This window comes from Oryza glaberrima, chromosome 12 (genome assembly GCF_000147395.1).
Source record: "Oryza glaberrima chromosome 12, OglaRS2, whole genome shotgun sequence".
In the NCBI taxonomy this organism is placed as follows: domain Eukaryota; kingdom Viridiplantae; phylum Streptophyta; class Magnoliopsida; order Poales; family Poaceae; genus Oryza; species Oryza glaberrima.
Genome location: NC_068337.1, coordinates 8,664,590 through 8,725,537, shown reverse-complemented (window position 1 = coordinate 8,725,537; position 60,948 = coordinate 8,664,590). Strand labels below are relative to the sequence as shown.

Here is a 60,948-nt window from a genome sequence, read left to right as displayed (position 1 = left end):
ATGTTTCAATGCATTTGAGAACCATTGTTGTGAATTCTTATTTTCTAATAAATACTTCACCATTTTAACAATACTTTGATATGGATTGTTTTTTAAAGCATGTTTGTGCGTAGACTATGGTTGGTGGCTTTATCAGTCATGTAATAATCTAGCTCTTAGTGTATTATTGAAATGATTCCCGTTGCAACGCACGGGCAGCTAACTAGTATTTTTAATATTTACGTAAAATTTTTGAGTAAAATTTTTGAATAAGACGAATGGTCAATATATGATGTCAACAGCGTCATATATTAAAAAACAGAGGGATAAATTATGTGATGATCACCGAAGCTTTTGCGTGCACGTTTATACTACCTATATTTCTATACTTGAAAGACATTTCCTCATGTCTTTATCTACTTCTTAACTAACTAAAAGATTAGTATTTTTCCTTTCGTCACAATCCGTTTCTTCCGTCCGTTCGTCCGTCCGCGCGAATTTTCTTCGCCCATGGGTCCGTCCGTCCGCGCGATTTGAGATTAAAATCGAAACCGATACAAAATCCAATTGCGATTGTCCTACTTAGAGAACCCAAATAGAAGGGGAAAAAGGAAAAATGAAAATTTTACGCTTCACAGAGAATGAAACAAAAAAAGGGGCGAAAATTCCTAACCTCCCCACAGCCGGTTGTCACAGACACCGCGCAGGAGTCCGCCGCCGCCGCCGGCCGTCGCCGACGCGCGCGGGAAGATCTACCGCCGCCGCAGGCCAACGCCGACGCGCGCGGGAGTCCACCGCCATCGCCGACGAGCGCGGGAGTCCGCCGTCGCCGCCGGCCGTCGCCGGCGCGCGCGGGAAGATCTACCGCCGCCGCCGGCCGTTGCCGACGCGAGCGGGTAGTACTCCGCCGCCGCCGGCCGTAGCCGATGCCGCCGCGGGGAGACGACGGGGGAGGGGCGCCGGGGCAAGGCCACTCGACGGCGGCGCACTCCCCCTTGGGCGAGTGCGTGCACCGGCGAGAGGGCATGCGCCGGCGCCGCCGATGAGCGCCACAGCTCCGCCGTGAGAGAGGGAAGGGAGGAGAAAACCTAGGGTTTTTGTCGGCGGCCGGGGTGGGGGCGAGGGGGGGGGGGTTGTCCCTCCGATCTCGAAGTCCGGCCGTCCGATCGAAGCCCTAGAGATCGGACGACCGGTGTTGGTCGGGCCGAATTCGGCCCAAGAGGGAGGCGCACGGCACCCACTTTCCCGGCCCAGGCCCAAGTTGAGGCGTGGGAAAGGGGGAGGTGGTGCTCTCGCGCGCGCTTAGAGGCTGTGGGCCGGCCGAAGGAAGTCCAGTTTAGGTCCCTCGGGGGGGCCGAAGAAAAGATGTTTATTTCTAGCAAAATGCTCATGCTTCGCTACGGTGTATCAAAACTAAAAATATTTGTTTTTAACCGAAGTTATTTTCACACAGTTTTGTTACTTTTGCTCGCTAGAAAAAGTCTCAAATATAGGTTACACCGCTTTTTTTCAATTTTTTGGCTAATTAAAATATTTGTATTTTTCCTTTTGTCACATCGTCCGCGCGGTGATTTTTCTTCCGTCGGAGACAAGAGCACAAGAACACATCTTTGAAAGTTCAAGTGCCATTGATTTGGTTTTGATGATTAATAACAAATCCAATTATGTGAGACTAATGTTTTTATAAGCATTTCTTTGCCTAGTCTCATGTGGATATGAAAGTGGAGTGTTGGTGGACCTAAATCACAAGGATGAAATGCATGGAGATCAAACTATATGTATCACTCTTTCTCTTCATGTACATATTGATATGTTCGTATATAATATTTCTAAGTGATTGGCATATGCATGTGAGACTAATGTTTTGTTTGAGTATTATCTCTTATTTAGTCTATTTACATTGAGAACGTGGAGATGATGAAGGTATGTTTTTATTTTAATATCTATATTTGAGAAATGCCTTCTATTCTTGTATAGGATAAGCTCTCAATGTTTAATATCTTGTTATGCATACTCTTGCTTTACACAATTATTTTGTATGCATACATTTAGGGGGAGCAAATCCTATACTTTAGTTATGCATGTAATCGATCCAAGCTATTCACCTTCATTTAATTGGGATCTTTACATTTGAACATATATTTGAGTACATGACACTTGTGGTGTTGATTAATACTCATCATTTATTCATATCCTTTTATACATGCGATCGGTTGGTCAACATGTAAAGGTTGACAACCGGATCATTGGGACTAATAATTTTATTGAGTTGAATGAAAGAAATAGGTCCCAAAGATTACAAAGGTGTTGATGCTCAAGTGATATCATTACACCTAACAATACCAAGAATGACAAAGTGAAGATATTGAAGATGTGTGATACGAAGTGGCTATTATGGCAAGACGGTGAAGGGCAAGCGATGCTCGGTCGCGATGGACCATGCGGCGGTAAAGGGCAAGCAAGGGGCTTGGCGCCGAAGAACCAAATCCGGTGGTGGAGGGCGAGTGACGGCTTTGTCATGATGGACCGTGCGAGACCATTTGAAGCTACAAGTAACCGCATCAATCATTTGAAGAATATATGGTGAAACGGTATCGGCATTGGCGTCCCTCAAGACAATGAAAGAAAGATGAAAAAAATGCATTCCTAATGGTATAATTATCTTCTTATTTATATTTGAGTTTAGGAATGCTGTACTATTAAGAGGGATGCAACGTCGAGGTGTTTGTGTATGTCTCGGTGCTCAAAGTGACCTATCATAGTGCTACCTTGAGAGAAACCCAAGCTTTAACCTATCCTTTGAGTGGTTTTAGACCTTGTTTTTTATTGAGTTGGGTAGTACTCTGAGTGAGCTTTCCATAGAGTCCAAGTTCATCAAAAACGGACTCCCGAGCGAAAAGTTATAGTCGTTTTACTCTGTGCTTTTCGGAAAGTCCGAAAAATTACCAGAAACTCCGAAAATCCGAAAAAACTTTGGACATTCCGAAAATGGCTGCAAATCTGAGATTTGCTTCTGTAAGTTTTCGAACTTGTCCGAAAATGCTTTTCGGAAACTCCGAAAATTACAGTCTTGGCCTCCAATGGCTAGTTTTTGAGGGGCTTGGTTATATAAACTCCTCCACCCCTCCTTTGAGTGGCTGCTGCTCTTGGGTAGTACTAGACACATCCAAAGCCAAATAGCTATCCCCATTTCCCTACCTTTGTGGTGCCTCCTTGTGAGGGGGATTTGAGAAGGGGAGAGATTTGGATTGAGAGAGTGAGGAGTTGAGAGCTAGTGAGCTTCACTCCATCCTTTGTGGTGCCTCTTTGTGAGAGGGATTTGAGAAGGGGAAAGAGTTGGATTGAGTGATTGAGAAGTTGAGAGCTAGTGAGCTTCACTCCATACTTTGAGCACTCGAGTTCATAGCAAGCAAATCTTCGATTGTGTTTGTTACTTTTGGGGACTAAGGTCTCCTAGACGGCTAGGCATCGCCGGTGAGCACCCAAGGTTGTGGTGTGCCACGGAAAGTTTGTAAAGGCTTCGATTTCGCCTCCGCAAGGGAAGAAATCAAGAGTAAAACCGAGGAGTGCATTTTCGGTTGAGACCGGAACTTTCAATCTCATATCGGAAGTTCCTATTTGAACTGAAAGTTCTCACCATTCTAATATGCTATGAAGTTCTGATAATTTTTAGGAACGCCTATTCACCCCTCCCTCTAGACGACATTAAGGTCCTTTCAATTGGTATCAGAGCAAGGTCTCTCATTCCGGGCTTCACCGCCTTGAGAGAAGATGTCGACAAGAGGTGAAATGTTCCTAGAACTACTTTTACTAGATGGTTCAAATTACATATCTTGGAGTACTCGTGTGCTTAATATGTTTAGGGCCATGGGTCCTAATATAGAGCGAGTTGTAGATGTGAGTATTTCTCCTCCTAATGATATGGAGCTATCATTTGAAGAGGAAGAGAAATGCACACATCTCAATGCTCAAGCTACTAATGTTTTGTTTAGTGCTTTGAGTGAAGATGTGTTCAAAACCATCATGCCACTTGAAGATGCTTATCTAATTTGGACAACATTAAAGGAAAGATATGACAAGTCCAAATGTGATGGAGAGGATGCTCTTAGGGAAACATCATTTGGTGATTGCTCTACTTTATCGTCTCATCATGACAAGTCCCAAGTGATTATCTCCTCCGACCAAGAAGGTATCACCTCATTATTCATCTCACCAACATGCAACTATGAGCAAGGTAATAAATTGGTGAGTAAGGTTGATGATCTTCCAACTCTCCCTTTGGACTCCAACAACACCGATAATGAAATTGCTATATTTGATTGTGTTGTTGACTCATGCATATCACCTAGCATTAAATGTGTGCGTGTGGATGATATGGATGGATGCACTACTTCCTATAGTACTTGTGAAACTAACCTTTTGAAGGAGGAAGTGAATGAACATCAATGGTTAAATGAAGAATCTACATCATCCATTTGTTCATCTTCCATTGCTGAAGATCATGTCTTTATGGGTGATGATGATGATGACGACTCCGTGGTTGATCACTTTGTCGAAACAAATTTTCGGCAATATGAAAAGGGGGTAGCGCACGAGACCTAAAAGTGGATGGATGCGGAGACAAAGGATTTAGACAGGTTCAGGCCCTCTCGATGAGAGGTAATACCCTACTCCTGTTTGGGGATTTGAATCCGACGGGTGTATATTGATCTGACGATCAGTTTGTGTCATGCCCCCTAGAGGGCCTCCTGCCCACCTTATATAGGATGGGGGGCAGGATTACAAGATAGAAATCTTAACCAATACGGTATCGGTTTCCTAAATTTATTTTACAATATTATCAAATCAGGACTTTAGACCGCTCCATAATATAAAAGGAAACGTAATACCAAAGTCATGATCGGTTACATATTCCATAGATATAAGCTATCCCCTATGACTAGTCAGATAACCATGCCGTATGGGTATGGGGTACCCATAATCTCCACAGTAGCCCCTGAGACCTTTACAGTCGGAAAGATAATCTTCTCTCGAACTAGATTACTCCAAAGCCGAGTGCCTCAATCATCTTCGCCATGATCTCCCGAGTACTTTTACCAATTATGAAGACTGTGGAGGGCTGAAAAATAAAGTCAGGTACATCGAATAGATGTACCTAATAGATGCACCAACTGAGTGGTTTTGATAATTGTAGTCAACCAAGTGACTTAATATTAATATATAGCATATGCGGTGTGAATCCCTAAATAACATGATCCGAGTGATATACCGACTGCTTTGTAAAATATGATGCGTGCAACCTAAAGCTGACTACATCATTGAATACACATAGCAAAACAGCTATAAAGAAGCTTGTATGTTATGAATAAAGAAATTTCTAAAGTATTGGGCATACGCCATGCGCACACTGCTTTAACAGATGTGCTTAAGTCCTTAGAAGACACATGGTTCCACCACACCTGGAAATATATGGCATATGTGGTATAAAATCCGAGTAAATAAACTCATAAAGGATTTACCAACCGCCTGAAAAATGACCAAAATATATAATCAGCCTAAGCCATAATATTGGTTAATAAAAGTGCACACTTACGTGGCAAAAAGCAATGATATTGTATCCAATCAATTGCTTTATGAACCCAAACAGCGCCTTGACTTATATAAAAAAGTCAGCAGGGAGCTATATAAAGCATTACTGTTTGGCACCTTTTAAAATGCATTGTACCAACTCCTAAAAAGTTAAGTAACTGCGGTATAAAAGGATTTTAAGGTATTGGGCACATAATCACGCGCACTTTTGCCTAAGTAAAAAGATGCCTAAGTCCCTAAAAGAACGTGACAGGCCACACCTGAAAATATGGGCTGCAGACATATTAGGCCTAGGCCAAAAAATATGCCTTCGACACCCTTTAAAGGATGACGCATGTAACATGCTCCCGAGTAATAAATCTTTCGGGTGATATAGACCAAGTGTAGCTCATATGAATAGCTTCTGATCTGAGTGATTATCCTTTATGGGATACTCCAAAATAGATATAACAATTGAATTCCGACTGGCGCAAGTATTCGGTTGATAACCCTTACGGGGAATAATAAATAGTCCAGTCTTTGAGCATAGAAAATAGACCCATGATCATCAAATTCATGTTGCATGTATCCGGAACAAGTCCAAATTGAATGTATGATACTTGTGTTTGAGGTAGTAAGCCCCTGAGTATATAGCTTGTCCTTCTGTCGTAGTCACAATTGTCCATTGATGGTAGCTGACGCGGTTGGCATAGAGACAAGACGACCAATATAGAGATAATATTGCCCACCAGAGGTGGCAAAAATATTGGTAGTAGTGTAGATAGTGATACCAATCAAAAGTGATGAAGTTGCATAGCCGTGGAGGCGAAGAAACCAGTCGGCAGCAGTCAGGTCAACCATCAATGAAGATGAAGGTGCCCAGCGATAAAGTTGTGTAGCCATGGCAGCGAAATAATCAGTCGGTGACAGACGAGGCAGATCAAAGGCGATGACGAAATCCACCAATCATGAAGATGAAGAAAATAGTCGGCGACGACAAACGCCACCGACAGTAATGATGATAAGCAGTAATCATAGATGATCAAATATAATGACGAAGTTTCCCATCAATAGCAGTAGAGTGGGCTATGTTGAAGAGGCTTGACAGGATGTTGATGAAGATAACGATGTCGGTGATCCAGTCGATAGCAACCGTGAAAGTGAAATAATAAGTCGGCGAAGACATAGTCATCCATTAGCAACAGAGTTGATGTCAGGGCCGATGAAGCAGAGGTGCTGGTGATGATGTCAGTGACAATAATCCATCAAATTGATGTTATAGCTGTTGCAGATGCTTCACTTGGAGGAAAGTAGATGATGTTGTCCAACTCGTCGAAACTGAGCTGATTGGTTGATAACTCTGCTCTAAAGCAAAGACGAAGATAATGACTCCTGGAATTGACTCGTTGGCTGATTAATTGATTGCTTCAGCTTGTCGAATTTTGAGAGTCTTGTATTTGTGTAGCCCCCGACTCTTTGGTTAGTTGGGAAACAACTGAACATAGAGTCGAGAACTGTAACTTCTTGTCGTCGAGTAGTCATTGCTTGAGTGAAGATAAATATTGAAGATTGGAACACCACTTGTTGTAATAAAATAACACGGCATCATATTTGGTGACGTATGCCAAGGTGTCGAAACTCTTGTAGTCGTCATGGTTGGTGAAGTAGCAAAGCTTGCGAAGTAGAGGCAATAGAGTTTGCTGATGCCGAAGATAATAAAAATGAAGTTGCTCCACCATGGTGACAAAGTTGCATAGCCGTGATGAAGTGAACACGAGTCGGCGGCAACAGAAGCAAACCGGTAGTGAAGACGTGCAATTGTGAAGATAAAAGCACCAGTCGGCGGCGGCATAACCAGTCGGCGACGGAAGACGATGATGTCCATCAGTAGTGGTAGCAGTATAAACTAGCTGTAGAGGCGGCGGCACTAGTCAGTAGCAGACGAGACGACCGGCGGTGAAGACGATAAGGCCAATCAACACTGGCAGAATCATGCAGCCATGGAAGTGAAGAAACCAGTTGGCAGTAGACGTAGACAGCTTGCGTTGAAGGTGATGATGCCTAATTGCGGTGGTGGCGACGTGGCCAGCCGTGAAGACGATAGCACCAGTTGTCGTCATACGAAGTGGCCGGTCGGAGAAGATGTAGACATCCAACAACGACGGCATAATAGGCCAGCCGTGCAAGCGGAGACACCAGTCGGCGACAGACGAGGCGGCCGGTCGGTGAAGACGTAGACGCCCAACAACGGCGGCATAATAGGCCAGCCGTGCAGGCGGAGACACCAGTCGGCGGCAGACGAGGCGACCGGTCGGTGAAGACGTAGACGCCCAACAACGGCGGCATAATAGGCTAGCCGTGCAGGCGGAGACACCAGTCGGCGGCAGACAAGGCGGCCGGTCGGTGAAGACGTAGACGCCCAACAACGGCGGCATAATAGGCCAGCCGTGCAGGCGGAGACACCAGTTGGCGGCAGACGAGGCGGCTGGTCGGTGAAGACGTAGACGCCCAACAACGGCGGCATAATAGGCCAGCTGTACAGGCGGAGACACCAGTCGGCGGCAGCGAAGGCAAGCCGGTCGGCGAAGACGTAAACGCCCAACAACGGCGGCATAATAGGCCAGCCGTGCAGGCGGTGACACCAGTCGGCGGCGGCGAAAGCAAGCCGGTGGTGATGTTCTGACTGATCTATTCCTGGAGCATAAGAGATAAGCTTAAAGCCATGAATCCCTTTTATGCATATCTGGATCTGGATCCTACAGAACAAACATATAGGATGAGTAGTATCTGATGTAAGTACAGTACTTGAGAAAGATTCAAGTATTTTAAAATATTTATAAATATATATTTCTTCTCTTGTCAATTTTGATCCCCGAGCAGATGACTCATTACGTTTAAACACTTTATCCAACTAGTCATAGCCACCAAGCACCGGGAGTTGGCCTAAGCACTTCCCAAACATGCATATGAGTGACACGAGTTCGTCATTAATGGAACAAAGTTTCACGGGTCGGAGTTTACTACTCGGGTACTTTTGCAATTATTAAGAGCAGAAAATAAATTATCTTATCTCTATGCTTTTGATTTATTCCGAATAATACTTAGCACCTTGCGTTAGTCGGTCCATCCAACAAGCCCCTGGGTGCTAGGGATCGGCCCAAAGGCAACTATCCATTGGCAAACCAAACGGAAAGCATAGGAAGATGGAACTCCATAACTCGATAGGCACTTTTGTACTCAGAATATGTCGCAAGCAATCAAGATAAATATTATGAAAATTGTTTTAAAAAATATGATATAACATCTGTAGCCCCCGACTCACTAGTCAACGGCGAACCAGTTGATGTAGTGAGGCAAAGGAAAAGGCAAAATATCATATAAAGAATAAAATAAATGATGACTTAGCTTTGTCGTATTCCCTCGGTGACAGCAAAAGTAGCCGATGTGGGAACGAAGCAGTCCATCAATGGTGACAAAAACACCAGTCGGCGCCAATGAAACCAAACCAGTGGTGTAGATGATGAAGCCCATTAACGGCGGCGAAGTCCGCCAACCGTATAGGCGAAAACACCAGTCAGTGACGGCAGAGGCAGGCCGGCGATGAAGTCATGGACGCCCAACAGCGGCAGCATAATAGACCAGCCGTGCAGGCGAAAACACCAGTCGGCGGCAACGAAGGCAAGCTGGCCGGTGAAGACGTGGATGCCCAACAACGGTGGCATAATAGTCCAGCCATGTAGGCGGAGACACCAGTCGGCAGCGGCGAAGGCAGGCCAGTGGTGAAGTCGTAGATGCCCAACAGCGGCGGGATAATAGGCCAGCCGTGCAGGCGGAGACACCAGTCGGCGGCGGCGAAGGCAGGCCAGCGGTGGAGTCGTAGATACCCAACAGCGGCGGCATAATAGGCCAGCCGTGCAGGCGGAGACACCAGTCGACGGACGCCCAACAACGGCAGCATATAATAGGCCAGCCATGCAGGTGGAAACACCAGTCGGCAGCGGACGAGGCGGCCGGTCGGTGAAGATGTGGACGCCCATGAACGGCGGCGACGGAGGCAGGCCGGCGGTGATGATGGCGGAGGCAAGCCAGCAACGATGAAGTCAGGGAACGGAGAAATAGCTTCGCACTCCCGCCGGTCTATCCATGTGGTAGCATGCGACGTCTGCCCAGCTCGTTGGTTTGACTCTGCCGACTCGTCCTCCTGGCGACGTGCCTCTGTGCATTTAGATCAGGCACTCGTGTACAGCTCGGACAGAGGTGGATTGATTGATGCCATCCGGTGATTAAATCAAGTAGTAGTTGCATGAATCTTATTTACTCCATATTAGACAACGTTGCCTATGCATGGCGGCAAAGTCCAAGCTCCCGAAACAAGCAAATCTGCCTGAGAATTTAAAAAATTGTATTCCTTGCATATGAGAAAGACCTCATTTATGCATTCTTGAGCAAGATAGGTTGTGGTGTGAGTGTTTAGTGCTCATTCATATTCATGCATATCACATCCCTCATATGTGCTCAAGTTGGCTAAGTGCTAGTTGGAAATTTCAAAATATCCTTTTTAGCCAAAAGTGAAAATTTTGAAAAGTATAGCTTTTCTATGAGAATCTAATTGGAAATGATTTTAAAGTATGTTTGAAATGTCTCTCAATACTTTTGTATTTCAAAGAAGAACTAAGTTTCAAAGAAAATGAATTTCAACCCAAAATGTAGTTCTAAGTATCTTGTTTTGGCTTTTAACTTCAAAATTTTGTACAATTAATTCTAAAAGGAATTTGAAAGTGATTTTAAAAGTAAAATGATAGTGTTGGTCATTTCAAACATTTTTGGTATTCAAAGTTTCTCTAAAAGGCCAACCAATCAAAAGAAATTTAGATTCCAATCTTGACCAAAATACTATCTAGACCATAAATGTCCACCTATTAGCACTTAGATGACTTCTCATTGTAGGGGTTGCATAAATGCATCATACTAGCTCAAATGAGTACATAACTTTCATACATATTCATTTCACTCCAAAACCATCTCATTTATTTGTGTTTGCATTTTGGAAGAAAAATGTTTAAAATAGAAGCTTGTGTAGTTTTTTGCTCAAACTTGGTCTTTTCTTCCAAACCTTGACCTCATGGAGTTAATGTGTTAAATACATCAATTGGGAGTGGTCTTAATCATATTTTTATATCCCATGCTTTCAAAATATGAAAGATTTCAAAAAGTTGGATTTATAGCAATTTCAAATAGCCTCTTTGGTCAAAATTCAAAAAACTCATTTAAGAGACCAAATTTTGTGAAAATCCTCTCAAAAGTGCTTCAATATGCATTTCAAATGTTTTGCAAGGCTTTTGAAGTAAAAATTTCCATTTGTGAAACAAAATAGCAAAAATGGTCTCAATATTATCTTTTATGATCTTGCTTTTACTCAAAATGATCTATCTCCCTAAATCAAAATCTATTGCATTTTTGAAAAAGATTCTAATATAAAAGTTTGAGGGTTCGTCATTCCAAACTTTTCTCTAGTTCAAAGTTCGGAATAGGGTTGAAATAGGCCTGGCCCTTGTGGCTCCTCAACGGAGACATAGGATCCGTGGATCTGAACTTCGGGAAACAAATCACGCGTCTCCTCTCTTGGTTTGCCCATTTGTGCATTCTCTCATATTGTGCTTGAGCTTGTTTTTACCCGATCTACTTGCTTGCTTAATTGATTTAGTTGGTGACCTTATATCTTGTTTAGATACCTTATTTGTCACCTTTTGATTCATATATATATTGTTTATTTGAGCTACAAGTTCATAGCTAGTGTTTTATTCCATTATCCGCCTAACTTTTCGGTTGAGACCGGAACTTCCAATCCCATATCGGAAGTTCCTATTTGAACCAAAAGTTCTCATCATTCTAATATGCTGTGGAGTTGTGATAATTTTTAGGAATGCCTATTCACCCCCCCTCTAGGCGACATTAAGGTCCTTTCAATCTTAACTAATTGAAAGACCACAAATAAAACTGAAGTATGAATCAGAGACAAGAGCACAAGAACACAAGAAGAAAAATTGATAACGGAAAGAGAGGGTGCCATCGTCACTGCCGTCGCAGGGACACCGGTCCGCCGCCGGCTCCCCTCCCACTGGATTCGATGGAGGGGAGGCCGTGCCGCCATCGCCTCCCTCCACTCCCGCTGGATCCGAGATGCATCTGGGACGCCAGATCTGGTCCGCTAGGTCGCTGCCGCCTCCCCTCCCACTGGATCCGGCGGAGGGGAGGGCGCCGCCGCCGCTGGGCCGCCAGGCCGCCAGGCCGCCACCGCCTCTCCTTCTCTCCCACTAGATCCGGTGGAGGGCAGGGCATCGCCCCTACACGCCACCACCCGCCACCGGTCGTTGCTGATGGGCAGGGGGAGTCCACCGCCGCCGCCGCGCGGAAGACGAGGTCACGAAGGGGAGACGACGGGGAGGGGTGCCGGGGCAAGGCCACTCAACGGCGGCGCACTCACCCACGGGCGAGTGTGCACACCAGCGAGAGGGCATGCGCCGGCGTCGTCGGTTTTCGCTTTTCCGGCGAGGGGGCGAGGGGGTGAAGAGGCTAGGGTTTTCACCGGCGGCTGGGAGGGATGGGGTTTGTCCCTCTGACGTCACCGCCCGATCGTCCGATCGAAACCCTAAGATCTGACGGCCGGCATTGGCTGGACTGAATCCGGCCCAAGTGGAGGCGCACGTGGGGCTGCTTCCCCGGCCCAGGCCTAGGTTGCAACCTGGGGAGGTGGGAAGCGCCCGCACATGTACATAAAACGCCGTGGGCCGACCGGCCAGGCCGAGAAAAAGTCTGTTCTAGGTCCCTCAGCAACACTTTTTTGTCACTGTACACACTCCGTAATCATCCGGTGCAACGCATGGGCACTTTTCCTAGTAAAAAACAAAATTTGCTTCCAACAAAAAAAAACTCGTTTGTCCGTTGGTCCTCGTGGTCCGACTCCTTCTCGTGCTCGAGTCGTCCATGGCTCCACACGGGCACCTAATGCCGCCACCACATTGATTTGCCTTCCCATGTGTTTTCTTCTCTAATTAATTGCAAAAAGCGATTCTCCACTCCCCCTCATCCTTTTCCCCATGATTTTCTTTTTCAATTCAGCTTTAATTCGCCAGATTTAAGCTCCTTTTAACAGTTGCCAATGATGGTTGGCCAAAGATCTTGCCTCGGCCATTTTTATCCCGAGTTTTGCGGGTTCACTTCGATTTTGGGAAAACGGAAAGAAAAGATCGAGTGGATCAAAATCCCTCAATCTATTTTGGAAGATCCTAGATTTGATGGGGATGATCGGCTCCTGCATCGTACGGTCACAAACTGTCTTCCGGAAGTTAAGAGAGATCGGCCGAACAAAAAACACTTTTACCCATTGCAATTTATTACTCATCACCTAATAGCTATTGTATCACTGTAAAAAACACATTTACCCATTGCAACACACAAGCATATTTATAGTATAAAATTAAAGCAAAAATATAAACAGTTTAATCTCATTGAGTTTTTCTGGTTCAGGAAAAACAGAAAACACCACAACATTCAGTTGGTTTAAAAGTTGAACTTTTGGGCTCTTTCACTTTGTTGCCAAAATCAACCTTAGTAAAATTTGGTAATGCCAAATTTTGGCACATTTTGGCGTTGTCAAATTTTGATAGCTTTGGATGTGTATTAGTTTGATGCCTTTTCAAACTTCGGTAGTATTTGTGAGCGGAAGCTTCTGAAATGCTAAATTTTGATATGGTAATAATTTTTAGTTTGTTACCTAAAAATTTGGTTACAATGAAATTTAAAAGATTTGAAGTGCACCATAAGGTGAACAAGCCTTTTTTTGTTTAATTGGAACCATTGCGAATTTGTCATGTTGGAAAATACCATTAGTATACGCAATTTTGGCTGGGTACCACTGAAATTTTCTAAACTTTTAGAGTAAATTTCACAAAACTACACATACTATGACCAAATTATCACAAAACTACAGATTTAACTCGTTGTATAATAAAACTATAGATTTAACATCAAACTTATAAGAAAACTACACATTTAAGATGGAGTGTCACAAAACTATATAATTAGTAATAAAATTAACACAAAACTGGAACCAATTTAGTGACAAAACTACAATGTTTGTAGCTCCAACATAACAATAGTGATAGGGATTCAAACTCTGAAATACGTAGTTTTATGTTAAATTCAATATTAAATATGTAGCTTTGTGATATTTGGCCTTAAATCTGTAGTTTTGTGATAAATTTGGTGTTAAATCTATAGTTTTGTGATAGTTTGGTCAATCATTGCTGAACCCCCAAAAGAGGTGGGATGCCGCTCTTACCTTAAGGGTAGGAAGGAACCAAGGAGTTCATGGCACTAGGTAACTGCGTCAATCATACTACTCTTGCCCTTGCCTATTGAATAACAAAACGAAAGATAGTTCGGGCCATGCCTTGTCTCCATTGGGTAGCGCTGGGCCACGGGTCGACATGAGCTTCTCTTTGTAGTTCAAGTTGACTAGAGCTGGCCAATGGCTAGAACAAGTCATTCAGGATTTATCCTTGCTAACCGAGGCATATTCCTTTCGATCGATAGATCATCAATCTTCTGCGTCTCTATTTCTTGTTTCCCTGGATGGAGGGGATGAAGAGTAGAGGTGAGGTCCCTGGACAGCAATTGGATACGCTTAGCACCCTTTAACGCTCTTTGGCTCGTACCTGTAGTTTTGTGAAATTTACTCAAAATTTTATCCATATCATCGCCGTTCAGTTTTCAATCATTGCAGTTAGATCCATATCTTCTCTTCCATTTGTGGCCCACGCCTCGTGAATGCTGTCGCCATCTCCAACTCGAGCATCGGCGCCAACCAACAGCATCAATGAGGTATAGCTCCTTGAGCGCACGATAGATGGGAGAGCGCATAGTTGTGGGAGGATCCTGTCCTGTCATTGAAGCTGAACGCCCGTCCTCAAGCTCCCCAAACCATGGCAGCGATGACCCGTCCTCGAGCTCCCCAAACTGCGGTGGCGACGAGCAAGTCCCGCACCCACGTCGCAGCCGCCCTTCCTGCACCCGTGTCACAACTGCCCACCCAGTCACTGTCGCCTTCCCCACGTCCTCCTCCTCTCCTTGCCGACGGCAAGAGCTTCGACGAGGATGGATCCGCTATCCCCCTCTCCTCGACGAGTCACTATTGCAGCCTCGCTAGAGAAGAGAATGAATGCGAATACTGTCACACTCTCACATCTTGTGTCTCCAATTCTTGTAGAATTATGCAATCCCTCTTAGGCTATATTCTTCCCCCTTACTTCGCAACTCACCTCCTTCTTTTTTCACGCGCACGTTTTTCAAACCGCTAAACGATATTTTTTTCAAGGCAGAATTTGTTATAGAACACTAAAAAAATGTGGTATTTGCTGAGAGACATCGTAAAAACGCGAATTTGTCCGAAGACACTCGAAAAACATGGTAATTTACCAGAGTACACCATGAGCATTAAAATATAATATTCAGTTAGCTGAGGATAAAGAAACCACATAAATTGTCCATTTTACACCGCTTCGCCGCCATACACCGCCCGCGCATGGGGAGGGGCATCCCTGCCGTCGCCAACCATGTCGTCCCTAGAAGGCAGCGACTGCGCGACTGTAGCGTCACGTGGCCGTGGAGCTGGAGCTCTCGCTGGGCGGCGTGATCTCCCCCAATGTCATGTCGTTCGACCTAGAGGCGGCGGTGTGCAGCCACGGGCTATTCATGATTGCGCCCAACCGTTGGGACAGGACGTCACGCGCGCTGGTGCGCCCCCTCTGCGTCACCTTCGACCGCACCACCTTCATCGCCGTCTGCGTCTCCCGCCACCCCCACATGCCTCTTCGATGTGTTCCTCGTCTCTGTTGTCAGTGCGCTCGATGCCCCCTCCCCGCTCGACCAGACTGTTGATATTTCTTAACGACATTACTAGAAATATAATTCCCAGTAATGACGTCGAAATATTCTTGGTATATTTAAGGTTACTGTTGACAGAAAACACGAGGCCTGGGAGATCTGCTTAACTCCAGTGCAGGTCAAAAACTCGCCTTCGGATGTATGAGCGTGCCAGTTGATTTGATCCTGCAATCAACAAGAAACAAAGACAAAAGAACCGTGGTTAAATCTACAAATGATAGCCGATCGGCCAGATGCCGATGACATATCATTTACGCTTGAGCCGATGTCATATATAGATCGATCGGCAATTGGGAATAGATAACAAAGAACTAAATCTATTCGATCGGCTGTAGATATTAACAATATATAATCTTCATATCGATATATACTTAAATCAAGTGATTGGGATAGATCGGTTGCCATGCCGAGACAGTATAAATCACTTAGATCGAAATATATATTAATAATTAGACTATATACGTTCATAGCATAGCCGATCAGATAGATCTAGCATGTATCGGCTAATACTCCGACACTACTCTATGTTAAGATGTTAAAGCAAGTAGAATATACTAAACGAAAGCCTAATATACTTAAATGCAGCAAGATCTTAACACAAAGGGCAGATTTAACATGTCAATCAAGCATATAGGATAAAGAATAATTAAATCAGATACGATCGGCTGAAACTCCGATGCTACTCTGATCGGCAACTAGAAGGCAGGCTAGGGATTGATGTTCTAAGCACGACTTAATAGATCAAACTTAACTGATGCAGCATTAAGTATAAAAAGAAGAACAATATCTAGACAATCAAGCCGCTAGAAGATTCATAGAGTGGTAGATATCTTATATAATCCAAATCAACGTCAAGATCTAACCTAATCGGCTGTCTTTTGCTTGCAAACGTTAGCCGATGATAGATTAAATAGAGATATTGTTAAGGATTATGTAAGATATATGATAACTTGGCGAATTATATAAACAAGATTAGAGTGTCATGAAGATGTAAGCACTAATCTATGAGAACATAATTCGTCATAACGAGTTTTACCTCTTGTTGAAGATCGAAACCGATGCAGCTCAACCCGAAAGCAAGAACTCGTCGAAATAAAACAAAAGCAAAAGGTGGCGATGCCCCGGAATTGTATTGAATGTGTGTGTATTATTTACATATGGTTCGGGGTCTATTTATACCCGAAGATTACAAGATATGCCCGTATCGGCCACGACCATTATCTCTAACAAACTCTAAAATATCACAAGTCTTTGCGGCAGACTCTTGCCCACATTTATCTATAAGGAATTTATATAAATAATCCTAATTAATAGATACAATTGCCTTCCCATGACTCTACCCATGCGTGGCAATCATCTTGAAGCACATCAACCCGAGCCCGATGTCGCGCACAAGTTGTATCGTCAGAATCGGCTATACCAGCTTACTTAACTCAACCTTAGGCGATCTAGCCGTAGCCGATCCAGACTCTAGCCGATTCTTGCTCTGTTCTAGAACTCGGTCTCCGCCTCCAACTCTTCTCCAATCAGATCCCCTTTCCTGGTACGAATACTTACCAAATTTGGTCGTTAACAGTTACAGATATGATCCGCAAGCGCACAGATATAACATTGTAGCATTTCACCCAGAAGTATTCCAAGGTATCGTATTTATTTAATCCCAAGAGAAGATATGATAAGAGAGAACTATGCTAATAATTTATATATATTACTTGTATACATCAAGGACTATGCAAGGGTTAAATAATTCAAAAGGTAGGATAAAGGTGACACACAGAAAAAAGAACTAAGATACTCTCACTAAAATATAATCTAAGCTAAGTGGAGAAAGAATAAGAAAATAATTTATTCATGTACTTTTAATATACAATCATTTTTAGTTTACACTTCCTAGTATACAGTCATGCAGCCAATACCCCTAACAGTGCCCTCCTAGTATTTTGAGAGGCCACCCCTGATTATCGAGTTCCTTATGATAACCTGTCATGGCCATCCAACCGGGGTTAAATACGGAGGAGTACCCTTCCCAGGAAAGTTTTTTAGGAATATATACTAACGTGGAGGAATACTCGTACTGAGCTGTCACCATCAGCGGCCCACCTCTACTGTCCCGCAGCATATATACCCAGATAATGATACTTAATGATCTAAGCACCATGCTTACATTATTAAATACTACTCTGCATCCATGCTACACAACTATATCGATACAAGTATAAAATAAAGTCGATACTCAGATAATATAAAGAAAATAAAATACCGAAGATGTATAAAGAAGAATATTCTATTAATTTGATAAGTCTTACAAAAGAAGAGAGAGAAGCTTCTAGAGCCATATCCGGATTCTCCAAAAGACTCGAGGACTAAGAAAACTTTTCTATTTCTACTCCACTAGTACTAGAACACTAACTAAATGAGAGAGAGCTCTTTGATTTTCTTCTTGAGTGTGTGGATGAAGTGAGGAGGTGAGGTCCTTTTATAGACTCCCATTGACGGTTACAGCGGTTTGGAAATGTCGGAAATACCCTGCAACCGTCATTGGGGAGGCATCTGGAGCATCCAAGCCAAAGGGGAGAGCCAACGACTGAGATCAGGGTTCGGCCGAAACCTGGACTTGCCCAATTGGCCTATAGTACGGCAGGTGCGTCTCCTAATGACTCCTCAGTCAAGTGGTGCGGTGGTTTGGCCCAATTGAAGTTATCTTAATAGGTTTGGAGGCCCATCCACCCATAAGTCTGCCTCTGACGGATTTCGATTAATTATTCGGTTATGTTCCGTCGATTCTCCTCCATTTATGAATGCTTCTCCTGCACATATGTTAGTAGCATAGCATATAGTGGAAGTAGATATTTTATTTGGAAATTATGCATTGCAAGCATAGCTATTCTTCTTTGATTGAATAATATTGTCGGTCGAAATTGGTTGATAACGACCGTCAACACAGACCTCCATCCTCGAATGGACGGAGTTGCCGTCCTCGGCGAGAACACACCGCGACAAACGGTTGTGGCAAATGACGGATATGGGCACAGCGACGGGCAGTGAGGCCATATTTTGTGCTAAGTCGACCGGATTTGATCCTGTCAGCGAAGATTTGTCTCAGGGGCAAAGGTGCCATTTTGTGAAAATTCTCTCCTAAATAGCAGGAAATTATAAAATAATGTGTATAGTGTCTACCAGCAAATTACCATATTTTTTTAGTGTCCTTGAGTAAATTCACATTCTTAAGGTGTCCCGCAACAAAGACTATATTCTTTGAGTGTCTTGTAGCAAATTTTGTCTTTTCTTTCAAAAGTTTTGTATACAAAAGCTGCCTTAAAAATCATATCATTCTATTTTTCAAGATTTTTTTAGCTAATACTAATTAATCATGCGCTAAACCATCATTTCATTTTGCGTGCAATGAGAGAAGTGTTCCTAACTTCAACTAGCGAAGACAGCTTTAAGATTACTATATAGCAGGAGGGGTTGCATAATACGTTACTGTAGACCAAAGTAGAAGAAGAGTAAGAATTCGTAGTTTTTTTTAGCATCTCGCTGATATAATCGCGAAAATGAACTCTGCTCCCAACCCTTGTTCCATTTTTACTATTCCCGGAGAAATCCACCAAAGCTGACTTGGTATCGCCGGCGAATGCCCATTAGGGATTTCCAGAATGGTTGGCCGCCAATGCGTGCCTCTCTGTGCCACACCGCACCACGAGAGGAACAAAAATAAAAAAAAGAAGAAGAACAAAATTAGGAAAAATACATAAAAAGAAGGGGGAAAGCGGGAAAGCAGCGCCGCGCCGCCACATGACAGCACTGCGTGGGTCCTATAGGTACCTGTTAGGAGCTGTGCCGACAGGTACCTTGCATCCTAGGCTCTTGGATCCAGCTGAACGGACGGACGAGATAACAGGCACCGAGAGGTATCAGTAGATACGAAGGACGGTAAAAAAAAAACTCATGAGATATAGTCCAGAATGTAATTCACAGCAAAAGTGCTGCATATGATAAATGCACAACTACCACCTAATGGGGATTAAGTGCCTTGGATTCCTTACTGATGACTAATAATGTGCCCGTGCTAACGCTACGATGATATTTTGTAATGCAAACTAAATGACCCAAAAAAGATAACATTGGCAATACAAGTGTTCAGATTTCTTTGAAAACCGAATAATCAAATAAATATTATATGTATTTCAAAACCAAATAATCAAGCAAAGATATTATATGTATTTGTGTGAATGCTAAATGATTTACCAAATAAATTCATTATACCGTAAAATTTTAGCATAAAAAAATTATGCTTAAACTTGCACCCCGAAGACAAAATAATTCAAACGTCACAAAAATTTTGCCCAATATAGTAGATTGATTTTGCCAAAGGGAGTAGTATAAAGCTAACAAATCTCACGTTGCTTAACAAAATAAAAATTAATTTAACAATTCCACATGTATATAACATCTTTCAAATTTCGCCACGCAATTTGCATACAAATAGTTCTGGCCTGTCAAATTTCCCTCGAGAAATTTCTGCTGGAATTTCATATATAATCAACCTGTTCTCTGCATATATTGACTGTGGATAAGCATGCACTCTCTGCATTTAGAAATAGACCCATCAAAGGAAAACATTTATTTAAAAAACTAAAATAATAGTACAAATAATGCAAAATTAGGTTATATTACTATTAGTCAACTCCTATGACAATTATTAGGCTGAATCAAAGGATTGTGCACCATGCAATGCATCCAGAACTTTTTTGAACCATTAGGAGTAAACTATATTTTTACCATCATGTCTTTTACGGTGAGTAATGAAAGATCAATACAGGGAACCAAAATTACCTATCTCACCATCAGTTTTACTCTTCTCTGAATTTTTTATCACGCCAATGCTTGAGATGCACCCTAAATTTTCATTTGTGATTAACAAGTCCACCTTACTCTTTGAACTCATACATGATCAGTTGGCAAAACACATCCCAGTATCACCTAGCTAGATCACGTGTGCCGAAAATACATTCAGTCACTTGTAAGTTCTAACTGGAAGACAACATGTGTACCAGATGAATAACATAAAAAGGAAAATGAAGAAATATAATTCAATGTTCTATCAATATAAACTAACCTTACCCCGACAAGATGCAGCCCAACTGCTAATGCTGCACACATGTCCTCACAATTGATCCAATATTTCCTGGGATCTATGATGTACAACCAATGATTATTAAGTCTGTTATCTACTCTCCACATTGCAAAAAAACAAATTCAAGGATCCGCTGGAATCAAAATTCATATAGATAGATATTTTATATTCCTACAGAGAATTAATATGCGCAATGGTCAAATATCGGTTTTTGAAACTCCTATAGGAAATGTAACCAGTATAAATTTTCTCCATCTAAATTTCAGATAGAACCTTGAGAGGCATTTTGTAGCATGAATACAAACTACACACAATGCTAGTACTGAACATCCCACATTCCCACTGGGGCTTTCACCATCACAAAATTCAGAAAAGCCACGGTACCATCTGACTGGAAGAGTGTCAACCATGCAAGGAATGACAAAAGCCACAAAAATTGCAGGCATCAATGTTTGATTCTGTCAGAAGTACTCAGCTGGCAGAGGCTATCCAATCAGGACATATACCAAACTAAACAAAATTACGGTCAATCGAAATTGCTGGAGCCATAAGGTTGAAAGCTAAAAATGTAGGGCTTGCTCGCCCCCAGCTTTCAATTTTTAATAAATGTACATTTGATTTTCTCTAAGAAACAGGAATGAATACTTATACCAAGTGAGCTGAATTTCATGGCTGTGTCCTCATGATATCACAATCAACTGAAATCAATGACACACAGGAAAAAAACACTATTGGGACGAAATAGTTTTGCACAAGGTAATTGACATGGAGTATATGTATATGACATTATAAGGAAAAATAACAAAGTTGCAGAAAGAAGCATAGTTGGGCAATTGCAATATGGAAGGATAGTGTCAGGGTCTCGGGGGTACCGATGCAGTGGCCGGCGGCGTGGAATCCGTGCGTAACGTCAGCGACGAATCGCGAGCAGGGACGCATCCATTGGCGTCGGAATCGGGAAGATGCCAGTCCCGACGGGCATAGGACTGCCGCCGAGGCGGTACTACACTGCTTGTGACCTGCATAAAGGCCGCCCACCTCTTGCCGCATTCGTCCCGATATTGAGACCTTGCCGCCGGCTTGGAGATGGTGGTGGCGGCACAAAGTTAGACCTATGCTCATATTTGGCTGAACTTAATGTGATGTGGCCTGAAGATAAGCTATATAATAAGGGTCACTTCAGGTATAACAAGTACCACAAATTCCCAAATATTCTGCAGCATAACTTACATGTTCAAGTAAGAACACAGAATACCTAGAGATATATAACGCGGAAGTGAACAATTAGGCATAAAGGAAAGCACCTGTTCGGCGGCAGGAAAAGAAGTTATAAATTTTTGAATATATTACGAGCTTTAAAGAAATCTGGATTGCTTGGTGAGCTATAAAATTTGACTGAAACACAACCAACGTTCCTGCAATAAAGATAGCCCATTGATAGGACAAGGGTTATTAAGTTAGCAGGATGAAAATTTGATCCTGATCTTTGATATCTGAGGATGCATGCAACAATTATCTATTTCTCTTCCTGAAATGATTAAAAAATATTAATAGGGGGGACAAGTGCATGATTACCTCATTAGCAGAGAATTTGTGAGTCCGGTTACAATTCCAGCAACATGACAATCTTCAAGGCTGGAAAAAAAGGAGATCCATTATTATTTAAAACAACCCCTGACAACAAAGTGCTTTGCTTTTGCCATACAAAGCGCATAATGTTGTGGCTTAATCAAGTTGAGCTACAGAAGCAAGCCCCAGTCTTCAATGCACAAAAACAATGTGAAAGTCAGATCAGAGCAAACAAAACTCAAAGCAAAGCAAGCATGAAGCAGTGGCTGAACCGACATAGATGGAAGAATGTATATGTGGTCTGAGAGTACCAAATAACATAATAAGTGGGTTACTTGCAGTTTAGCTGACCTGGTGTAGGCAAATCAGCGAACAGCTTGCATACGTTCAAGAGAGCAGGAAAACGGCACAACAAAAGGGCCCAAACGCTGTGGCACGGTCAGAGAGGACAGAGGCCTTCTGCTCAGCTGAGCGAAGTGCCGATCCCAATCCTTTTTCCTCTTCTTAATTCCTGTGCCTTTAAATGATAGTAATGTCACCAAGCAGACCTTTTCAGCTTTCCCAATTTTTTGCAGTAAATAAGCAATCTTTTAACTGTTCAGAGAATAAATTGAAATGCTCTAATAGGCGACAAATCATTAATTTGGAGTAATAAAAAAATATTGATTTGGGAAAAAAGTGAGAGGCATACGAAAATGTGTTATCTGTTCTACATGATTGCTTCAGAATTTGTATTAGCAGTATAAAAGAAAGGCAGTTGTATTAGCACTATATATGAATTTGTATTAGCACTACAAAAGGAATATTGGTGAGTATTTACCTGTCCCGGCGGACAATTGCGGTGTTGAGCATCCTGCGTTTGATCTGCATTTAGGCGAGGCAAGTAACTATCTAAACAAGAAATTTGTTTTGCATCAATTATATGAGAAGTCAGTTATCTGAGAAGTCAATTGATCAATGTTTCGATGGAATGGCATGGGATCGAAGCATGAATTAGTGATGAACTAACCTGGTTCGGCATCTGAACGGCACTGTGAGGACAGGGCGGGACGCAGAGAGGACGCGCATGGCGAGGATTGTGTGGATGCCTGACTGTGCGGTGGAGATGAGGTTGCTGCTGCAGATCAATCGCCGAGGACGACCTTGGCAGGTACATCACGGCGCACATCGAGCGCGTCGCGGTGACTCAGCGGGGGACTTCGCCGGTATGATCTTGAACGACGGCACCTGGCGGCATCGGCGGAGCGAGAGATGTCAAGCCCCAGCCAGATTCAGAGCTTGACAAGAACAATTTCAGAGAAAAGAGGCTAAGTAGCTACCCTAGTGGGATTAAATTGAAGGATTTGCACTGAATTGAAGAGTAAACAGTACAAGGAAATAGATGGGCACCGCAAGACAAGAGTAAAGTAATTTAGGGTTCAATTGTTCGATACAGACATTGCGGCGGCGCTAGCTTATAAAGGGGGTCGCTAATACAACGAGACAAAAGAGATGATGTCAACAGTACGGCAACAGGGGCGTGCTGTAGACGGTCCAGGCGCATCTCCATCGTCCGATCTTCATAATCTCCAGCCCCAAGCGTTATCGAATAATCCCAGCCATTGGATAACTGAACTTGCCTTCTCTTCCAGCGTTCAAACATGACTTCACTTCGTCAGAGTTCTCACATTGCCCCCCCACCCTAAGCACCCATGTCCTCATGGGTTAAAAGCAGGAAACACTTTGGAGATGAAAGCAGCATCTTCCCAAGTTGCAGCAGACGGAGGTAGATTCCCCCATTGGACTTTCCATTGAACCACAGGTGCATTGTTTCTAGGAATCAGCCTGCGTTCCAAAACGGCCGTTGGCTGAGAAAGAATGTTACCGTCATCATCAGTGAGAGGGAGGCCAGGTTCAGGAACCACTTTTGGACCGATGTGTTTCTTCAGTTGGCTCACATGAAAGACTGGATGGATTTGAGAGGATGCCGGTAACAGCAATTTGTAAGCCACTGAGCCAATGCGTTCCAAGACACGAAACGGGCCATAGTATTTAGAATGCAATTTCAAGGAAGAATGTAACCCCAAGGAATTGTGACAGTAAGGCTGCATTTTGAGATAAACCATATCGCCGACAGTCAGTATTCGTTCACTACGATTCATATCAGCAAAGTGCTTCATACGTGCTTGTTCTTTGAGGAGGCTAGACTTGATAGCAGCAGTAATAACAGATTTTGTAAAATCAAAGGTGTTTTTGATTATTATTCTGTGATAAACAATTGGCATTAGAGATTATTGGTTTTGTTATTTGGAATTTATTTTCGAAGTGGATTTTGGAGATGATTGGATTTTACAGGTGAATCTACAGGATACTGCTGTTATTTCATGTGACCGGTCAGACCGGGCTGTGTATGCCGGTCAGACCGGCGGTGATCGAGCGGTCGGACCGGCCAGCCCGCAGTCTGACCGGCCGACTCTATGTCGGTTTCGGTTTCGGGTTGTTTATTTGGATATTCGTGATTGTTTCATGATTATGGCTTCTAGATGGATACTATACGTATGTAATACTGTTGTTTGCTACTAATGAGTCAAGTTGGAGATAGCTTGGTCTCGGAATATGGTTTCTTTGTTTATTTCATGTATAGGTGACTCGATGCCTCGGGAGAGTATTTGCGGTGATGGACCGGGAGTCGGCTTGAGGATAAGACGACGTCCGTGGTGGTCAGAGATCATGCGGGATACTTAGGCTAGAGTTGATGCACGTGGTTGATGGAGATTCCATATAGCATACGATAGAGATATTGTGTGCGTATGGGTTGCGGAGTCGAATTTGGAAGGAGTCCAAATTTGGTACGATTGGTTATGTAAAGTTTTTTTCTTGTATTAGAGGGTTTCCTAAAGTGTTTAGTACTCCTAGTATGAGTTTGATTCGTGGCTTTAGGCTGCCTACCTCATGTATAAATAGAGGGGGAGCGTGAGGCTTCCCGGTATCGCTTTTGAGAGCAATTGAGTTGAGTTTTGAGTTAGGGTTTCAAATTTAGTCGAAATTTTTGTAAGGAGTGTTGTTGGTGCACTTTGTAAACACAGAGAGAAGTAATAAAGTCGTCATCTACTTTAAGAGTTCTTCGATTTGTGTTTCACCGGGTTTCGGCGGTCCAACTGGCAATATACCGGCGGCATACGGGCGGTCAGACCGGCGGCGGCGACAGGCGCGACAGGTGACATCGGCGGTCAGACCGGGTGATCTATACTGGTCAGACCGGCGGCATCCACACGGTTAGACCGACAGATCAATCTCGGTCAAACCGATCTCCGTCGAATTTGAGGGTAACTTTTATTTCCGCTAAAAGTTTTCGGTTTTTGGGTATACCAACCATTCACCCCCCCTCTGGTTGGCTTAGTTCTTGTGATTAGATCCTACAGATTTTGCTTCTGCCTTGTTACGAGCATCAGTGAAAAGAGATGGAGATAGCAAAGATTCAGCTAGCAAGGGAGGTGGGACCCCATGTATTGCCTGGTAAGGATGTATTGTACCACCATTCAGCGTAGGCCAGCAGTGATTTCCACTTCTTGGGTTTAGTGAATGTCATACAACGAAGATAATTCTCCAGGCCTGGTTGACCCTTTCGGTCTGTCCATCTGTTTGGAGGTGATAGCCACTATTAAAATGTAGTTTTACCCCGGCTTTCTCAAAAACATCCTTCCAAGTTTGACTAGTGAAAACTCTATCTCTGTCACTGACAATAACTGCCGGAAGACCATGGTGCTTGTAATAATTTTCCACAAATTGAGTTACTATCTGGTCAGCTGTGAATGGATGGCTAAGGGCAACAAAATGGGCATATTTGGTAAACCTGTCCACAATGACCCAAATGACATCCTTGTTATCAGATTTAGGGAGGCCTTCAATGAAGTCCATAGAAATGTGTGTCCAAGCCATCTCAGGGACTGGCAGAGGGTGAAGTAACCCAGGCTGCAGATTATGTTCAGACTTGTTTTTCTGACAAACTGGGCAGAGTTTGACATATGAGGCAATATCCTTCTTCATGCCTGGCCAATAGAAAAGTAACTTAGCACGTTGATAGGTTGCTCTTTCACCTGAGTGACCCCCCAGAGCAGAATCGTGGAAAGATTGTTGTAACTTTGCTCTCAAATCAGTACCAGCACCCACATAGAGACGATTCTTATATCGCAAGATGCCACCAGTCAGAGTATAAGGAGGATGGCCCTGAGGAGTGATTCTCAACTGAGATTCCAATGCTGTGCATTTCGGGTCTGTTGCATAACTTGCCAGGATCTCAGTGATCCAAGTAGGAACAATAATAGTGGTAGAAAACCACTGAGCAACAAAAGGTATGCGAGATAAGGCATCAGCAGCCTTGTTTTCTTTGCCTTTCTTGTACTCTATTTTGTAATTGTAGCTGAGGAGCTTGATTAGCAATTTATGTTGAATCCCTTCTGTAAGGCGTTGCTCATTAATGTATTTGAGGCTTGCTTGGTCTGTTCGAATAATCAGAGAAGTGCCCAAGAAATAGTGCTTCCACTTTTTCAATGCTTCCAATATAGCCAATGCTTCTTTGTCATAAGTAGAGAGTCCAGCTGCTTTAGGACCAATTGCTTTACTAAAATATGCCAAAGGTCTGTTGTTCCGCATCAAGACAGCACCCAGGCCGGTACCACTAGCATCTGCTAGCAGTATAAAAGGCTGAGTGTAATTAGGCATTGCAAGGACTGGCGCATGAGCCAATTTATCCTTGATTGTTGCAGAGGCTTGTTGCTGCTCATCTTGCCAAGTGAATCCAGTTTTCTTCAAGGCAGTAAATAGTGGTTTGCAAATAAGACCAAAATCTTTAACGAACTTTCGATAGTTGTCGACGTTTGATGTCGTGATTCCGGTATTTGCGTAGTATGGGGATCGTTGGTACCAGAGCATATGCGAGATCGAGGTAAAAGAGATGGAGATAGGGATTTTTATACAGGTTCGGGCCCCTAAATTGTCAGGTAATAACCCTACTCCTGTTAGCCGAAGCCGGTCATTGCTCTTATTCACCATAATCACACCAGTACAATATTTGGGGTAGCCTATCTATCTGTTGTCGACTTGGTGGTCTGAAGTGCTGACTCGTAGTCGACAACATGGTAGCCTTCCTCCTCGAATCCGCATCCGGCGAAGTCAGAGATAGCGCTATATTCCTCTCTTTTGTTCCCGTAGGTACCATATGGGGTTTTCCTAGGCTTATCTCTGATGTCGATATCTGGTAGCTTGTCTTGGCGTATGTAGGTTTGTATGTTGATCTATTGTTCCGTGTCCCTTCTCCTCCTAGGGGGCCTTGTATTTATACCCATAGGTGTCCCCTTGTCCAAGTAGAACTAGGAAAACCAATATGGATACAATCCGAGTAGTCCTTGTCGTTTCCATGTAGAACTCTAGTTGTCTTTCCTTATGCGGAACTCCTCCTATATCCGAAGGTTGTTTCTGTATAAGACATGGTATGTGGTGGGTTCTGCCGAGATTTAGTCACCTACTATTAGGTATGTGATATCCATAACCCTGACAGTAGCCCCCGACTTCAATGCAAATGAACAAATTCATATTCTCAACCACATACCTTGGAGTAACTGTTATCGAGCTCACGTGACCGTTCTCGGTGAGTTCAGAGATAACGTTAGACTTCCCTTATCAGCCTCGTGCAGGCACCTATAGGGTTTGTCTGAGTTAATCTCCGACGTCAACCAAGAAAGTACAGAGCATACGACTAAGTCTCACGTCTTACTGTAATCGAGAATTTGGATTGAAGTCAAGAAATTTTATCTCGGCGGGTACACCATTTCTTCATTCCGTATTCCTTGTCGAGATCCACCAACCGTTCTCGAGTGATCGAGAAGGCGTAGAATCTGCGACGAAGCCTTGTCAACATTTGTCGTACTCACCTTAGTCGATCTTGGTATAGAACCATAGAGACATGGAGCCTTCAACAATGTCCAATAGAATTTTCCTGAAATCAATACTTAGAAAAGAATATTAGATAGAAATAGCCCCCGAGCGAACGCTCAAAGGGTGACATGTTATAATATGTATGGAAAACTGAAAATGAATTAAATTTACAGACTAATGTTTTGTATATGAGCGTCTTCTCTTTTACCGACTTCGATCAGTCAGTTTGTTGAGTCATACACTTTCCCTAGCCCCCAGCCTTGTCGTCGGAGAATCGTTCTCGGAGGATAAGGCTCTTGGACCCTTGACCTGCCTTGGTTGAAAAAATGCTTACCATAGCCCCCAGCCGTGAAGTTGGAAAACCCAATTTCCGATTAAACGGCTTGGTTAATACGCATGGTGAGAACTCTTACATGACCAGATCTTACATGGTAGTTTGTCTCTGCATGATCCGACAAGGCCTTATCCGCTCTGGGCGTCTCCAGCCGAAGTTCCCTTAGGTTCCTTAGAGGTCTTGCCAGGACGGCGTAAAGGGATAGTAGGATTGGTTTCAACTCTAGGTGTCATCGTGGTAAGGGATCTCTGGGTAAAACACTTGGCAATATCGTGTACCTGATATCAACTTTGTTGGAGTAGAGGTAGTGGGAGAATCACTGCACCTCTGGTCGAGGACCATGTAGTAGTCGTAACTCAACCACTAGAAGTGGATGTAGTCGGAGGAATTGCTACACTGCTGGTGGAGAACAAGGTAGTAGTCGCAACTCGACCACTTAAAGTGGAAATAGTGGGAGAATCGCTACACCGCTGGTTAAGAACCAAGTGTAGCCTTAACTCGACCACCTGAAGTGGAAGTAGTGGAAGAATCGCTACACCGCTGGTCGAGAACCAGGTGTAGCCTTATCTCGGCCATTAGAAGTAAATGTACGAGAGATCGCTACGATTGACTGGTTGAGAACCAGTGAGTAGGTGTCTCTCGACCATTTAAAGTTGGTTCGAGGGCCGCTACGCTGCCGGTCGAAGACCAGTCGTAGTTATCCCTCAACCATCTGAAGTCGTGGTACGAGGACCGCTACGCTATTGCCATAGTCGTACCTCGACCATCAGGAGTTAAGGTGCGGGAGATCGCTACGTCCTACTGGTTTGAGAACCAGGAGTAGGAGCCTCTCAATCACCTATAGGGGTGCCTAAGTTGGTTTGTTACATGTGCATCTCATGTGGCCAGCATGACTCACATACCCAACTTATAGTATATCCGGATGTTCGCTCGCAATCATGTCGGGTGATCAAGCCGACAACGTTCACGAGAAGTAAAGCTAGTGGGAGTATCGCTACACCGCTTGGTCGAAAACCAGGTGTAGCCTTAACTCGACCACGAGAAGTAAAGCTAGTGGGAGTATCGCTACACCGCTGGTCGAAAACCAGGTGTAGCCTTAACTCGACCACTAGAAGTAGAGGTGCGAGAGATCGCTACAGCCTACTGGTCCGAGAACCATGAGTAGTCTCATCTCTCGGCCGATTGATGTCGATGTACGAGAGATTGCTATGGCCTACTGGTCCGAGAACCAGGAGTAGCCTTATCTCTCGACCGATTGAAGTCGTGGTGCGAGGACCACTACGCTGCTGGTTGAAGACCAGTCGTAGTCGTACCTCGACCATCTGAAGTCGTGGTGCGAGGACCGCTACGCTATTGCCGTAGTCGTACCTCGACCATCTGAAATTAAGGCGCGAGAGATTGCTACAATTTACTAGTTCGAAAACCAACGAGTAGAATTATCTCTCGAACACCAATGGAAGTTGCGGTGCGGGAGATTGCTACGATTCACTGGTTCGTGAACCAGCGAGTAGAATTATCTCTCGAACACCGATGAAAGTTGCGGTGCGAGAGATTGCTACGATTCACTGGTTCGAGAACCAACGAGTAGAATTATCTCTCGAACACGGATGGAAGTTGACGTGCGAGAGATTGCTACGATTCACTGGTTCGAGAACCAGCGAGTAGAATTATCTCACGAACACCGATGGAAGTTGCGGTGTGGGAGGTTGCTACGATTCACTGGTTCGAGAACCAGCGAATAGAATTATCTCACGAACACCGATGGGGGCACTAGAGTTGGTTTATTACATGTGCATCTCATGTGGCCAGCATGACTCACATACCCAACTCGTAGCATATCCGGATGTCCACCCGCAATCATGTCGGGTGATCAAGCCGACATCGTTCGCGAGCAATTATCCGTTAACAACCCTTTTCTTGAATAGCCCAGCCATGGTCGGCGCTATGAGATAGGTCGTCGGTCTTCATTGGTAGGTTGGGTGCGACAACTCTGCATTTGTCGAGAACGTTCTCGATAATGGGGTGTGCTCGACCACAACCTACTCGAGTGCTCAATTGTTCCTGAAAAAAATATTTTCTAGAAGACAAGTTATATAGCAGAGAATATCGAGTATGTACTCAAAAACTTGCATAAATCTTCTAGTATTATCATGATATATATAACATCCTGAAAATTTACTATTTTCTAATCTTGCATCATGCTGATTTTTATGTTCTTATTAACCTTTTAAACCTAGGAAAATATAATTAGAGAGACCTCCAAAAATTAACTTGCGTAGAATCTCTCTTTGCTATTTAAAGTCTTTCGTGGTTTTTATTCTAAAACTGATCTTATTAAACCAAGGTATTTACTTTGATTTGATTTTGCACCTTAAACCATCTTTTGCAAAATTCCTTTAAAAACTCTCTTAAGAATTATGGTCCAAGAAACCTTCCCATATTACCCTTGAACCTAAACCACCGAAATTCTGATTCCATTGGAATTAATTGTTAACCCATCCTTTGATTCTCGATAAAAATATCCAAATTCTTCCTTTTGATCTAGCTACCAATTTAATTCCTGTGACTTGATTTTCTTCTCAGCACAAGAATAATATTATTATAAACATTGTGAATAATTGCTCTTGTGCTAAGAAGAATAGATTTTTATTTTATTCCCCTCTTCCAAACTGATTCTCTATTAGCCACAAATAATTCTTCAAATACTCCTACTATCAAATTTAGGATTCAAATCCTATTTACTTTACCTCCAACCATTCCCCTCCAAACATATATATATTGAGGAATTAGATTGTTAATTCCCCTCTCATTTGAGTGCATTAAATTCCACCATATTCCACTTCTAAAAATATTGCACTCAAACTAGAAAATATCTCTTTTGGAAATTAGATCCAAATATAATTTCCTTTCAACCTTCCCTATTCAAATTATCTCCAAATATAATTTTCTTTCAAAACTTTCTAGTCAAATTCCTTCCAAATACAAATTCTCCTCTAAATCAAATTATTTAGCCTCCATGAAATATTAGACTTTCTTCCTTCTATGTTTGGGCTGAATTCCCCTTTTCCTCCTTTAGCTTTCCTCAGCCCAAGCCGGCCCAACACCCAGCCGAGCCGCCTCCTTCCCCTTCTCTGTGGGCGCGCAAGGCGCCGCCACCGTCGCCCACAGCCATGGCGTCGCCGCCCACGGCTTTGTGCGCCGTCGCCGCCACCTTGCCGTCGCCGCCAAGTCGCGCTGCCACCGTCGCCGTGCCGTGCCTGTCCACTGCCGCCGCCCAGCCCTGCCGCGGCCGCCACGTGCACGAGCCGCCGTCGTCGACCAATTGGAAAACGAGGCCGGCGCCGTCTTCTTCTCCTCCAAGCTACTGTCGTCGTGGCCAAGCCGTCGTCCGCCTCCTGAACCGCCATTGACCACCGCCCCTCGCCATCTATATATAGCTGGCGAGCACTTCTCCTTTCCTCCCCACCAAGCCGAGCCCCGAGCTCTCTCTCTCTCTCTCTCTCCTCCCATGCCGGCCATTGCCCGATCTCCCTCACCGAAGCAATACCGGCCAAACCCTTGCGCCAATAGCTTCGTCTCAACGAGGGGAATCCATTTCACCACTTTCCCCTCTCCCTCCACCCCTAGCTAGGCCACCATCGCCTCTCCTTTTGGCCACCTCAACCAAGCTCTTGCGGCCGGCGTTCCAACCATTCTTCTCATTCTCTCTGCCGGCCACCACCTTCCCTAGGTATGAAACATCCGGGAACACGCTTTGCCGCCGCCGTCGAGGCCGTTCCACCACCAAAGCACCGGCGCCCCCTCTCTCTCCCTCTCTCTTGTTGCTCGGGAGGAAGAAACAGGAGAAGAGAAGAAAGAAGGAAGAAGAAAAAGAAGAAGAAGAGAAAGAAAAATAAAAAGAAAAAGGAGATTCCCTGACAGGTGGGCCCCCCAACAGTGCATTTTCGCATTTTTCTAGATTTAATTCAAAATCCAATCTTTAGAAGCACATATCTCCCAAACCGTAGATCCGATTCCGATGAAACTTGGACCTAAATTCATCTAAATTCAAAATATACCTTTTGATACCAAATTTGCTATTTTAAGATTTTATTTGAATTTCCTTAATTTATTCAAATACCATTTGAATAAATATTTGATTTAAACTTATAATTGAAACTTATACCTTCCAAATATTTCCTTTTATTTTCAAAAGACCCTTTAGCCATAAAAGCTGTCGGTTAGAACTTTACGCCTTCTATGTGGACATCCGTGCGATCTACTAGCCCCGACGTCGAACAGTTGGTTGTAAAGCCTAGCAAACACCCAAACCCTAGCCGATATTTATCCTACCTCGATATCGGCTTAAACAAATGAAACCTTAGCCAGCCTACTATTCATACTCCACACCAGTTATAATTACCTATATGCCACTTTCCTCATCCCCATCATATATTCTCCATCCACCTAGAACCCCGCACATAAAATATAGAGTTAGCCGATATGTTATCCTACTCCACATTCAACTTCCATATAACCAAACCTTAGGTATTATACTACCTAAACCTACCACTAGCCACATACCATCTGAACCAGTTCAAATATCCAATATACATCCTATCCCCTCACCAGTCAAAGCCTTCACATAAATTATGAGCAACCTTAGTTTGCTTGATCCACTCTCCACCTTAACCTTCAACCCTTTAGAACCCATACATGAAATACTAGTCCAATAATCCCAATGCTCTATAAAGGAGATCGGCTATATCTTAAACCCTAGCCCTCCTAACCGTTTATCTCTTTCTTGCTATTTTATGGCGTTTATTGAATTTGGTTCTTCCTCTTCTTCAGTAGAGTCTATTATATTTGGATGACAACCCGTGGTATTTCGAGCAGCGGATAATCAGGTTGCCTATCTTGGATTTATTTGCGTTGGAGCAAGGCAAGTTATTATTCCTCCCCTTTAGCATAATGATCATATATTCTTATATCTCTATTCTATGCATTAATCATACATGATTTCAAATGTATAAACTGAATATAGCAAACCAGATATGCTAGCTTTTGCTTAGCCCTACCTAGTTAGATTGCATAAAATATAACGAACTTAGATTGGAACAGTACGGTAGAAAATGGTTGATTTCCGGGTGGCTAGTATTGTTCCAACCGACATAAGATTGCCCAAATACTTGTGAAGAACAAACGATTGGAACATTACGGTAGAAAATGGTTGATTTCCGGGTGGCTAGTATTGTTCCAACCGACATAAGACTGCCCAAATACTTCTGAAGAACAAACGAGTATGACCACAGTTCTAGAATGGGAACAGACCTAGTTATTATGTTATTTAACAAGGTGGTACCTATGTACAGTGGTTCTTTTTAAGTCCTTGCGCAGGAGGAAAACTTATGCTAAGCAGGGCAGTTATGATATTTACCGAGGCGCAGGTAAATATACTTTGAGTGATAGTCCAGGGGACTATATTATGGCCATGTGATTTTGTAACCCCTGGTTGTGATGACATGGTGTCATACAATCAGTCCTCTCTAAATACCTCGGGAATGCCAGAACTCCTCTCGGTGCTATTAACGTTACGTTCAGAGCGTATGGGGACTAGAGTTCATGGAACAGGTGCCACTATTGTTAGTAACCTAATGCTGGGCCATGACTAAAGCTGATGATTATCGGCATGTCGTGGGCTGTGGGTAAAGCGTACATTTACTGCAGTAAAGTATAAATGAATCTATTCGAATAGTCGTGCTCACGGATTTAAGCATTTGGGACTCATATGGTATTTGGTTAGAAACTTAATTCCAAACTTTATTAAATACTGTTGCATCTAAAACATTACAGGCTTTCTTCCTCTATATTCTCAGCCTTCTGCAAGTAAACTTAGCTCTACTCAAATATTACCATTTCATGCATTCATTGTTGATTAATATAATATAGCTTGCTAAGTACGTTGTACTCACCCTTGCCTCAACCCCCTTTTCAGAGTCAATTTGGAGTCTTGCCGAAGCTGGGAGTTCAATCGTATAAGTTAGTCTCATTCTAACTTAGTTCTCAAGCATATATTAGATAGATAGTTTAAGTCTATAGCAAAACATTAGAATTGGGTCATCCTATAGCTTCTACTGTAATAGTTAGCCACAAACTTGTAAATGTCCTATTATTTTATAATAACATCTCAAAATGTATGCTATGAAGATCCAGATTGTTGAACCTGTATCAATCTACTGATCCAGGGCTTGATACAGTTTTAATAAGTCGGTTACCGAATCATTAGTTTTGGGACCCGACAATATAACGAGCAAATTAAATATCAGGCATTATGTAAACCGCAAATAAGCATGATTTATACATAAGAAAATAGAGCGAGCCCCCAGCATTAAACCGTAGTCGGCCTAGCATCGGAAATACTCGCACAATAGATATTGTATAAAAAACATGCTCTAGGTAAACATAATAATTATTGATCTAACAATATTGTATGATCTGAAAATAGGTACGGTAAATTATATATAAAATATTACGTACCTTTGTAGATACATGCCGGATGTATCTACGAAATTAGTAGATTGATTTAAAAAATCCATCCACCAATTACCTTACTGCGTACTCATTCGACATCATATGATCTGACGTCTTTTGGTATGCTGCGTATCTTGAGGCTTGGGTGATCTCGATAGTCCAAATTGTTGACGATGATGGTTCCGATCTTGTCGGGGCACGTATCTCTGGCTAGGTTAAACTTCCCAGATCCAAAGTAGTTGAAGTATCCCTCGTCAAAAAATCCATAGTGACGATGACTTGGCGAAGCTTGACGAAGATCCCGATCCGTCGGAGAACGTACTTTGTTCGGGCCATATCACCCAACATACGAAGTTGTCGAGTAGTTTGTTGTTGAAGAATCCATTTCTTGAACCCATCTCGTCGAAATCCTGAAGCACCAAAATCCCCCTACCTGGCGTGCCACTGTCGATGTTTGATGTCGCGATTTCGGTATTTGCATAGTAGGGGATCATTGGTACCAGGGTATATGCGAGATCAAGGTACAAGAGATGGAGACAGGGATTTTTATACAGGTTCGGGCCCCTGAATTGTCAGGTAATAACCCTACTCCTGTTGGCCGAAGCCGGTCGTTGCTCTTATTCACAATAATCACACTAGTACAATATTTGGGGTAGCCGATCTATCTGTTGTCGACTTGGCGGTCTGAAGTGCTGACTCGTAGCCGACAACATGGTAGCCTTCCTCCTCGAATCCGCATCCGACGAAGTCAGAGATAGCGCTAGATTCCTCTCTTTGGTTTCCGTAGGTACCATATGGGGCTTTCCTAGGTTTATCTCTGATGTCGATATCTGGTAGCTTGTCTTGGCGTATGTAGGTTTGTATGTTGATCTATTGTTCCATGTCCCCTCTCCTCCTAGGGGGCCTTGTATTTATACCCATAGGTGTCCCCTTGTCCAAGTAGAACTAGGAAAACCAATATGGATACAATCCGAGTAGTCCTTGTCGTTTCCATGTAGAACTCTGGTTGTCTTTCCTTATGCGGAACTCCTACTATATCCGAGGTTGTTTCCGTATAAGACATGGTATGTGGCGGGTCCTGCCAAGATTTAGTCAATTACTATTAGGTATGTGGTATCCATAACCCTGACAATAGTAACCAGCCAAACCTAGGAATCCTCTGAGATCAGTGACAGATTTAGATACATGCCAATCTTTCACAGCTTGCACTTCGGTAGGATCAATTGCCACCCCTTCATTACTGATAATATAGTTGAGATATTCCACTTGTGACTGGCCGAAAACACACTTGCTTGGTTTGGCTGAAAGATGATGCTGTCTCAAAAGTTGCAAAACCAATTCGACATGAGTTACATGGTCAGATAGGGATGGACTGTATATGAGAATGTCATCAAAGAAAACCAAAACAAATTTGCGCAAATAAGGGGCTAGAATGCTGTTCATCAGAGCTTGGAAGGTGGCTGGTGCATTTGTTTGTCCAAAAGGCATCACCAAGTACTCAAAGTGGCCCATATGTGTGCTAAAGGCTATCTTATATATGTCAGCTGGGTGCATTCTGATTTGGTGATAACCTGAGCGCAAATCAATCTTAGAAAAGTATTGAGCCCCATGTAATTCATCTATGAGATCCTCAATGACTGGAATGGGATACTTGTTTTTAACCGTGGTAGCATTAAGTTCACGGTAATCAATGCAAAGGCGCCATGAACCGTCCTTTTTTTTTTTGACCAGAATGGCAGGGGAAGAGTAGGGACTCATACTTGGTCTGATGGTTTGGGAATTCAACAATTGCTGCACTAGCTCTTCCAAGGCATTTTTCTTGTGGTGAGGAAGACGATATGGCCTTACATTGACTGGTTTAGCATTTGGGAGTAATGGTACAGTATGATCACACTCACGAGAGGGAGGCAACTGAGTTGGCTCAGCAAAAACATCTGAAAATTTGTCCAAAACTTGAGTTACCTCTGGTAGGGTTGCAGTTAGAGCAAGCGCAGAACATTGTGGATAAGGAAGGAACACCACGGCACCTAATATATCTTTGTGCAACATCTTCTGCAAGTTATCAGCTGTGAGAAGAAGATTGGACCGAGGAAAAGTAATATCAGGAAAGGTTATTGACTGCATCCCATTGTGATGTATTGTAAATGCTCTGGTCTTGAGATCAATGGTGATTGGGCTATGCTGATAGATCCAATCACAGCCAAAGATGATATCAAAGCCCTTAAGATCCAACAATCTGAAATCTAAGAGAAAAGAAACATTATGAATAGAATAAGGAACCTGAGAGCAGACGGTCCCTGTATTCAAAATACTGCCATTAGCCACTCTGACTGGTATAGGTGCATGATTAGCCATATGTAACCCAGCTTTACTTGCTATCTTCGGAGAGATGAATGTAGTGATACTACCACTATCAACTAAGGCTGTGGCCTATGTGGTACCCAATAGAACGTATAGTGTAAAGGTAGTAGCAGCAGGAGTGGTGCCCTCCAAGGAATGTAATAACAGATGTGTATCCTGCTGATCAGTCTTCTGTGGACTGTCAGGAGGAGTAGAGTAAGCTGCATCATCTAGGATTTCAGACTCATCTTCCATTGTGACCAAATAGACTTGCTTGGTAGCTTTACAGACTCTACCGTGTCCTGGTACCCAGGGTTCGTTGCAACGGAAATACTTGCCAGAAAATTTTGTATGAGTGACAGCGGACTGCTTGTTGTCTCTGATAGGTTGCTTTGGTGGAATTTTGGGAGTCTTTCTGTTGGAAGGAACAGAAGAGGTGTTGGCAGAGCGAGGGATAACATCATAGTTGCGAGCATGTTCATAAGCAGTCACCAGGGAGTAAATTGAGAGAGATTTCAGAGGTCTTTTAATATGGTCCTTGAGTCCAGAGATAAAATAATCCAAGAAGTAATCCTCAGTCAATGTAGGATTGTTGCGTTTAACTAAGGCCATGGTTTCCTCAAATTTATCAATATAACTGTCGACAGAGCCATACTGTTTCAAATTTCTGAAAGTTTCAGTAATTTCAATCTTGGATTTGGCTGCAAAACATTGACACACCATGGTTTTGAATTCAGGCCAAGAAAGAGAAGCAGTGGCAATAGCTGAACTTTCAATCCACTGATCAGCTCTTCCTGAAATGTGCACTTCAGCTAGCAAAATTTTGTCTTCCTCAGGAGTTTGATACAAAGAGAAATATTTTTCGGCCTTGCGTATCCAAGACTCCGGATAGTCACCCTCAAAGGTAGGAAAATCGACATTTCGAGAGCGTTTTGCAGGGTCTGCATAGTGTGGCCGATGTTCATAGTGAGGGTGGTGTGGTTCAGGATTGTACTGGTGGTGGTGGGGTGGGTGGAATGGTTCTTGGTGGTAATATGGATTGTATGGTTGGTGGTATGGTTCAGGATGAGCACCATGTCCTCCTTCCCAGAAGTGAGTAGGTGTAGATGATATAGGAGGTACATGAGGTGGTGGGTTTGGGTAGTAGTGGTAGTCCCAAGGAACCGGAAAGGGAGTATGTGGTTGATAGGGATATTGTGGCTGATAGGGAAAGAATTGGTTAGGTGGAGTGTATTGAGGTGGCTGGGGAAAGTGTGGTGGTGGTGGCGGCGGTATGGTGCTTGTGTTGAAAAAAACTGAGGTATTTCTTTCTGTTGTAGGAATGTGGTTTGGTGGAGGTGGTGGTAAGGGTAGTGTAGTAACTAAACTGGGTGTCATGGTCATCTCAACATTCTCCTGATTTGGTGAATTGGACATATTTCTGAAATCATACAGTGGGTGTTTACTAGGACCAGCAGCAAAAGTTTCAGGTTTTTTTCCTCCAATTACAGACTGAGCTACTCCAAGAGTTCTGGGTGTTCCCTTAACCTCTTGTCCATTGCAGCTAGATGAAGTACTGAGCATATCTTGGATTACCTCTAGATTCTGCATTACGTCATCTTTGTGGACTTGAGCTTGTACGGCCTGGTTCTGCAGTTGTTCTTGAAACTGCTTCCCATCTTCATCCACCTTCCGTTGAATATCCTGCAGGTGCACCCTGAGCTCCTCAACTGCAATTTCCCAAGGCTGCATCTCCTCCAACACAGGTTCTTCCACAGCCCGAGCACCACAAACCATGTTGACAGAGCAAATCTGGAGATTTTATAGAAGAAAACCTAGGTCTCTTCCAACCCTCTCTGCGATGTCACAGATCCCACCTCTACTCTGATTCCTCAGCCAGGCTAGAGTTTGGGAGCGGAGTTGGAGACGGAGGCGGCGACGGCTAGGGTTTGGCGGGGGAGGCCGAGGCCGAGGCGCTCACGGAGGCGGAGGCTAGGGTTTCATGGTGGGTAACGCTAGGTGGAGGCGATGGCGCAACGGGGAGGCGGAGGAGGAGGCGGATTGGCGGAGGCGGTGGCGCTCGGCAACGGGGTTGGCGATGGCGACGGCCCGAGGGGGAGGCAGAGGTGGCGCTCGGCGCCTCGGCGCCGGCGCCGGTGCCGCGAGGGGAGGATGGATGCGGCGCGAGGGGGAGGAGGCGGCGGCGGCGGTGTGAGAGGGAGTGGGAGAGACGAGAGTGAGGAGAGAGCGTGAGCGGCGGCGGAGGCAGCGGCTAGGGTTGAGGGAAAGGGTTAGTGGGTGCCGTTTTGCAAAAAAATCCCTCTCCTTTCAAGTTTTACAGCACGGTCCAATTTGGCAATTTTTCTCTCCTTCGCATGTAATATCCGGCACTTCGAAGGGCCTCCACGTTAACTCTCAACTCAGAGGTACTGTGCGGCAGGGACCTACATCGAATTACGAGCAACACGGAGGGTTTTTTTGCAAAATTGCCACCACGTGCACTGTTCCTATCCTACGTGGCATCGCTCAGCGACCGCGCTATCCGCCGCTCTTAATGGTTTTTAATGCGATAATGACATGCACGATAATGCAAGAAGCATCTTTGCCCATGTGACCACATCTTTTTCTACAGAATATACGTTGCCAAACTTTGGAATGAATATAAAGTATGTCAATATATGCAGTATATAGATGCTTATAATAAACTTGATTGTTAATCATCATTAATTTTCCCCAGCCAAGACTCCCATGAATTGAGTCCAAGTCCCTTAAATCTTCAGTTTTACGAATTTATAGGTCTGACATTCCATCTAATTAACTTCATGGGAACATAAAATAAACATAATGAAATTTAATTAATGTACAAGCTAGTGTTCACATCCATGCTTGATCACATCTCCGTATAAATCACGCCATTAGTGGGGCTGATGCGAAAGGTTGGAAGACACACATCACACTTTTGCTCAGATCCACTGCCTTTTCTTTCCCCCACCTATTATGGTTGCCCACAGCTAGCACGCAGATAGAGAGAGAGAGAGTGAGGGTGAGGGAGAAGTGCAATATGGCTGGAGCTACAGTGAGTGTTTCAACTGGTGCCATGAGCACCCTGCTTCCCAAGCTCTCCCTCTTAATCCAAGGGGAGTACAAGCATCTCAAAGGCGTGAAGGGTGGGATCTCCTTCCTCAAGGATGAGCTGAGTAGCATGCATACCCTGTTGGTGAAGCTCGCGAACAAGGAGGAGAAGTTGGATGTCCAGGTGAAGGATTGGAGGAACAAGGTACGTGAGCTGAGCTATGATATTGAAGACTGCATTGACCTTTTCATGCACAAGGTGAGCGGTTCTAATGCTAAAGCAAGCCTTGTCCAGAAGACGGCAGCTAAAATTAGAAAGCTATGGTCGCGCCACAAAATTGCGAACCTGATTGAAGAACTTAAGGCTCGTGTTATAGAAGAAAGTGATCGTCGTTTGAGGTATAATTTTGATGAAGTTGCTGATAAATTTGGCCATGTTCAAATTGATCCTCGACTACCAGCACTCTATGTGGAAGCAGAGAAGCTTGTTGGGATTGATGGTCCTAGAGAAAAGATTATTGAGTGGCTGGAAAAAGATGAATCTCGCAAACTCAAAATAGTATCCATTGTGGGCTTTGGAGGTCTTGGAAAGACAACTTTGGCAAACCAAGTTTATCACAATATCAAAGGTCAATTTGATTGCTCTTCTTTTGTGCCAATTTCACGAAATCCTAATACAACAAAGATATTAGCTGATATGCTCAAAGAGTTGGGAAGTGATGTCGATACATCATATGATCAGCGGCAGCTCATATCCAAGCTTAGAACATTCCTAAAACACAAGAGGTATGTTTTTAAAAAAATTGAAGTGTTGTCTTTTCCATAAATTCTGGCCCTGTTAGTATATATTTCCTATGTTACAATAGCTTGCTGTGTAAAGCTTTTTAGAGTCAATCATTGATTTATCACAAAATCTAAATCAAGAGCACTCTCGATTTAGTTATAACGAGCGACTCCCATCAGCATTATCCAGATATGTGTTAACTTGAAGAATCTTACTTTACTATAGTACTAATCCATTAAGTAGGGAAAATATTCCTATCATCTATGCTTCAAATAAAATTTTCTCTTAAATTACTCATCTGATTTACAATCCGATTACACCGTTGTGTTCGTAACATTTAAATCTTTACAACAAGATCCCACATGATTATATTTTGATGAAAAATCATAAATTACTTTTATGATATGTCTAAATTACTTTTAGATTTCACTAAGTTACTTCTTAAACATATAAAAGTAAATTCAGTAAATTCTAAAAGTAATTTACGTATATTATAGAAGTAACTTAGAACAAAATGAAGGTAACATTGGCATGTCATTTGAAGTAAATCCGTTGTACAGATAAAAACATGACTTTATCTAGAAAGTAAATTAATCAGCACAAAATTATGAAATTAACTAAAAACAATAATAAAAGTAATCACCTCAGAGCATTATGAATATATAGGAAGTGTTTTAATCAAATCTAAAAGTAACTTTTATATATGATCATTTGTTCAACGAAAAAAGGCATTAATTAAAGTTACTTTCTTTTTTTATAAGTTACTTCTATAATATATGTAAATTATTTTAGGCTTTATTTAATTTACTTTTATATGTCTAAGAAGTAATTTAGGGAAATCTAAAAGTAATTTAAGATATATTATAAAGGTAATTTATTATTTTTCATCAAAATATAATCATGTAAGATCTTGTTATAAAGATTTAATTGTTACGAACATAACAGTGTAATCAGATCGTAGATCGAATGAGTAGTTTAAGAGAAAATTGTATTTGAAATATAGGTGGATATGTCTCTCATAGATGGAGTGGCTACCACTAGCTGTGTAGTCACGTCTTGATTTATGCTAGGATGCTAGATCTTTAATAATAAAAAAAAACATTAATGGACACTCCACAAATTGGTGCATGCTTAACATTTGCATGACAAAATTTAAAGTGAAAGGTGTAAATCTGCACCGAAAAACTAGAACCTTTAACTAAAGGCTAAAAACTAGTGACATTGTGGCTCCTTCGGAGATCACACAGATGAACCATCCATACTTATAGTGAATATATTAAGGATTACCTATATAAGCTGGAATGAATAACATGGCACTGAATTAACTTAAGGCTATTTATTTACATGGATGCCAAATATTCAAAAAAGTAAAGCAAATTAATGCAATTAAACTAACTCATTGGATTTCCCTAATTGATTTTACAACCTTATTGTGACATCAAGGTTCACACTTCCAGAAATTTTGTGAATTTCAGGATTTTCGGTACCGTTTTGCACGAAATTGTTTAAAATTTCAACAAAATCTGACTAAATTTGAGTATATTTTGAAAAAATTCACAAATAGGAAAAAACCCGAATATTTTGACCGAGATAGTTGCTTGCCAGGGGATCCGAAATTTCCGAAATTTCCAAAATTTCAATACGTATGTGACAAAAGGTTTTCCCTAATTGGACTTTTTCAAGAATCATTGAAAGAATGTAAAAGCAACCGAACTAAACTAACAGATTGGATTACTTCAAAGTGTTTAAAAGGACACAGTACAAAGATGTATCTCTTAGAATTGGTTTTGCTTAGCCACACGATTCATATAAATAAAGTGTCAACTGCATCGTAAAATAACAAAAGTAAAGCATGACTGTGTGACCATCTCAGGCAGGGAAATATTTGATGTAACTTCAGCAAACCACATCATGACCGACTCCACCTTAATTAAATGTGCAGTCTCATCAAACCTAAATGACCGATATGTTAGTTTGACGAAATGAGCTTGTTAGGTTTTTGGAGCCGGGCAGCGTGGCATGTGCCAATTATACCCACACGATATATAGCTTGCTAATTTTAAACTCTACAATCTATCAACCAGGCGATGTTTTTTTTGAGATTTGCTTCGGTAAAACGAAAAGGATCTCGAGGTATAGTACCTCACGGTACCAAATAGTTTACGATCATTGGATCTATCTAAGCAGGATATGCTTTGTTAGATTCAACGATTGGAAACGATTTGGTACCGTAAGGTACCAGTACCTCGAACTACTTTTTGTTGGACCGAAGCAAATCTTATGTTTTTTTCAATGCTTACCAGGTACTTGATCATTGTGGATGATATTTGGAGCACACAAGCATGGGAACTTGTCAAGTGTGCTCTCCCTGAGAACAATTTATGCAGTAGAATAATTTCAACGACAAGAAATGCAGATGTTGCAACATCGTGCTGCTCCAGTTTAGCAGGATATATCCACAACATTCAGCCCTTAAATGAGCATGATTCTCAGAAGCTATTTTTCAAGAGGATTTTTGGGGACAAGTCAGCATGCCCTCCTTACCTTGAACAAGTCTCTCATGGAATCATTAGCAAGTGCCATGGATTGCCATTAGCTATTATCAGTATAGCTAGCCTGTTAGCTGGAAAATCACGTCTGAAGGAGCAATGGGAGCAAGTGTACAATTCTATTGGTTTTGCATTTAGTCATCAAGGAATTAGAGATATACTGCTGCTTAGCTACTATGATCTTCCGATTCATCTGAAAACTTGCTTGCTATATCTTAGTTTGTTTCCAGAGGATTACGAGATTGGTACAGAAGAGCTAATATGGAGATGGATAGCTGAAGGGTTCATCAGTGAAGTGAAGGGTCAAACACTGGATCAAGTTGCTGAGAATTACTTCAATGATCTTGTAAACAGAAGCATGATCCAACCAGTTGACATCAAGTACGATGGCAGGGCAGATGCTTGCAAACTGCATGATATGGTGCTCGACCTTATAATTTCCCTGTCAACACAGGAGAATTTCACCACCATAGTGGAAGGGCAACAGTATAAATGTTCTTCTAATAAGATTCGTAGGATCTCAATACATTCAAAATGTCTGGAAGACGAAGTAATGCAGGAGATTATGACGAATTGCTCGCAAGTTCGTTCCATCAGCTTCTATGGATTGGAAGATCAGGAAACTAGTCTTCTCCCAACTCTTAATTCTTTGAGAGTACTAGCTTTTGAAAATCGGTACCATCTTGGTAGCAAAAGCATTAAACATCTTGGAAGGTTTTTCCAGCTAACATATTTGCGCATTAATTCTCCTGGTATCTATGAGCTTCCAGAGCAAATAGGAGGTCTGCAGAATCTACTGACACTAGACATACGTGGCAGTAGGGTTGAAAAATTGCCATCAACAATAGGTTGTTTGAAAAATCTGGTGCGTCTACTTGTATATGGTTATGTGAAATTGCCCAATGAGATTGGAGATCTACAAGCCTTGCAGCAGCTGTCACATGCTGATAACTATAACTCCATAGTATTTGTGGAAGAGCTAAAGCGGTTGGCAAACCTAAGGGAGATTGACATAAAACTGCATGGTAGCGCACGACTTGGTGATCAGGATATGGCAAGGTATATGGAAGCTTTGAAGTCATCTCTTGCTGTGATGGGTAAACAAGGGCTTCAATCATTGGAAATACGCTACGATGATACGGTGATAGGAGAAAAACTCATGGATTTATTTTGCTACTCACCATGCCTCCGAAAGCTTGTCATAGATAACTGCAAAATCAGTCGGCTATCGAAGCAGATGGCGTTGCTTGTTAACCTCAGGCATCTTGACATAGGGGTCAGCAGCATTAAGCAGGACGATCTCTGCGTTCTTGGAAGCATACCCACTCTGCTCTTCGTCAGGTTATTTGTAGTATGTGGACCTGATGAAAGGCTTGCCATCAGCGGCCATCAATTCCAATGCCTCAAGGAGTTCATCTTCATAAGTTACGGAGGTGGGCTGGAGATGTTATTTTTGCAGGAAGCAATGCCTGAGCTCCGGTGGTTGTCTCTTTATTTCTGCGCAGAGGAAACAGACTGCAAGATGGGTTTTGAGTTCAGCTTCAAGCACCTTGCAAGCCTGGAGCACCTCCAAGTCACAATTGATTGCCGAAACGCCACCAGGAGCTGGGTGGAGACTGCGGAAGCTTCTGTCAGGAATGCAGCCAGTGCCCACCCAGGATGTCCCAGAATAGAAATCATCAGGAAATTTGAAGACTGCATGAGAGATGATGAGGTCGACAAGGAGGAGATACTGAAGGATATAGATGGTCATGAAGTGGCTTTGCGTGAGATATGAATAACTGGAACTGCAGTTTGCAGTAACACCCTATGTGAGATTCTACTTCTACTTCTGCTTATTGCCTGAGACTGAGGATAAACTGCCTGCCACATGATCACTGTCGATGCATGGTAACTAAGTAATCCGAGTTTCCAACTCAGAACCATCATCATTTGGTTTTGTCTAATTAGTACCAGTATGTCAATACTGTTAAGCAGACCTTCTAGATTTGATTTGTAAACACATTGAGCTTTAAGATTTCAAATGTGGGTAGCCTGACTGTCAATGAGCGCATCTTGCTTGCGTTGCACTTTACTCAACGAGTCGAGGTGCACGGAAAGTCTGCAAGACATTATTAATCACTTCTACAATTTCTAAACTTGTTTAAATGGACCAAGACAAGAAAATATGTACTATGATTTATTGCTGCAACAATTATAACCGACAAAAAAAAAAAGAAAAGATATCTTAGAGCTTGCCATGGAACACTGGAGCAGTTGGTAACACTGCATTATGTATAACACTGTCGATTATCAAGGCAGAATGAAGATCTTGCCTGCAAATGGAGCGTCATGGGTGTGTTATCTCAGTATTCAGTTTTGATTATATATTGTTGCTCAATGTTTTTGTTTCTTATGTGTATGGTACAAGTCACGTTAAACTAGACCAAGGTTTAATTTAGTGCTTTCTACTTTTAATTGGTGCGCCACCTGTTGCATGTTCATACTGTAGTCATTCAACAAAGACAAAAATGATAATTGAAAATCCCTTTTGCATCCATTCCAAAATATAAGGCACAACCACCATTAACTCAAAGACCAAGAAATAATTATTATTATCTTGTAGTTTGGATCATCCTAATAAATGTAATGCATGTATCTAATAGGATTAGATAATTTGATAGTGGAGGATTTTAAAAAGTAGTAATTTAATAGAGAAGATGTCATAGTTAATTGCATGCTTGCATGTATGCCTTATATTATGGAACATGTAAGAAAAGTGGTTGTGCCTTATATTATGTATGCCTTATATTATGGAACATGTAAGAAAAATGGTTGTGCCTTATATTATGTAATGGAGGGAGTATTACTTATCTCAGTAGGATTCTTTTGGGTCCTAGGGGGCTGTCAAAGTCAATCTTACTGAGAGCTGTTCAACGTGTAACAAGGAGGGTAAATTTATGATCTTTAAAAAATTTCCTCCCTCCGTTCCTGTATACATCATCAGACAGTATACATATTTAAACTTTAACCACTTTTATTTTAAAAGCAAATTTGGAGTTATTTAAAAATATAACATATTATCCAATTATGTTCGTGTTAATATAACTGTTCAATTTTGGTTTAACGAAATATAATAATTTAAAAGTAATCCATGTTTAAATTCCATTAAACAAGGAGAGCCTTTCTTAAAACAATGGGAGTCTTTCTTCTCGCCGAGAGCCTTTTCTTAAAACAATGAAAACCCTCCAGTTTTTTCTCTCCTTTTCTCCCTTGTAGGCCCAGCCCATCCCAGCAAATATTAGGCCTATTCTTTTTAGCTTATTCATCGGAGATTATTTGTTTAAAAATACGTTTTCTATAAAGAGTTTCTTCTATGGTAATATTTTTAAAATTTATTCTTAAATAGATAATTCACGGTAATAACTCATTCAATAATATAAATCAATTGAACGGCCCAAAACTGAATAGTCTGGATTCTTTTGTGTCGTTCAACTAGAACAAACCTGGTTGGTTTGCGAAGCTTTTTTTTAATTGTTATTTGAACTTTATTGGTCTAGTCAACCTAGAAATAAATAATAGTTAATTCAAAAAGATTGTTTATATAGCATAAGGAAAAGCGTGTCTAGTTTTGTACTATAGTAGACACTTTTCAAATTAATTATGTGATGATCACCAAAGCTTTTGCGTGCACCTTTATGCTACCTAAATTTCTATACTTGAAAGACATTTCTTCATGTATAGTATAAAATTAAAGCAAAACGATAAACAGTTTAATTACATCGAGTTTTTCTGGTCTAGGAAAAAATAGAAAACATCGTAACACTCACTCGGTTTAAAAGTTGAACTTTTCAGCTGCCAAAACAACTTTAGTAAAATTTTTAATATGAAATTTTGGTAAGTTTTAGCGTTGTCAAATTTTGATAGTTTTGGATGTGTGTTAGTTTAATGCCTTTTGAAACTTCGGTAGTATTTTTTAGAGGAAGCTTCTGATATGCTAAATTTTGATAGGGTAATCATGTTTAGTTTGTTACCTAAAAATTAGTAACAACGAAATTTAGTAGAGTTGAAATGCGCAATATAGTGAAGAAGCTTTTCTTTTTGATTAATTAAATTCATGCCATCGCAAATTTGTCATATTGAAAAAAAATACTACTATTACGTGCGATACTGGTTGAGTGCTACTGAAATTTTTTAAAATTTAATACATATCATCACCATCCAATTTTCTATCATTGCAGTTAGATCCATATCATCTGTTCTATCTACAAGACTACAACCCGTGCCTCGTGAACAGTGTCACCTTCTCCACCTCCAGCGTCGACATAGACCAACAACAGCAACAGCTCCTTGAGTGCCCTCCACCACATGGTAGACGAAGAGCGCATACCTGAGGGTGGACCCTGTCCTGGCGGTGAAGCTGAACAGTCCACGAGGTCCCCAAACCGCAGCAGCTACGATCCGTCCTTGAGCTCCCCAAACTGTGGCAGCGGCGACCAAGTGCCCACACACCCATCACAGCCGCCCTTCCTGCACCTCCACGCGCCCTCCCCCTCTCCTCGCCGGCGACAAGAGGTTCGATGAGGACAGATCTGTTGTCCCCCTCTCCTCAACGACGAGGAACCCTCGAAGCCTCCCACCTCAATGCCATCGCAAGAAGCAACGGTGAAGACGATGACGTGACGAGTACAGGTGGAGCTCGTGGCGATGGTGAGGGCTTCGACCTAGATCTGGTGGGCTGGGCAACCGGGAGGGGCTCGAGCGGGTGGTGGTTTCATCTCCCTCCTTCCTACTCGGGCTAGTGGCGAGCTCGAGCAGCTTATCATTGGCCACTCCTCCGGCACCACCTGCTCTCCGACACCGACATCATCGTCCTCCCTCCACGCCACCGAGCGGCTGCTGCTGTCGCTCCTAGCTGCGACCCCGCTTTCTTGCCTCTTCCTCACGCATGCGTCTGCTCGCACCGCCGTGGTCGACCTAGCGCTCGCGCGCATGAGCTCTCACCAGCGGCCTTGGATGCTTCGATCCTCAACAGGATGGAGAGAAGAAGAAAAGAAAAGGAGGAAAAAAAGGATGAGATGGAAAAGGGACGATAGTGACGTGGATCAAATTTTAGTGGCATCCAGATGATATCACGAATGGTAACATCATGTCATCGATGCAGTTCCCGCGCAACCACCGCGTTCAAATCCGCCTCCTTCACCACCACCAAGCAAGGCGATCGAGCTCGTCGAACCAAAGGTGTTCGTGCACCTCCACGGGAGGAACACGTCGACGTCGGTGTCTGGCACCTTGATACTGGTGCGACCAATCAAATGACGAGCATCCGCGACGTCTTCGCCGAGCTTGATCTGTCGGTTCGGGGTCCAGTGTGCTTCGGCGATGGCTCTGTCGTAGGCATCAAGGGACATGGTAAGATCATTTTGGTGTGCAGGAATCATAAGCATCGAGCTCTGACAGTGGTGTTCTAAATCCCTAAGCTCAACGCCAACTTGATTAGCTTGGGCCAACTCGACGAAAATGGGTGAGACGTTCGCATCTTCCACGGAGTCTGCACCATTTGCGATCCAGCGGCCCAGCTGCTCACGTGTGTCCGGTGGACGCCGAAACGCCTGTACCTGGTAACCAGTGTGCCTCGCAGTCAAGGCGTAGGAGGATGCCTGGCTGTGGCACACACGCTATGGCCACCTCCACTTTGATGCTCTGCGACAACTAGCGAGTTGCGAGGTGCACGGCGTGCCCGACATTCACCATGTCAAACAGCTATGCGATAGCTGTGATGTCTCCAAGCTGCGATGCGCCTATTTCCTGCCTAGAGCTGAGGATCACCTTGAGCTCGTACATGGCGATCTGTGCGGTCCCATCTCGTCGGCGACCCCCAAAGGCAATAGTCACTTCATTTTTCTTGTTGATGATGCGAGCAAGTACATGTGGATCACCTTGCTGAGACGCAGGAGTGAAGCCGTTGACGCAATCAAGCGCTTTCAAGCACGAGCCGAGGCAGAATCCAAGCAGAACCTGCGTGTTCTCTGCAGCGACAACGGCGGTGAATTCACTTTGGTGGTGTTCGCCACCTACTGCACAGATCAGGGTGTCACTCGCCATTTCTGCGCACCCTATTTGCCTCAGCAAAATGGGGTGCTGGGGCACCACAACCAAGCCATCCTCGGGATGGCTCGCAGTTTGCATAAGGCCAAGAACATGCCGGCACGTTATTGGGGGATCTTGCTCAATCGTGCATTGATGAAGAGCCTGGTCAACATTAGTTTAGGACTCTATTAGTTTAAGAATTTGTTTGTAGATAGGAAATTGGATGATTGGATTTTGAGATTTTTATTGGCACAAACTGAAAATTCAAAACCAAAATTTGAAAGTAATTTTGTATTTAAATTAGGTTTTTAAACATGAGCGAAAACCGGGATGTTACAGAGTCCCTTGCTGTCATTGTCCTTCAACCACTCTGCTATGCCTGTTCTAAGACGACGACATGCACAATAATTGTGCAGCAGCAAATCATGTCGCTTATATGGCCACATCTTTTTTCTACTACAAGGAATCTACGCATGCATGGTGACAAAGTAATCATAAACTATGTCAACTAGCCGCCAACCCATGCATTGCACGGGCTACTACTATTGATATTGTGGATTTTTTTTTGCTGAATATGTTGGTAATGAGAATCCATGATAGGTACAACTCCCTATTTACTAATTCTAAATTTATATCTATATTATAGCGGATTATGAAGTAGAGTGAAAGAAGAGTTCGTGTAAGTTACAATTTGTTAATTATTAATTTTTAATTTCGAAATTAAATTAACGAAGAGCCATATTGAGAAACCAAGATAGATAGAACTTCGTATTTCACACCAGTGACCAACTTATATGGCATGTTTAATTATTTAACAGGAACTCTTAATTTGAAATTATTTGATTCTTCACACCTTTTAATTGATCGATCTGCATAATGTGAGTAGATGGTCGATTATTTTGGAAGACGGTTCTATGTATGTATTTTCACACATGCTATTAAAATTTCATATATTTGTAAAGTTAACATTAGTAATAATTTTATTGCAAGTTATATATGAGAAATTATCATTTGGATACATATAGTATTCATATGCAAATGAATTCTGAAATTAATAGTTACAAAATATGTTTTTATAGTTCAAACGAATTAATAAATGCAACTTTATTCATACTTCATGATTTAGTAATTTGCAAATTTAGTAATTCTGAGAGCTAAATTTTTATGAGAAGCTAAGGTTACAATATAATAATAGCTCTGATCATGGGTGTAGCTCAAAAGCAAGATAAAGAAAACCTAAGGGCATGAATTAAACCAAACTAATAGTAAGTGCTTGCAAACTACACACACAACTAACTAATGATGCCTTGGTTTGAAATTTATTATTTAATATTGCAAAGGAAAATGCATATTTAAATTAAGACAAAAGGAAGAAAAGCACCTAACCTGGTTTGCTCGCTAAATTGTAAATTAATCACAACTATTCCTCCTGTTTTGCATCCTTCATTCACCCGTCTATGACCATATTTTTAAAGAAATCTTCCACGATCACCTTGTCATTGATCTATGCTAATACGCTTTGTAGATTGCCATGGCTTTGTTGCACGGGTTCTGCAGCAGAACTGCATACATGATGCAAGCATATGCCTGTCATTAGAAGCGTCATTTAAATTATAGATGGTGGGATGATTAACGGAACTATACTTCACTGCGCCGGCGTGGCCAGGAGATTCGAACCGGGCGATCACGAAGGAGATGTGGCCATCTCAGCGCCACTCGCTCGTCAAGGCAGTGTTTCTGCAGCAGATACTACTACTGCAAGAATCCGCCGAGTTTAACACCCGCGATCCAATCATCGTCAGGTAGATGCATTGTCCATGAAGTATCGATTTTGTTGATCAACATGGCAACATCTTAACGGCTGCGTGCATGACCATGATGAAAAGCGATTGGAAACAATTGAAACGACTGTGCGGATGGACTAAGGAAAGATAGAAAGTTAGAGATGATGAGATACGATGTGGATTGGTCAACACACTTGTATAGGATTTTGGAACACGTATATAATAAGTTCATTCCAAATAGAAGCCCATGTTAAATACGTATTATAATCTACGGTCGTGATATTACCATCTGGTGGATTAATGGTCAGATCATCTATCTATTATATTATTAAAGGAATAGAAAAAAGAGCTTTCACGTTCGCTCTCATGGCCTAGAAATTCTCACATTAATCGAAGAAAAAGAAAAAGCAGAGTCCATATAGAAATACAATTTAGAAATAGCTGAAATTCGGAATTAAAAAATAAAGAATATTAGAAGAGGATACTAGAGTTCATATAGAAATACAATTTAGAAATAGTTGAAATTCAGAATTAAAAAATAAGGAATATTAGAAGAGGACACTAGAGTCCATATAGAAATACAATTAGGAAATAACTAAAATTCGGAATTAAAAATAAGGAATATTAGATGTAGAGTATAGAGTCTATATAGAAATACAATTAAGAAAAAAAATAGAAATTCGGAATTAAAAAATAAGGAATATTAGAAGTAGATTATAGAGTCCATATAGAAATTTAAAACTAACTAAAATTTGGAATAAACATAACAAAATTAAAAGTAGAGTTTTGAGTCCGTATAAAAATACAATTTACAAATAACTAAAATTCAAAATTAAGAAAAACATGAGAAGAAGAGTTTAAAGTCAATATAGGAATACAATTTAGAAGTAACTGAAATTTGAAATTAAAAATTAAAGAATATTGAGAGATGTTTTTAGAGTCCACATAGAAATACAATTAGAAATAATAAAAATTCAGAAGTAAAAATAAATAATATTAGAAGAAGAGCCTAGAGTCTGTATAGAAAACAATTTACAGAAAATTCAGAATTAAAAAAATATGAAAAGACGAGTCTAGAGTCCATATAGGAATATATATAATTTACGAATAACTAAAATTTGATATTAAAAATAATTAATAACTAACACGTATATAAAATACAATATGAATATTACACATTTGTAGTTTTGTAAAGTTATTGCAAAAATTAAAATTTTGATGTCATTCTAAAAAATTTGAATAATATAATGAGAAAACATATATATATGCTATTATATGAGAGAAAATATAATGATGCTTGCCGCGCAATCTGTGCGGGCCCCATGCTAGTTCTAATTAATGTGAGAGCTCCTGAAAAGTACCCAATTAGTATAGGTATAGATATGTGCGAAGTACATAGCTTATAGTAAAGTTCATTGCTAATTAATTATAAGTATTTTTCCCCGGCCAAGATTACCATCCCCTTAACCATCTAGTAACTTCATGAAAACAAATAAAATAAATTAACTTCCTAAAAATTATGGGATTGACTTTTAATGCACTGACTGATCAACCCATGGCTGCCCCATCAATCACGCCATTGTGGGGTTGATTTGAGGGTGGAAAGCACACCACTCTTTCTCCCATATGCACTGCTAGCTGTTTCTTTCCCCACATATTCTCGTTACCCACAGCTAGCACACGCCCAGAGAGGGAAAAGGGGAGGGATAATTGAAGGTGCAATATGGTTGGAGCTATAGTGAGTGTTTCCACGGGTGCCATGAGCTCGCTGCTTCCAAAGCTCTCTGCGTTGATCGAAGGGGAGAGCAAGCTTCTCAAAGGTGTGAAGGATGGGATCAACTTTCTCAAGGATGAGCTGAGTAGCATGAATACCCTTCTAGTTAAGCTGGCGAACAACGAAGAGAGGTTAGACGAGCAAGTGAAGGATTGGAGAAACAAGGTTCGTGAGCTAAGCTATGATGTTGAAGATTGCATCGACCTCTTTATGCACAAGCTGGAAAGTGATGGTCAGACCTTGTGAAGAAGACAACAAGTAAGATTAAAAAGTTATGGTCACGCCACAAGATTGGTAAGTTAATCAACAAACTCAAAGCTCGTGTGCAGGAAGAAAGCGATCGCCGATGGAGGTACAAGTTTGATGAATCCGCTGTTAATTTGGGCAAGGTTCAAATCGACCCTCGATTGCCGGCACTTTTCGTGGAAGCAGAGAGGCTTGTTGGGATTGATGGTCCAAGGGAGAAGATCGTTGAATGGTTGAAGAAAGATGACTCTGAACCACAACTCAAAGTAGTATCCATTGTGGGATTTGGAGGTCTTGACAAGACAACTCTGGCAAACCAAGTTCACCACAAAATCAAAGGCCAATTTGATTGCTCAACTTTTGTGCCAGTTTCACGGAATCCTAACATAGCAAAAATACTAACTGATATGCTCAAAGAGTTAGGGAGCAGTGTTGATACATCAGATGACGAGCGGCAACTCATATACAAGCTCAGAGCATTCCTACATGATAAGAGGTATGTAAGCAAAATATTTAGTCTTTTCTACACCCTTTGCCCCTATTTGTACATTTCCATGTTTGTTTGAAGAATCATTATGTATGTGATAAGGTTCTAAGCTTCTAGCAATGCGAAGGTTCTATATAGTACTCCTTCTGTTTTATATTATAAGTCGCTTTGACTCTTTTCAAAGTAGTTTACTAAGTTTATAGAAAAATTTAGCAACATCTATAATACCAAATTAGTTCCGTTAATTTAACATTTCATATATTTTGATAATATGTTTCTTTTGTGTTAGAAATGTTGCTATGTTAAAAGTTAGTCAAAGTTTGAAAAAAAAAGTTAAAGTGACTTATAATATGAACATCTATAATATATTTTGAAAGTTAGTCAAAAAGTTTGAAAAAAAAGTTAAAGTGACTTATAATATGAATGAAACGGAGATAGTAGAATGCAGTATATTTAGTAAAAAATACTGAGGCGAACACTAGCTATGTTAAAAAAAATAACTGCAGTGAACATATAGCAGTCGTTATTATATTACAACTATCATGTGTATTAATAAGTTAGAATTATTTTTTACGGAATATATTGGAGCTAAATTAGTTCAAGACCACAGGATTACCATTAATCATGCATAATCGACTCCCTAACGAAGTCCATAAACCAAAGACAAAAATGTTAGCTGCTTAGAGAAGGATTGATTCCATCCAAGTTGTGTTAAATTCGTAAGAGAGAGAGAAGGAAGACTAGAATTAATTCCATTCAATTTGTGTTAAATTCGTAAAGGGGAGAGAAGGATGAATCGATTCCTTCAGTTTGTGTTAAATTCGTACGGGATAGAGAAGGAAGAAATGAATTGATTCCATTCAATTTGTGTTAAATTCGTAAGGGAGAGAAAATGAAGAAGGTCAAGACATTGCCATCTTTTTATGCACCAACACCGCAACCCAATTCGCAAAAAAAAAAAGAAGTATTGCAGGAACAGACTGACGGTATGAATATCTACAGCTACGTCTGGTGAAAAACTGAAAATGTTTCCGATACTACTAGAAAACAAATTTTCGCAGACGGCCAAAACTAATTTTCGCAGGCGGGAGGGACGTCCGCCTGCACCACAACGACTGCGAAAATCATCAATTTTCGCGGTCAGGGCAATGGCCCGCCTACGAAAATGCAAAAAAACGAACAAAAAAAATTGCCGCACGTGGCTCGCCGCCGCCGCCGCCCTCCCCAGCCGGATCTGAGAGGGGAGGGGAGGAGAGCCGCCGCTGTCGTTATCGTCGCCGCCACCGCCATCATCGTCGTCGCCGCCGCCGGCCTCCCCCCTCCCTCCTCCAGCCAGATCTGGGAGGGAGGGGGGAGGGGAGCCACCGCCGACGCCCCGCGCGTCGTCGTCACCGTCGTCGCCGCCGCCGCCTCCGTCGGCCTCCTCTCTCCCTCCTCCGGCCAGATCTGCGAGGGAGGGAGGGAAGGGAGACGCCGCTGGCCGCCCCACGCCATCGTCACCGCCGTCGCCCCTGCTGGCCTCCCCCCTCCCTCCTCTGGCCAGATCTGGGAGGGATCTGGGAGGGAGGGGGGAGGGGAGCCACCGCTGTCGCCTCCGCCGGCCTCCCCCTCCCTCCTCCGGCCAGATCTGTGAGGGAGGGAGGGAGGTGAGACGCCACCGGCCGCCCCGCCACCGTCCCCGCGGCGCTGCTGCCCCGCTGCGCCGCCGGAGAGGAGAGGAGAGGAGAGTCAGTGAGGGAGAGGAGAGGAGAGAAGACTGAGTCAGTGAGGGAGAGGGAGAGAGAGAGAGTTGAGTGGTGGGAAGGTGGGAGGAGAAGGTAAGTGTGGTTTTTTTTTTGGTAGGTACGATTTTTGCAGGCGGACCACATAAGGTTCACCTGTGAAAATCTATTTTCGCAGGCGCCGCTTAAGTGGTCCGGTCAACGAACTTTACCCCGATTTATATTTTTGTATGCGGTCATGTCTGCCTGCGGAAAAAAGACCCTTATATCGGAAAAAATGCTTTTTCTAGTAGTGCGATTTGGTGTTTTACGTCTATATCACACCAGTACACCACAATGAATTTATGCTTCTATTTTGGTCATTTCTTAGTGTTGTGGGTATCCTTTGCTGGTGATACCTCCATTGGTCTTGGCCCAGGGCTTAGCACAATCCTGGTTCGGCTACTTTATACTAAAGTAGATGGATTTTTGGGCTATATGATATAGAGATATATATGATAAATTCTACTATTTTCTTTTGTATCTTATGATACTTATCATTTCTTGGATTTTTTTAAGTATATGATCAATAGGTGCCTTTTTGGAATGGAAAAGCCTCAGATTAGTAGTAGAGATGTTTGTAACGAAGACAATATTTAGCCAAGAACAACTTGCATTTTGGATAACATTTAAAAACTATAATTTTCTGATAAATTCATTGCTAATTCTATAGTTTTACGATTGACTAAATGTGTAGTTTCGTGATAAAGTTAGTATTAAAAGTATAGTTTATTTATTTGAGGTTTAAATATGTAGTTATACGAAATTTTCTCATAAAAGTAATAAAAGAAGGCAAAATTTGCTACAGGACATTCGGAAAACGTGTAATTAGCTAGGGGACATCGTAAGAACGTGTATTTGCTGTAGGGAATCGTAAAAAACTGGTAATTAGCTACTGGACACTGGCGGGATTATTTTATTATTTTCGGAGGAATAGGAGAGAGAAACAATCATTAAAGACTAGTTTGCCCTTGGCTCAAATTAATACAACGTGGGTGTGAGCATGTCCTCGTCTCGCTCTGGCAGCGACGCGCTGTCGCCGTCGCGGCCCTCTGCCATCGGCCATGTGAGGTATTCCACCGCCGGCGCCGCCGCCTCCCTGCGCAGCGTGCAGCCGTTCCTCACTAGGTACAGGTTCGGGCAGCTCGCCGTGGCGCACAACAGCAACCTGGTGAACTACCAGGCGCTGCGGAATAAGCTGAGGCACAAGGCTCCATCTTTAGCACATCGTCGGACACGGAGGTGATCTAGCACCTCATCGGACACGGGCGAGTGCCGCGGCGACCGGTGAGTGCCGCGATGATGGATTCTCATTTCAAGATGGATCCATCACGAGAAGGAGCAAGCAATAGCACCCAACATCAACAAAGCAGCAAATCTCAGCCGCGACAGTCAACGAAGTCCAAGCTCGCCGATTTCTAGTGGTCGGAGGCTGACTTTTGTTCGCTCCCCGACGAGTGGTGCTGCTGCGGCTAGTGGCGCCCCCTCAACTTGTGGTCGCGTAGTTCTCCGCTAAGGGCAGAGCGGCGACGGCGGCGCCCGCTTCGACGAACTTCGCCCGCGTCGCCAGGATGAGGGCCGTGACTTCGCAGTGCTCTCCGTGCGGCTGCGTGGTTGAGAGAAGAGAGAGAAAGAGAGAAGGAATGAGAGAGGGAGAAAAGGATAAGAAAAAAAATAAAAGGGTGGAACCGTACTTACACAGCTATTTCTCTCTCCAAAATAAAATAATCCCGCGAGTGTCCAGCAGCTAATTACCAGTTTTTTATGATGCCCTATAGCAAAAACGCGTTTTTGCAGTGTCTCCTAGCTAATTACACGTTTTTAGATGTCCTGTAGCAAATTTTGCCATAAAAGAAAACACGAGACATTTCTAGTTTTTATCCTTTCAGGGTTAACGTGACATGAGATCATTTAAGAGAATGTTTAATTAGTATAGATAAAGAAAGATGCAAGGGCATGATGGCATTGAGCAAAGCATTGTGGCTTTAGACACACTATGTCCATACAATAGCATTTTCATCTCAAATAGTTGTACCATATACGTGAAAGGGCATATAGTCTAGTGGTTGCAGTGACCTGAGTAGGACTCGAAGGTCTTGAGTTCAAATATCCATAGGAGTGAATTTCACATTGGGTTGTTTGAGGGGCTAAATTCCTAATTTAAAAGGTTGCATATATCCGGTTGGATATAAAGGCCGAGTAAAAATTACCGTTCTCTAAAAAAGTAAATAAAAAAAGTACCATATTTAGTGCCAAATAAAATCACCAGATTCCACAAATTTTAATGCTAGACTTATATTTGTAGGTACCTCATCATTGTTGATGATATTTGGAGCACAAAAGCATGGGAATTTGTCAAGTCTGCTCTACCTGAGAACAATTCATGCAGTAGAATAATTACAACGACAAGAGATACTAATGTAGCCACATCATGCTGCTACACTGTAGCAGGACATGTTCACAATATTCAACCTCTAAGTGAACAGGACTCTCGGGAGCTATTTTTGAAGAGGGTTTTTCGTGATGTGTCTGCATGCCCTCCTTATTTGGAGGAAGTCTCTTGTGGAATAATTAGAAAGTGCCATGGCTTGCCGTTAGCTATTATCAGTGTAGCTAGCCTGCTTGTTGGAAAACCAAATATTGTGGAGCAATGGGAGGAAGTGTACAACTCTATTGGTTCAGCATTTACTCAACAAGGAATGACAGATATACTCCTGCTTAGCTATTATGATCTCCCACATTATCTAAAAACTTGCTTGCTATATCTTAGTATGTTTCCAGAGGATTACAGGATTGAAAGAGAAGTGCTAATATGGAGATGGATAGCTGAAGGGTTCATTAGTGAAGTGAAGGGACTAACATTGGATCAAGTTGCTGAGAACTACTTCAATGATCTCGTAAACAGAAGCATGATCCAACCAATTGACATCCAGTATGATGGCAGGGCGAGTGCTTGCCGAGTGCATGACATGATCCTTGATCTTATTGTATCCCTGTCAAAGGAGGAGAATTTCACCACTCTAATGGAAAGGGAAGGGTACAATTGTTCTAACAAGATTCGTAGGCTCTCTGTCCAATCCAACTGTCTGGGCAATAAAGCGATGCAGGAGATTATGGGCAAGTGTTCACAGCTTCGTTCACTGAACTACTATGGTGTGCAAGATGTGGGAACTGATCTGCAAACACTTCATTGTTTGAGAGTACTGGTATTTGAAAATTGCTATGGTATCGGTACACAACACATTAAACATCTTGAGAGCTTCTTCCGGCTGGCATATTTGAGCATTAGTTCTGATGGTATTACTGAACTTCCAGAGCAAATTGGGGACCTGAAGTATTTGCAGACACTAGATATACGCCGTAGTGGAATTAAAAAATTGCCACCGACCATAGGTCGTTTGCAAAATTTAGCGCGTCTACTTGTTGGCAATGATGTAGAATTGCCAAATGAGATTGGAGATCTACAAGCCTTACAGGAGCTATCGGATGCTGGAAAATATGACTCCATAAAATTTGTGCAACAGTTGAGGCGGTTGACCAGGCTAAGTGTGCTTCGCATAATGCTGCATGAGAGCAACAAACTTGGTGATCACAACACCGAAATGTACAAAGAAACTTTGAAGTCATCTCTTGCTATGATGGGTAAGCACGCGCTTCAGACACTACACATTGGCTGCAATGGATTCCTGAGAGGAAAACTGATGGACATATTGTGCTGCACTGTTCCATCACTCCGGAAGCTGGTCATATCCCAGAGCAGATGGCGTGTCTTGCTAATCTCACTCATCTTTCGATATGGGTTTGTAGCATTAAACAGGAGGAACTCTTGATCCTTGGGGGCATACCCTCTCTGCTCTTCATCAAGTTGAATTCACAGCATGCCCCCGAGGAGAGGCTTATCATCAGCAGTCAACAATTCCGGTGCCTGAAGGAGTTTGAATTTGGAAACTATTATCACGGTGGCGGGCTTGAGATGCTGTGCCTGCAGGGAGCAATGCCGGATCTCCGACGGCTGCGTTTCTACATCAGAGCAGAGGAAACAGGGTCCAAGATCGGTTTTGAGTTCGGATTCGAGCACCTCGCAAGCCTCCAGCAACATAGTGTCACGGTCGATTGCTGGTAAACTGGTAAACTGGAACAACATTACAAACTGGTTTTCATGTCATAAAGTATTTATATGTACCTTACATGTCAAAAAAATAATACTGTATTGCATTACTTAGCGTAGAGATTAATATGTTCAAATAACATGGGAGATTTCTCTAAAGTACAGGCATATGCTCCCATAAAAATTTTGTAAAAAATAACCATATAAGACAAAAAAAAATGGTGTGTGTTCCCTTACTTTGATACCAAAAAAATGTTTATGTGCATTTAAAACATTTCACTGATGTAGAACTATGCCACAGCAGACCCAAGGAAAGACAAAAACAGTAAACAATTTCCTGAGGTCCAGCAAAATAGACTACACCTCCATGTTTTCTCACACACACAAACCACTTCGTTTTTAAAAGCTGCAAGTGTTTTCTCGTGGCCGTTCAATGAAGTAGTCAAGGAAAGACGGATGGAAAAAAATGATAGACTGCCAGATTCAGTAGAAATAGATGGTTGTGTGTCACCCCATAATGAAGCCAGGGCAGAGCTGTGTGCTGATAGGGGTGACACAGAAACCCAGACATACCCAATTTTTGGAATGTGAGAGGATTGTGAAACCCTGGGAGAAGGAGGCAAATGAAAGAGGTGGTGAGACACAACAGAGTAGAGGTGAGCTGTACACAGGAGACAATTAGAGTGAGTTTCAAGATGAGGGAGTTGGAACAACTTTGTGGAGGACAAAGAAACTTTCAATGTCTTACTAAGCCAGCTGATGGCCACTCTGGGGGGTTTTGTTACTTGTTAGGGGTGAACACAGGTTTATTTTATGTCCTGAACATGGATGTAGAGGTGTTTTTCCTTGGTATGCTGCTAGAATCAAAGACAATAAGAAGTGGGCAATTTTGAATGTGTATGGACCAGTTCAGAATGAGAGGAAGGATTTTCTTTTCTTTTTTTTTTGCAGAAAATGCTTACAAAATTCCTTAGTCAGCAGCACTTTATCACGGAGGACTTTTACGGTACATTCTACTTGAAGTATATACTTGCAGTATAT

The 60,948-nt window shown here is 42.4% G+C and overlaps 1 protein-coding gene, 1 long non-coding RNA gene and 1 pseudogene across 16 annotated transcripts; 2 read left to right on the top strand and 1 right to left on the bottom strand.

Moving 5' to 3' along the window:
• Window positions 1–17,781: 17,781 nt before the first annotated feature.
• Window positions 17,782–23,615, bottom strand: LOC127756634 (uncharacterized). 15 transcript variants are annotated; one of them, XR_008013275.1, is made up of 8 exons: window positions 23,208–23,615; window positions 23,019–23,062; window positions 22,550–22,715; window positions 22,205–22,264; window positions 21,502–22,044; window positions 20,329–20,687; window positions 19,318–20,080; window positions 17,782–19,174 (listed from the first exon to the last, which is right to left on the bottom strand). It is a non-coding gene; the product is annotated as an uncharacterized LOC127756634 (long non-coding RNA). The 15 variants fall into 15 exon arrangements; XR_008013280.1 differs by having other exon boundaries at window positions 19,318–19,369; XR_008013274.1 differs by having other exon boundaries at window positions 19,318–20,479; window positions 20,612–20,687.
• A 16,647-nt stretch (window positions 23,616–40,262) lies between these two features.
• Window positions 40,263–45,732, top strand: LOC127756738 (disease resistance protein RGA5-like). The gene is made up of 2 exons (XM_052282117.1): window positions 40,263–41,132; window positions 43,434–45,732. The coding sequence occupies exons 1-2, from the start codon at window positions 40,336–40,338 to the stop codon at window positions 45,454–45,456; spliced, it is 2,820 nt and encodes a 939-aa protein (XP_052138077.1). The 5' UTR covers window positions 40,263–40,335; the 3' UTR covers window positions 45,457–45,732.
• A 7,505-nt stretch (window positions 45,733–53,237) lies between these two features.
• Window positions 53,238–59,716, top strand: LOC127757931 (disease resistance protein RGA5-like; annotated as a pseudogene).
• Window positions 59,717–60,948: the final 1,232 nt, after the last annotated feature.

What these genes read in the sequence shown, in the direction of transcription:
- LOC127756738 (XM_052282117.1), top strand. Translation starts at nt 40,336, where the DNA reads ATGGCTGGAGCTACAGTGAGTGTTTCAACTGGTGCCATGAGCACCCTG. An exon ending in ACATTCCTAAAACACAAGAG is followed by an intron (nt 41,133 to 43,433) that starts GTATGTTTTTAA and finishes AATGCTTACCAG; the next exon opens with GTACTTGATCATTGTGGATG.